At 37.7% G+C, this 72,089-nt stretch overlaps 5 protein-coding genes, 1 long non-coding RNA gene and 1 pseudogene across 8 annotated transcripts; 4 read left to right on the top strand and 3 right to left on the bottom strand.

Annotated features, from left to right (window-relative positions):
* The first annotated feature begins 9,106 nt into the window (after positions 1 to 9,106).
* LOC111197919 lies at positions 9,107 to 12,014 on the top strand. Of its 3 annotated transcripts, none has more exons than XM_022709791.2 (4): positions 9,107 to 9,283; positions 9,639 to 10,794; positions 10,917 to 11,033; positions 11,101 to 12,014. In XM_022709791.2, exons 2-4 carry the CDS (start codon positions 9,667 to 9,669, stop codon positions 11,836 to 11,838), a joined length of 1,983 nt encoding a protein of 660 aa, XP_022565512.2. In that variant the 5' UTR covers positions 9,107 to 9,283; positions 9,639 to 9,666; the 3' UTR covers positions 11,839 to 12,014. The 3 variants fall into 3 exon arrangements, with proteins under 3 accessions (XP_022565512.2, XP_013730062.3, XP_048623449.1); XM_013874608.3 differs by having other exon boundaries at positions 9,115 to 9,283; positions 9,663 to 10,794; XM_048767492.1 differs by lacking the exon at positions 9,107 to 9,283 and having other exon boundaries at positions 9,625 to 10,794.
* A 2,898-nt stretch (positions 12,015 to 14,912) lies between these two features.
* LOC106417161 lies at positions 14,913 to 18,190 on the bottom strand. Its single transcript, XR_001283344.3, has 3 exons — positions 15,571 to 18,190; positions 15,217 to 15,467; positions 14,913 to 15,144 (listed from the first exon to the last, which is right to left on the bottom strand). It is a non-coding gene; the product is annotated as an uncharacterized LOC106417161 (long non-coding RNA).
* Positions 18,191 to 22,459: 4,269 nt separating this feature from the next.
* LOC106407456 (glutathione S-transferase T2-like) lies at positions 22,460 to 22,897 on the top strand. The gene has a single exon (XM_013848322.2). The coding sequence runs from the start codon at positions 22,460 to 22,462 to the stop codon at positions 22,895 to 22,897; it is 438 nt and encodes a 145-aa protein (XP_013703776.2).
* A 2,339-nt stretch (positions 22,898 to 25,236) lies between these two features.
* Positions 25,237 to 26,527, bottom strand: LOC111209608 (cytosolic sulfotransferase 11-like). Its single transcript, XM_022709611.2, has one exon. The coding sequence runs from the start codon at positions 26,417 to 26,419 to the stop codon at positions 25,412 to 25,414; it is 1,008 nt and encodes a 335-aa protein (XP_022565332.2). The 5' UTR covers positions 26,420 to 26,527; the 3' UTR covers positions 25,237 to 25,411.
* A 2,922-nt stretch (positions 26,528 to 29,449) lies between these two features.
* On the top strand, positions 29,450 to 42,580 carry LOC125592514. The gene is made up of 2 exons (XM_048767729.1): positions 29,450 to 29,497; positions 42,140 to 42,580. Exons 1-2 carry the CDS (start codon positions 29,450 to 29,452, stop codon positions 42,578 to 42,580), a joined length of 489 nt encoding a protein of 162 aa, XP_048623686.1.
* Positions 42,581 to 48,008: 5,428 nt separating this feature from the next.
* Positions 48,009 to 50,615, top strand: LOC125592403. Its single transcript, XM_048767493.1, has 3 exons — positions 48,009 to 49,395; positions 49,518 to 49,634; positions 49,702 to 50,615. The coding sequence occupies exons 1-3, from the start codon at positions 48,214 to 48,216 to the stop codon at positions 50,437 to 50,439; spliced, it is 2,037 nt and encodes a 678-aa protein (XP_048623450.1). The 5' UTR covers positions 48,009 to 48,213; the 3' UTR covers positions 50,440 to 50,615.
* A 7,667-nt stretch (positions 50,616 to 58,282) lies between these two features.
* LOC106417138 lies at positions 58,283 to 59,615 on the bottom strand (annotated as a pseudogene).
* Between the last annotated feature and the right edge of the window lie 12,474 nt (positions 59,616 to 72,089).

Consider the following 72,089-nt stretch of genomic DNA (forward strand, 5'->3'; position numbering starts at 1 on the left):
ATGAGAGTATCCCATCGATCGATCGACAATCTGAATTGTTCCTCGGAATTTCCTCGGAAAATCTTGTATGTTTTTTTAAAAACGCATCGATCGATGCGTTATAGAACAAAAACGCATCGATCGATTACCAAGATGGCCCGGGCCGTAAGAATGTGATCGATCGATGCGTTATAGAAACAAAACGCATCGATCGATGCGTGTTCGGAAAACAGAATTATAAGGCAAAACCCGACCTTTTTTGGATCTAAACCTTAGAACTCTCATCCCCTCCGATTTCCCCTATAATTCGCCCCCCCCTTTCTCTCTCTATAATCATCCGATTTGAACAATTTTGGGCTCTATTCCACTTGATTTTTCGAGCTCTACCTGATTCCTACACTCGTCTTCACCCTAAGACAGGTATACTCCGCGAATCTCCACATTCTGAAATCGTGTTCTTGAGCAATTTTTTGGGTTTTGTGAATTTCTTATTTCCGTGTTGATTCCTTGATCAAATATGCATGAAACAGATGTTTAAACATGGAATAGAACACAATTGTCTGTGATCAACGAGTTTGGAACATGATTTGAGATGATTTAGGGATAGAGAATTTTTTTCAATTTCGTTTTTTTTTATCACAACTCGATTTTGCTTTTCATTTTCATGTTCAGCTTTGCCTTCTTAATTGATTATAACCATGTTGAGAGCAATGATTCTATTTTGTAGAGAATGAAGCGCACGAAAACATCAGCAAAGAAAAACACACAAGAAGCGGGTTCGTCACAGCTGGAGAAGCAAAGGCCAAAGAAGTGGGATAAGTCTGATACCACCCACTACAACAACATGAAGAAGGTAGCCGTTCCGGCTACACAACTAGCATGTCCTGAGACGATGACAATATTGGGAATCAAAGCAGACATTGAAGGACTGTTCCAGAACATGGGTCTAGGCCAACTATGCAACCTCAAGGAACCCACTTATCCGGAGTTGGTACGCCAGTTCATAGCATCCGCATACGTCACCCGTCCCGATGATAGCCATCAGGAAGGTTTTCTGGCATTCGTAGTGCAGAAAGTATACTATGAGGTATCTTTCACAGACCTCTGCGGACTATTTGGATTGAGTGCGGGGGAGAGGACATATGGTCTTTATTGGACTTCAGAGCTGTTGAACTTCTGGGAAACGATTGGCACAGGGGTTTATAGATCTTCTCAGGCAAAGGAGTCACTTATCCGGAGCCCAGTACTGAGATATGCGACACGCCTCATTGGCTCATTGCTATACGGGACAACCACAGCCGCATCAGTCACGCAATGGGAGTTGTGCCTCCTGTACCAAGGTGTGAGGCATTTGCTACCGGCATTTGGAAACTCTACATTCCCACCTGCTACTGCCTTCAACATGGGAGCGGTGCTGGCCGCAAACTTAGCAGGATACAAGGGGAAAGTAACCAAATCCAAGAGCAATGCATGTGGATTTGGTGCAGTGATTACTCGGATCCTTAGACATGTGGGTGTAGACTGTGAGAACCACCAGGTAGCACTGGACAGATCGAACAACATTGCTTGGAACTACCTGGATGTCATTTCTCTAGTAAGTAAGGAGTTCATAGCTGGTCCCCACTCGAGGATCGATCGGGATGGTCCTTACGTCTACGTATTCCAGGACCGAGCGAAGAAAACACTCTACTGCCACCTGCCTCAGATCGGCCTGACTGCTCTACTTTCAGAGGCTGCAGTTGAGTTTCTACCCCCTGCTACCGCACTAGTAGACAAGCCATCCTTCTTCACGCCAAAATATCAGACCAAAGGCAAGGGCGTGGTTGATGAAGAAGGACAAGATGAGGCTGCACAAGCCATTCCAGATGATTCACAACCCCATCAGCTACTCCCATCAGACTCCAGCCAGTACAAGCTGCAAGAGCTTCCACCGAACGCCACTTCGCGCCAGCAACAACATTGGAGAGATCAGAGCATAAAGACAAACAACGACATGCTACACAAGATCTGGGCTGCCATTTCACGTATCAGGCCGTGTCGTTGCCAAAAGGATGATGTAGTTCATCGGGACAACTCTCCATCCAGCTCTGGTTCGGGTTCGAGTGGTACACACATGGTAAGAAAGAGGTCCAAGAGACCCAACGATGCAGGAACATCTGGAGCAGGAGACGAGGAGTAGGAGCTATCACCGGCTATTTTATTTTCTTTTCTATTCTAACGTTTTATGGTCTTATTTTCTGTTAATTTTGAACTGAGTTTTTTTTTAGGTTTCTTAATTATGAGTTCGTATTTCTTTTACATGGTTTCTTTGTTTTATTTGGTTGTGTTTTGTGTAGCTTTTAATTCGTATTCAGCTTTGCCTTGCTAGATAAACCAAATAACTATTATCCAAGGAAAGAGGTTATATCAAGTGTTCCTCGGAATTTCCTCGGTATTTCTTAAAAAAAAAAAAAAATAAGTTCAATGGTAGTCTGTTTCCGAGTCATCATCACCAGATGAATCTGAATCTGGATCTTGGTGAAACTCTCCAATTACTGGTTCATCCTCTACGTGAACGACGGCTTCCTCTCCAAAGTCGGTTAAATCGACTACAAGGCCAACTCCAGCTAAATCTTCTGCTGCACTACAGTTGCCGGATGTGCTTGGTTGTAGTGGGTCTTCCAGCTCAGAACTTCCCTGAACTCGGCCTCTCGGGTTGAGTCTTGTAACAGTAACCCATGGATCATCTCTGTTCCTTACCCGGGGGTACTTGATATAACAAACCTGTAACATTTAGAAAAATTATAAATTAATACACATGATGATGAATCATTCTGAATAATTAACATTTAATTACCTGATCGGCCTGGGAAGCAAGAATGAAAGGATCATAATATTGCAGCTTTCGCCTCGAATTTACTGATATAACACCAAATGCATCTGTTCTCACACCTCGATCTGGGGTGTTGTCGTGCCAATCACAATAGAAAACAGTACAGCGCAATCCAACCATGCCCAAATACTTGATTTCCAAAATCTCATGTATGTGTCCGTAGTATACATCATCTCCTGATGCAGAACAAACGCCAGCATCATAAGTCGTACTCGAACGTCTCCTCTTCTGAGTTGTGAATGCATATCCTCGAGTACAAAATCTCGGATATGACTTCACAACAAAGTTTGGTCCAACGACCATCTCACGTATCCAATCGTCAAATGTTTCACCTCTGGCCAAACCAGCAGACACCTATTAATAGCACATATATATATATTATATCAATAAATGTGAATTAGTATAAATATGTGATAAAATATATTTTAATTTGTTTAAAGCACTCACATAAGTAAACATCCATCCAGTAAATTCTCTCTGCTTCATTTCTTCTAGTTCGTCCTCTGTGGCGTATCTATACTCGAACCGCTTTTCTGCCATGAAAATCCTGTATATGATGACAATAATGTAATTAATTAAGATTTAAATTTCAACTTGTTAAAATAAAAATTTGTAAGCTCATTTATTTACCTCTCATATTGAAGAACGTCTTCGCAGTTGGTGAGCAAATATGTTTGCAAATGACTGCGCTCCTGCTCAGTAAGTCGACGGTCCTTTGGTTTTCCGCTAAGTCGTCCAACGTCTGTGAAAATGTCTGGAACCGTAACATGATATGTTGCCCGTTCGCCTCTATCATCATGCCGAGCAGGTCTTCTGTTTTTGGTCTGAACTTCTGCTGGAAAGTAGTACTCGGCAAAGTTTGAAGTTTCTTCATTGATCATCTGTGCGACTATAGAACCTTCCACCCTACTTAAATTTTTCACCATCTTCTTCAAATGGAACATATACCGCTCATACAGATACATCCATCTATACTGCACAGGACCACCAAGTTCCAATTCTCTTGCCAGGTGAATAACAAGATGCTCCATAACATCAAAAAATGAGGGAGGAAATATCTTCTCAAGGTTGCACTGAATCACGGCTATGTTAGTCTTCAAATTTTCAATACCTTCAAGAGTCACTGATCTCGTGCATAAATCGCGGAAGAAACCACTTATCCCTGCAATTGCTTCATGAACATTTCGTGGTAATATTTCCTTGAAGGCGAACGGAAGGAGGCGCTGCATCATTACATGGCAATCGTGGCTTTTCAAGCCAGTAAACTTTCCTTCCTTTCTGTCGATACAGTTACGCAAATTTGATGCGTAACCGTCTGGAAATTCCACATCGTTTGAAATCCAATCAAAGAACGCATCTTTTCCCGCTGCATCAAGTCGGTATATGGGAAAAGGAGCCCTACCATTCTCATCAACATGAAGTTCTGAACGAGCACATATATCGACTAAATCCAGTCTTGACTTCAAATTATCCTTTGTTTTACCTTGAACATTAAGGATCGTGTTCATGAGATTGTCAAAAAAGTTCTTCTCAATATGCATGACATCTAAATTATGCCTTAGCAGATGATCCTCCCAGTATGGCAGATCCCAGAAAATACTTTTTTTGTGCCAGTTATGTAGTTCTCCAACAGCATCTACCGGAAAACGCTCATGTCCACCGACTTCTGGCGTCCTTTCTGCACCAAAATCTCTTAGTTGTATCTTCAAATCTTTCCCACAAATTTCCGGAGGTGGACTGTCAAACACCCTCTTGTTCTTCGTAAACAAATTCCTACTCCTACGATATGGATGATCAGGTGGTAGGAATCTCCTGTGACAGTCAAACCAACACGTTTTCCTTCCGTGCTTTAGTTGGAAAGCATCAGTGTTATCTTGACAATATGGACATGATAGCCTTCCATGCGTTGTCCATCCAGACAACATACCATATGCTGGAAAATCACTTATTGTCCACATTAGTACTGCCCGCATTTGAAAGTTTTCTTTACACGAAACATCGTATGTTTCAGCACCTTGAGCCCATAGTTGTTGCAACTCATATATTAGTGGCTGAAGAAACACATCAAGTGATCTCTTAGGATGCTCTGGTCCGGGAACGAGAATCGAGAGAAACAAAAACTCTCGTCGCAAGCACAAGTTTGGGGGGAGGTTGTATGGTGTAAGAATGACGGGCCATAGAGAATACTGTCTTCCACTCTTGCCAAACGGACTGAAACCATCAGTACATAATCCAAGGTAGACATTTCTTCTCTCATACGCAAAGTCGGGATACTTTGATTGGAAATGCTTCCACGCTTTTGCATCTGAAGGATGTCTGATCTCACCATCTGTTGAGTGCTCCGCATGCCATCTCATTGGTTGCGCTGTGCGTTCAGACAGATACAACCTCTGCAACCTTTCCGTCAAAGGTAAATACCACATCCTTTTATATGGCACTGGAACTCTTCCAATTGTATCTTTATAACGAGGCTTTCCACAAAATTTGCATGTAACCCGCTGTTCATCCACCCTCCAATAAATCATGCAGTTGTCGCTGCATACATCTATTACCTGATACGATAAACCAAGACCAGCTACGAGTTTCTGAACCTCGTAGTATGAACCAGGAGCTACATTATCCTCGGGTAGAATACCTTTTACAAAATCAGCAATCGCATCCACACAGTCTTCAGCCAAATTATAATCTGTTTTAATGCCCATCAATCTTGTAGCAGATGATAAAGCTGAATGACCATCTCTGCAACCTTCGTACAATGGTTGCTTTCCAGCATCCAACATATCATAAAATCTCCTAGCTTCTGCATTGGGTAAATCTTCCCCTCTAAAATGATCATTTACCATCTGCTCAGTACCTACACCATAATCTACATCCGTTCTAATTGGTTCTTCTAATCTAACCGCTGGCTGAGGTTCACTAGTACTACCATGTTCATAATCAGTTTCCCCATGATGATACCAAATTTTGTAACTTCGTGTAAACCCACTCAAATATAGATGAGTCCAAACATCCCACTCTTTAATAACCTTTCTATTTTTACAATTAGAGCAAGGACATCTTAACATACCTGTTTTTGCTTCCGGTTGTCGGTGAACTAACCCCATGAATTCAGTTATACCTCGTTGGTATTCTTCCGTAAGCAATCTCGTGTTCGGATCCAAATGAGGTCGATCGATCCAAGAACGAAAATAATTTGAAGAAGACATTTTTTATGAATCAAATTCGTGTGTAAATAGAGTAAGAGGGAGGATGAAGATATGAAGTGAATGAAGAGGAAGAGGAGTGCTTGTATTTATAGTTTAAATCCTGCCGACATACCGAGGAAATTCCGACGGAATTCCGACGGACAAAACTAGTTCGTCGGAATTTCCTCGGAATTTTGTAAAATCCCCCAACGGCTCTCCAACGGCTATAATATTTCCTCGGAATTCATCGGTTTTTTCCGAGGAACAGAGTTTTCCTCGGAATTTCCTCGGAATATTCCGACGGACTGTAGTTTCCTCGGAATTCCGTCGGTATATTCCGAGGATTTCATTTTCCGTCGGAATGTCCGTCAGAATATCGCTGTTTTCTTGTAGTGGATTGTGGCTACTGGCAGTTGAATGGTTTGCCTTGTATGCATGCTATGTGTGTCATCACGAACACAAGATTAGATCTTAATGATTATGTCTCTGATTTCTACTTGACTTCAAAATGGCGCCAGCTATATGCAGAAGGTATGAAGCCAGTTCAAGGGATGCAATCATGGCCAAGATTAGGTCGGCTCCCTATTCTTCCACCACCCCCGCGCTTCAACCGTGGGAGACCTAACGATCATTCTAGAAAGAAAGCTCCTCATGAGTCTTTTTCTAATCCACACAAGCTTACCCGCCATGGCCGAGTTCCTACTTGCTCAAACTGTAGGAAGGAAGGCCATAACAAGACTAGGTGTCCTAATCCAGCCGCAGCTCCTCCACCAAAACGTCCTAGAGGTCGCCCACGGAAAGAACATGTTTGAAATGGCTTACTTGCTTTTTTTAATGGCTTTGTTTACTGACATTTGGTGCTTATTTAATGAAGGGAGGGTCTTCAAACTTGCAGCCAGGAGCTACTCAAGGATCATCACAAATTCCACCTTCTCAATCATCACAAGGAGGAACACAAGAAGGGTTTGGATTCTCTACATAACCAAGTGCAGATGTGGTCTTCATGTTTATGCTATGTTGATGTTTTTTTCCTATTTGGTGTGTAAGGATGTTGTTTGGCTTGTCGTTTTGGATTTTCTTGGGTTTGTCATTTGGTGATGTAGGATTTTAAGTCTCAGATTTGTATGGATGGGTAACTCTTTTTGTAAACTCAAGCCCCAATCTAAAATCAAGTTTATGAAAAAATTTAAGTATTGAAAACTAGCAAGTGGTGATAAGTCTATGCTCAACAAATATTACTCAAAAGCTTGTTTAAAACACATAAATTATCTTACATTTTCATACATATTCTCTTACTACCAAACACATAAATTGTCTTACATTTTCATACATATTTTCTTACATTCTCTTACATTTTCTTCTTACCAAACACAAGTGAACTTTCACCTTGGTCAAACATTTCTCACAGAAGACAACAATGGCCACAACACACAAGCCACCAAAAAGCACAATTGTCTTTCTTTTGAAATTTTTCATCTTGTTTTTGCATCCTTGGATTTCTTCTTTCAAGTTCTCGATCTGAAGATTGAGATCATTTATTAAACGTCCCTTCAAGCTTCAGCTCATTTACTTCTTCATGTGTTCCATCCTCAACCCACTTGAACAAGTGTCCATCCTGAAATACACATATGAAGATAAAGATGAAGAAAGTTATCAATGGTTAACACATGAGAATAAGTAGTCTAGTAAATCTTCCCGCTCGGGAAGAAGTACACCGGAAATAAGGACGTCCTGGATTAGCTATGGACTTTGATGTAAAGATCTTAACCGGACTTCCACAAACACATTTTTTTTTGGATATCCTGTCTCTCCATACACGATCCCACAACTATATGAATCGCTCATACATACTGGACCTAACTCCTCCTAAAGACATAACCACCAACGGCAAAGTTCGAAATCTATCTGCTACATACACCTTTCAATCTCACCAGTCACTCGATTCTTCAAAACAATGTAAAGAGCATATGACTTACATATTTTGATCCAGAAGAAATTTGAGTTGTTTCAAGGCAAAGTTTCTTGTTTTTCTCGAAGTTCTTCATCACGTCGCCGGATTTGCTCTCTTATCTCGCCGGAAATCGCCTCTATCGTCGCCGGAATCACCTTCTCTCGAAATTAGGGTTCCAAATTTGGGGATTTCGAGTTATGTTGTAAGTGAGGGAAATTAAAACTAACGACAAACGTTTAACACTTAACAGCTGAATTTTTGAGTCATTAATTTCCCGGGTCAACAAATAGTTGGAGCATAAAATCGCGCGAGCAATAGGTCGGTATTTAAATTGTTGATTTCAAAAAGTTGAGGAATTAAATGTCTATTTTCCCGACAACTTGCATTATTTTTCTCTAATAAGCTTTAGTATCATGGTTAGACAATCAAATGTTACCAACAACACCCATCTAAGACGCATACAACAAATCAAATATGTTAGATGCCAAATTCTTTAATATAGAAATAATCATCAAAGCAATCAAATTAAATCTTTTTATATATAATTCATTCTTACCCAGAACATTCTAAATAGATAAAAAATTCATTACCAAACACATTTTTTGCAAATGAAAACCTCAAACACATATGAGGAAATCATACACGAATAGTAACCTAGATCACAAGCATATCTAGCTCGTAGCTATTTGTCCTTATATGATCTCTTATATTTTGAAATTATTCGAACACTAAAACTTGCTTCAGCTATTTGTCTTGATTACCTTATTCACAATTTTAGCTCGCTAACTAACATACAAACACATATGTTAACTCTGTTAACAAAATGTCTTCCCGCAAAGTCATCTCACTTTCCTCTCAAAACACTAAAAACCATCTGATAATCACCCATCCCTGCTAAAAATTTTGGTATATGTTCCCAACTAGACTTCTGCAAATCTAAACCTCGAAAAACAAACAACAAAGAAATACAAAAATATAAGTATTTATATCACATATAAATTATTTTCCGCGCATAACACGAACAAATCCAAGTAAATCTATAAACAATAAACACAAAGCATTCTCAAAGTAATGGAGAATAATCCACTACCACATTATATATATAGCCGATACAAAGAAATGCTATTAAGAGAGCCTTATATATTTTTCGATTTCTCTTTTTGTTATATCTTTTCATCTGCCGTCAAAAGAAGGGGAAGCCTAGAGAGAGAAAAAAAAAAAAACCTAGCGTACGATTCTCAATCAGGATAACAAAGTCTTGAGAGTTCCGCTCTCAAATCGCCTCTCTGATATTAGGTATTCTTCTCAAATCTTCGATCATAACAGATTACTTTAGATTACTGATCAGATCGATCTGATCTGAAGCTGTTAGATATGAATTTGGTTTTTTTCCTGATCGTTACTTCTCTTTTGGATATTGTTTTTTCTTCTGGAAAATCGATACTATCGATGCGATATGAAGAATTGAATTGAATTGATAGTTTATCTGTTTCCTTATCCTTATTCAGTATTATTATTATTGTCTGTGGTTAGACTGTACGACGATCTACGTATGTTGTTGAAGTTTCCGGCTACCGTTGAGGCTTCAAGCTTAGAAAATCCTTTTAACTTTTGATTCGTTGTTATCTCTTAACCTGAGCCTTATTTGCAGCGATTGAAATCTGCTTGTTTCTAGAATAATGGATGCTGAGAATGAGAAAACCGCCCTCGAGGCCTCGGTTGTTGTGATTGAGAAAGACCTTGAGGCCCCCGGGAAGGATGTGGTTGTTGAATCCGAAGCTGAAATGAATGAGACTGATGTTGGGGAAGCCTCTGACAAGGTTGTAGAAGCTTCCATGGATGTTAGTAAACCAGAGGAGGCAGTGCCCTCTGTTGTTGAGGAGAAGAAAACAGAGGATGATGAGACTTGTGTTGAAGGCGCAAGTCCTTCCGTAAAGGGGTTATTACCGGGAAAGAAGAAGGTTGTTAAGACAGTGAAGAAGCTTGTCAAAAAGAAAGTTTTGAAAGGAGGCGCTTCTGCTTCTGCTTCTGCTTCTGCTGTGGATCCTTCTCTTGGTGAAAGCGATAAGGGAACAAAGAAGGTTGCTGCAGATTCTGAAACTTCTCTTGGAGAAGATGGTGATATGGAATCTACTGAAGAACTCGCTGCGGAATCTCCTGCTGATGAAGAAACGGTGAAAAGCGTTGGGAAGAGATTGCTAAAGGGGAAGAAAGTCCAAGGAGCCCTTAAAACAACAACATTGAAGGAAGCTGGTAAAGGAACTCCTCAGAATGGCCAAGAGAATAACAACAACTCGTTAGCTGTAGACGAGCAAACCAATGGCGTTGAGAAACCTAGTTCGCTGGAGGTGAACACTAGCGAACAAAAGAATGAGGACCAAACTGGCATGGCTGGTGGGGGCAGGAGACGCAAAAGGAGGAGAGGTGGGAAACAGGTCTCAGGCCCAAACAAGAAACAAATGAAAGAAGAGGTCGTCGTCGCTGCTGCTACTGATGCGACACAGAAAGGTATAGAAGAGGAGGGGAAAAAGCAGGTGGATGATGACCTTGAGAAAGATGGACAGGGGAATGTAAAGCATGCTGGTTTGATCTTCATGTGCAACGCCAAAACTAGGCCCGATTGTTTTCGGTTCAGTGTGATGGGCGTACAAGAGAAGAGGAAGGACTATGTGATGAGTATCAAGCCCGGGGTTAAGCTTTTTCTTTATGACTATGATCTCAAACTCCTCTATGGAGTTTTCCAAGCTTCCTCTGCGGGTGGGATGAAACTTGAGCGCAATGCTTTTGGTGGATCCTTTCCCGCTCAGGTAACTTCGTGTTTCACACATATGCTTGCTAGCCACAACTAGTCTTTGCTGATGGTATTCTTTTTGTTGGAATTTTATTAGCTTATGGATCAGTTTGGTGATATTGTGTATTCACATCTCAGGTGCGGTTCAAGGTGGTTAGTGATTGTATACCGTTGCCTGAGAGCGAATTCAAGAAAGCAATCAAGGAGAACTACAACAACAGAAACAAGTTCAAAACAGAACTTACGCGTAAACAGGTAAAACCATCAATTTCCCCTTAAGTTCATATCAGCAGATATTTCATTCATCTCTCTGTTCTTGAAGGTATTCAAGCTGACAAAGCTTTTCCGACCAGCTGCTCTCCCTGCTCAATTGACTCACACTCTGCCAGCCCCTGTTCCTCGTCCTGCTGAGAGGAAAAGATCTGACAATGACCGCTATGCTCCTGGCAGCAGCAGAAGTCATGGAAGGAGTCGCAATGCTGCACCTCCTCCACGCAGAGAAGAGCCACCACGCAGAGAAGAACCACCCCGTGATCTATACCTCACTGAAAGCGAGTACCGAACATACGGCTTGAGAAGAGCAGAACCAGCTCAGCATTATCCAGTACTGCCACCTGATTCTTCTTACCGTCTGGACTCGTACCGTCCATCTGCGGTGGATCATGAGCGGCTTTTGAGACAAGCAGAGATTGAGAGGCATCATGACCGTAGAGAAGTTCTTTTGCCTGAGAGAAGCTACCACCCGTCGTATGATCACGTCCTAAGCTCTAGGCGCCTGGCACCAGAGCCACCATTGGAGTCTTACATGAGAGACCCGTATCACAGAGTTGAGTACCGTAGTCCCGAAAGACTACATAGGACGACATACCTGCCTTGTTCGGGAAGAGAAGACGATGACTTGTATTCACGATATGTTACACCGGACTCATTGGCTGAGTACTACCGATCATCGTCATCTCGCAGATACCCCCCAAGCATTGCTGAATCTGAGTTTCTTCCGCCTTCATCAATAACATCACGGTATGCTTACTCAGGGTCTTTACCCTATTCTCACCGCTGATTTTTACTCAAGCTCTCCTTTTGAATGTATTTGCTGTTTAATGTATGTTTGGATTTGGACATGCTTTCGTTGGTTCACCCAAACTTGGATTGTACTTTAGTTTTTATTTATTTGTCGTTGTACCAATCGCCCTCGGCAGATAACTTTTTTTATCCTCGAATAAATGTTTTCATATATGTTCTCTCTTTCATTTTGAATTGCTTTGGCAAGATATAATATTCTCTTTATGAGACTACCAAACTTTACCAAATTGGTATTTTTTTTTTTTGAATGTTATCGCTGTTAAAGTGTGTTGGATTGATTGTTATGGTCGTCTTCCCAACTTCTCTTCAAGGCACCTTTTGAGTTATGACATAAATGAGGGCTCAAAATCTTTACCAAATCAGACATGTATATTTTCATCAAACGTTGACGCACATCTTTGCTAGTCCGTCCATCCTTTTCTGTAAGTTCGTCCATCCTATTCCACTAGACGAGACTTTTCTTAAGTTCCACTTGTTTGGGCCAGCGAACTTATTATAAACGAGATGTTTTGCCCGCACGTGCCGGCTTAATCGTTTAAAAATATTATTGGTTTATATTTTATTAATTAAAAACCAGTATGATAACTTATTATTTATGTTTTTAGAAAAAATTAAATCAAACATGAAATTATTTATATATATATGACAAAAAATCATTAAAAAAAATATATTTATTATTGTGTTGAAATTTTTTTAAAAAACATTCACATTTTAGAAATATTTTAGAAAATATCTTTATACAAAATGTTTTTAGATGATTAATACTTAATTATAAATTGTTTATATGTCATTTTTCTAACTTTTATAATTGAAAAAAAAATTACGATAGCAACACAATATATAAGAATTATCTTATTTAGAAAATTTCTAACATTATTAATAAAAATTCGTTTTTAATTATAAATAAATTATTTTATATATTTAATTTCATTAAAATATATATGTTTATTATTGTGTTGAAATTTTAAAAGAAAGCATTCACATATTAGAAACATTTTAGAAAATATCTTTATACAAAATGTTTTTAGATGATTAATATTTAATTATATATTGTTTATATGTTATTTCCTAACTTTTACAAGTGAAAAATAAAATTTTAAGATAACAGCACAATATATAAGAATTATTTTATTTTAAAAATTGATAAGATTATTAATAAAAATTCATTTTTAATTATAAATAAAATTCATTAAGAGTAACATTGACTTTAACCACTTATCATCAAAAATTTATATCTTATTTTTAACTTTTATAATTGAAAAATATGTTTTATGATAACAACACAATATATAAGAATTATCTTATTTAAAAATATGTCATTAATAAAATTCGTTTTTAATTATATAATTAATTATATATAAAATTCATTAAAGGGTATCATCGACTTTGGCCATTCTAACTTTTAACGTGAGAGCTCGATTGCGAAAATTTAATTTGCAAATAATAGTATAGATAGTTTCCACATTCTTTAGTTCGCTGATCTTTCTTTAAATACGTATAGTGATCGATTCTTTGTATATTTAGATCACAATCTTTTGTATGAAATTTGGGATCTATCATCTAATTAACTTTAATTAGACTATTTCCAATGTATTTTATTATTTTTCTTTTAAAATAGTGAAATTTTATAACGAAGATAGAGTTTATTCTAATATATTCTTCTAAAATAGCACTCTAACAATAGAATAAAAATATAAGTGGATAAGAATAGATTTACCGGCGTTCCGAAAAAAAGAATGAATAGATCTACTGTTAAATTTTATTATAGAAATAAATATAGTGAGAAGTTAGAAATGTTCTTAGTTGGTCGCTCAACCCAAGTCGTGAAACAACACTTACGAAATTGTATTTTTTTTTTATTTATGACAATCATTTAGAGTAGAACTCTGTAAATTTAATACTCGCTCTATTAATAAATTTCTTCGGTCTTAAGTTGAGTCAGTTCAAAATATGACACACATCAATAAAATAATAAAATAATAAGATAATAATTTGTTAGAAAATTCTATGTAAATGTTAGAGCACAAGCCCAAGCCCATCAGCCCATAATATCTATTCCTATCATGATTGATACTATAAATTTGTGGAATGTTTAGATGTGTATTAACTTTGCTGCCGTAAAGATAGTTTTCCCTTCATTTTATGAATATCAATTTAGAATCATTTTGATCTTGAAGGCAATCTAAAGCTTTCTTCTTTATTTATGTTTCTGCATAATAAAGTTGTTTTGAGCTATGTTTTATCACTTTCATTTATGTCTCAATAAGTTCTTCTAAGATACAAATCTCTCTTATTCACAAATTTTATCATGGTATCAAAGCTTCAGTCGATTTTCATGGGTTACCCCCTATCATATATGTCCCATTAAGATTATAAATTAATAATTTATTTGTATATGTATTTTATACATGTATAAACAATCCATTATATTGTTTATTTTATATTCACATAGAACTATCTTTATATTTTCTTAACATCTATCTATATATATAAAAATATGTTTGCTTCACTCCTGGGGTATCCACGTAGGACGCCACGTCATTAAGTCGCCTCCTGACAGCGCGACAGGTGTCCCCTTCACCAAAACTCTGTGTTTCATTTATTTACGTTTTAAATTTGTTTGGACTTTTAATTCAACACGGTTTCTGTGTTAAGCCCATCATGAGAAAGAGTAAGTCAACGGGTCGTTTTAAGTGGGATAATTTTCTTAATAGATTTCGTCTTCGTCTTCTAGAATCGATATCTAGGGTACATGAGTTCTTCAACTTCTGATTTCTTACACCGGCCATGAAGTTTGGAGAGAGTTATGGGAGATGAATATTCACATACATTCTGTGGTGCGAGCTGCCGTTCGCCTCGATTCATCTGGCTTTCTTCTCACTGGCGAAAGGAAATCGGAACCGTTACAGGCTGCATTCCAATCGCGGCGGCCGCCTTGATGCTGGTAGTATTCCTCTGTCGTGGGGCGGCGGAAGAGCCACCACCACCACCGGTAGAAGATTCACTGCAACAAATCCAAATCTGAAACCAGAGCACCTCAAGAGAAGGGAGTTTCAAGAGAGCAGCGCTTGCTGTCCAAAGATCAGAGACAACAGTGTTGCACATCGAAAGACAAGTCAAGTTCGGCATGCAAGAAAAAAAGCGTTCACCAAAACCAGTCACACGGTTGGAATCGAGTATAAGGGTGTGCAGCTATGCGAACTCTCCAACGATGTTAAGCTTACGGAAATGCAAAGACCTCACATTCAAAACTTCGCAGCTCAAGCCTTGAGAGAAGACATCCCTGAAATAAAAACAATCAAAGCTTAAGAAATAATGCAAAAAGAAAAGGAGAAGACAAAAGTCTATTGCTTACCGCCATAAGGTTTTCCCAAAACAATCGTGTACATCAACAAGATGAAGTTTTTGATTGACAGAACGTATCAAGGACAATACGTACTGATCTTCCAGAGAACAAGAGGATCTCACAGAGAGATCTATTCCTTCTACCTCAGATGCGTTGATCTCATTGCATAACTCAAGTAGCGGGTGAAAGTCATCGTACATCACTCTGTCAACTAAAAGGTTCATGGTGCATCTTTAATTCCTTGACTTTTTATCCTCCGCCTGAAAAGTTCATTTGATTGGATTCAATTGTAAGGTTAACACAGAGTAACAGTGAAACAGAAGCAATACATATATCATATGTAAAAGGATAAGGTAAGCAAACCTCAAAGAAGGCAGATAAAATGGAAGTGTTGGGTACGGTTCCATGCTTCTTACACAATTCGATATACCTAAAACCAAAGATAAACACATTGTAGCTTATTAAGAATCCTACTTAACTTCAATCAAGAGATCTATGATCCAAGACTAAACCAAATTACCAGAATTCAAAAAATTAATCTGATCCAGAAAGCACCCTGAAGCAGATATGTTCACCCCCAAGTAAAAGAAGAAGACTTGAAAAAAACGTTACTTTTTTAATTCCTTAGAGCAAAAAAATATATAACAGAATCAAAACTGATCCTTAATCAGCGAACAAGACAGATATTCAGACAAAGAACACCAAATTAAAACACTGAATCAAAGCGCAGTCTAAATTCATTGCAAAAAGAGTATATAATTTCGTTCATCCAAATCAAAATAAGAGAAAAAGGAAGAGCTCATCGACTTCCATGTCAGGTTTCAGACAATATCACATCTCAACTTTTTTCTGTCTTAATTCAAAAGATTAGACACAAGCATAAAAAGGTGAGAAAAAAAAATCAAAACATACTTCTCCTCAAGGGTGGCGATTTCAGTGAGCATAACCATTCAATCAAATCTTACGCTTGAACTCCGAAAACCTTTTTTTCTTCGATGTTATCTATCACAAACACTTTTCTACACGGAACCAAGTATACCAACTGATTGAGATGCACGAGCGAAGAGAAAATAGAGACGATGATTAGAGAGAGAGGGACCCAAGGGTGCTGCTTCTGTTCTTCTCTTCTCTTCCATTCTTCCCTAAAAAAAAATCAATAGTGCTATTGAAATGTTGCGTTTAGGTTTCTGTAGCGAGCGGTGAAAAACACCCGACTTGAATCATCCGGGTCGAGTCCATCCGACTTAAATGGGCGGGGAGGCTGACATATTAAAAGACGCATGAAGTAGATAGAAGGAAATTTTATTTTTCATTAGCCTTACCCTTCAAGAAAGAAATCATTCTCGCTCTCTTTCAGCATCAAAACACATTAACAAGCGAAGAATTTCAAGTAATTTTTTAACTAATGCATATATTATATTATGTTTTTTCTGTCCCATAATAAATTTATAGTAAATTTAAAATTAAAATAATGTATTACTCGGTATAGCAAATGAAAACAATATAAGAGGTAATAGAATAAGTAAAACAGCAACTAATTATACACTAAAACTGAATAATAAAATTTTATTAAAAATACAAGTACATTCAATATATACAAAATGTTAAATAATCGATGTCTTGAGTACTAAACCCAACCACAACAATAAAAACTCGAATATACTTACTCTATATAGAAAATTTGAGCAAACATTTAACAAATGTATACCATTTCAAACATGAAAATCATATCATTTATACAACCTTATAACCTCTAACAATAATACTAAATAATAAATAATTTTAGTTAGACATATGCAAAGATGATATAAAATGTTTTCTCATTATAAGACATAACAAAAAATAAAATAAAATAATAATTATTTCCTGCTTGCGCCACGTCGGACATAAATAATTTTAGTATATCATTTCAATCATGAAAATGATATCATGCTAATAAAACCTTATAATCTCTAATAATAATAATAAAAATAAATAATTTTAGTTAGACATATGCAAAGATGATATAAAATGTGTTCTCATTATATAACATAACAAAAAAAATATAACTAACAATAATATAATGTCAAAAAACATATTTGACAACAAATAGTACAAAAAACAAAAACAAGTGACAAAAATAAGCAAACATCAAACGTTACGTAAATAGATATAATGTCATTCATCACTTAAAATTTCCTACTAGACAATAAACACTATTATACACATTTCTTGTAAATATAAACCTAAAACACAACCCACCAAATCATACAAAAAAAATAAAATTCGAGTTTACAAGTAAAGTAAACCCCGCCCGTAGGGCAGGCGATCCTAGTTTAATATATTTTGATGAGATTTAGTAAAATTACATCTAAAGTCACATTTAACATCTATGAAACATATTTTATACTCGCTCTATTAAAAAATTCTAATTAAAAAAAAATATTTATTAAAAATAAAATTATAAAAAAGAATTTTTTTATAAATCTATATTATAATAGATGATTTTTTGCTCACTCCTCAGCGCGTCACGTCAGCATTTTGTGGGTCCCACTTTTAAAAAGTGTCAAGTCCATGGCTCGAACCCAGGTTATTGGGATTTAAACACTAACATTTATACCACTAAGCTAAATGATACTTTGCAAATTGATGACCGAACCTAATATATATTTATGAAGGTCGGAAGCCCTTGCTTTTTCGGCTTTCTATGAAGGTCGGGCCTACAAGTGTATTATGGGTTTCATTTTTAAATGGGATTCATCACGTTATATGAAAAAAAACTCAAGCTTGCAACAATTATAGTTTTCTCATATTGTAAACTGTTTTCGTTTAACATGAATTTGAGTTTTTTCCATCATTGTCTCAAACAAGTCTGAGTTACAGAGTTGCGCTGTGTGTCTGTTCGTAATCTATTTTTCACCGGTGAACTCTTCATCTCCCCATCTTAAATCGCCTGATCATAAATGTTCCTGATTTGTAGCCCCTCTGTAAACCATATATATATGATTCTCATCTTTGATGAACCCAATCTGCATGCATCTCCACAAAACTCATTGATTTCTCTTAACTTTAACCATCTTCTAGAAAATGTTTCTCTCTGCCTCTCCGGTTCCTCAAACCGGCGTCCCAGCATCCGTCACTCAACCTTCGAGTCTCTCCGTCTTGGTCGTAGTAGTCAGAGCATAGCCTCTGGCTTTCTCCTCTTCTGGGATTCTCTGAACTTCAAGAAAGATAGGGAGTTTGTGCAAATCACGGTTCTCTTCCTTGATGAAAAGATAAGTTAATCTTCGATCTATCAAATTTATTTAACATAATTATTTTAATTGATTCTTTATTGAATAATATTATTTGCAGATTCTGTGATTCATGGGTTTACTCCCGTCGGACGTGCTAATCATTACATGCCATCTTTGAAAGCAGGTTCCATTGTGAAAGTCGATCGTTTTGAGGTTACTAGGTGCTTAAACATGTACAAGATAACTGATCATTCATTCCTCTTACGTTTCATCTCACTAACCATTATTGATGGAATCGTCACGGGTGCTCCTGAGATCAATCTCGACCGTTCGACAATCTCCAAGTGATTGCGAACACAAACCTAGAACTCCAAAGTATATTATCATATTGCATCTGGGTTTATATTATGTTTCGATATCATAACAGATATTTAAACTCGCAGATGTGGTTGGAAAAATTCGTTCTGTCCAGGGTTCTGGCCTCACCAAAGAAACAACTCTAGTCGTTATCTGTCTCCTCATTGATCCGTAAAAGAACAATCAACACATAATTTCCTTTAGATTATTGTCTATATTGTGCTAACATCAATAATCAGAAATATTTATTACCCAAGATTTGTGGTCGTCTATTTATCTCCCTTATTTATCAGTCTAATTTTACACAAATCTTTATTTTACAGCTTAAAAGAAACCACAATAACTCAAACAATCAAAACACCAAAAACTAGAATCCCCAAAAAGACGAATCATTGTTGATCACCTCTCTTTTTATCTAATCTTTGAAATAAACTTCAAAACAAATTTATCAAACCAATCAACTCAACTAAAACCCAACGACACATACATTGAGCATCTAAAAAAATACAAACTACACGGCCAGCTATTTAAAATTGTACAAACTTACTTTCGCAGATGCTTACGAAGAAGACGAAGACGACAACCAAGATCAGTGAAATTACCTAAACAAAAAAAGCAGAGTAAGTTACAAACTCTGAAAAATACAACTATCAATGATTTTTGTTTACATATTACCCATCAAATAAAAAAGAAACAAACACAGCCACACCAGGAGATACAAGAGACAATCTCAACAGACACAAAGGCGACAACAACATCTTCGCATGCTCACCCCTCTTGTCTTATGAAAATAGCTTACATGCTCAATGTCAACAAGCCAATGCTATTGTCTTCTTACGAGAAATACATATATTCGTTTAAAACCCATTAAGGCTCAAATACTAATTGTCACTTATTTTATAGTTATTTCTGCAAGTCTTCATGTATTAGTTTTAAAGGTCCGGTAAAAGCAATACGTTTTTTTAAAAAAATATAACCAACATAATAAGAATAAAAAAATATTACTTAATACACACAACTTACACAACTAAACTGGAGAAAAAAATATTCAAAAACAAAATGTACTCTCAACAACTTTAATATAATTTATGTAGTCTCAACAATACAAGTAATAAATTAAAAAGACAAACAAACAATAAGTTGACACATCAAGCAACACCAGGAACTATATTAATCACATTACTAACACAGTTTAGTCCTTAATGAGTGGAGAAAAGTGCATACACAGTTCATCATCACAACTCTAACCCTATAACAATAAAAAAACTTGAAAACAATGATCAATCCAAAACGCAAAATTCACACCTACAATAACTCTAACAAATACTGAGATGAAACGAGAACTCTTTCCACAATTCCGCGCTTGCACGGAAGCAATACCCCTAGTTAATAGAATATCATAGTCCCAACATTAATATCTCATAGAATTTTTACTGTACAACTTTTACCGAAACCCTCCTTCAAACTTTACCTAAAATTATTTTACATAAAAAGTTCTCGATGGTTTTTAGTGGCAAGTATTTTTTTGAATCAAATATTAGATTTAGAACTTAGCAGTAAATTGACTCCAACCATTTTTGTCTATATGGTAGTGGTGACTTAGAATCTTGAAGGTAGTTTTGAGACCTAAGACCATGTTTATCCCTAGTTTTTAATGGGATCCTTAGCCCAAATAAGTGAATTAATTAAATCAAAACAAAAGGAAAAAGAGATTATTGATCCTTATTTTGGGATTTTTGTGATCGGTAATAAGGGAGGTGTTAGAGGCACGTGTCAGCACAAGAGGCAAATGTATTTTTTTTCTATTTTCTTTTCTGTTTTCTTTTCTTCTCTCCTCTCACTTCGTTCTCTCATCTCTCTTCGTTTTCTCCGTCAACAAAGAAGGAGCGAACCGACGAAAGATCCAAACCCATGACCGTGCCTCCACCACTGATCCTCCGTCGTGGTTCTCGTCTTCTCGTCTTCTCCGTCGCCGATCGAAACAACCACCGATCGAAACCACAACCGATCGAAACCCACAACCGATCGAAACCCACAACCGATCGAAACCCACCAGCAAGGACGACGGCTATCACGATCCAGACGGCGTCTCTCCGTATGGTCTCGTCATCGCCGGCAGTAGAAGGATCGAAACCCACCACCGATCGAACGTCTTCTCTTGTTTCGTCCTCCGTCTTCTCTCGTCATCACCGCCAGAAGAAGGATCAAAATCCACCAAGGACGAAGACTGTGTCGGTCCTTACGGCGTCTCCTCTGTCTTCTCTCAGTCCCGACGAAGTCTCCTCCATCGCTTCACGTCTTCTCCGGCAGAAGAACCCACCACGGACGACGAGTGTCTCAGTACTCATCAAAGCCGCAATTCCGTCTTCTCTCTACTTCTCCGTCAGAAGACCGAACGAGACCACCACGGAAATCGACTCTCTCGGTCTTCATCACGGCGTCGATGCCGTCTTCTCTCTTCTTCTCCGCCAGAAGACCGATCTCTTCAACTTTGAGATCACTTCCGAAGTGGTAAATGTTTCGAACTTTGGCTCAGTATTTTTGGTATTAAGTTTGTTCAGATTGAATCCGGTAACGTTTGAGACTAGTTAGTTTAGATTGAGATTGAAACTGGTAAAGATTGAGACTAGTTAGTTTAGATTGAGATTTAAATTAGCTAGTTCTTAATCTAGCAAACTGGTAAATGATTGGAAGTTCGGCTCTGTATTGTTGTGTATTGTTCTCTATAGATCATCTTCTGATTTGGTTTGGTTTACATTGAAATCATTTATTTACATAATTTTATTTGCTTTGGTTTGCGTTGATGAATCATGTGAGGAGGCAAAGATCTGAATGAGCAGCCAAAGACAACTTATTTCTTAGAGGTGTTGGCCCGGTGAGGAAGGGTGTGAAGCACTACTTGAGACCCTCGATTAGGTTAGTGTCCAAAACTTCATAGTTGACTGCTTAATAAATTCTGGTTAGATTTAGGTTATGGTTGTGATGAATGCTTGCGATTAATAGTTGTGTTCAATGCTTGTGTTATATAGTATTGCTCTGATGTGAGCTAGATAATAAATTTGTTAGATACTTGTCTAATCACCTCAACTCAAATAAAATCAAAGAGTAAAGCTAATTAAAAGCCACCTAACACGAACTTCCTCTCCTATCTCGTATTAAAACATCACATTTCTCTCTTTCTTTTCATCAATAAACACATTTCTTCTTCTTCCTCTCTTCTCTCACATATCAGGATATGGACCAATTTTGTTGAGCTGTTGAACAGTCAACAAGATACTATCTTTCCTGAAACCTTTCCTTATGCACGTTTTTCACATGGTGGTGAGCACGGTTCATCTCAACTCCCTACTGAAACCTCTAGCTTCTGTGAAGAGTCACCAACAAAGCGGAGAGGAAGAAGGAAATGGACAGTGTCAGATGATCTAGTCCTCATTAGCGCCTGGCTAAACACGAGTAAGGACCCTTTGGTGGGCAATGAACAGAAAGCAGGAGCTTTCTGGCAACGCATTGCAGAGTACTAAGCAGCAAGTCCAAAGGTGGAAAGGGGTGAGAAGATAGAGCCCATTCAGTGTAAGCAAAGGTGACAGAAGATTAACGATCTTGTTTGCAAGTTCTCTGGATGCTATGCGGTTGCAACAAGACAGAAAACAAGTGGTCAGAGTAAGGCTGATATTGTGAAAATGGCACACACCATCTTTGCCAACGACCATAAAACAAAATTTAACCTTCACCATGCTTGGGAGGAGTTGAGGCACGACCAGAAATGGTGTGAAGCTGCAACACACAAGATTACTGGAAGCAGTAAGAAGAGAAAGTGTGATGGAGCACAATCAGATGGAGCAACTTCCCCTCTCTGTGATCAAGCAACGCAACGACCTCCTGGTGTTAAGGCGGCGAAAGCAGCAAGCGGTAAGAGAAGTATAGGAGATCACCAGGAAGGGAAACGAACAGCTGAGTTTCAGACAATGTGGTCTATTAAAGAGAGAGATTTGATCGTTAAAGAGAGACTTTCGAAGCAACGTTTGCTTGAAAGTCTCATCTCCAAAAAAGACCCACTTTCTGAAGTTGAAGAAGCTCTAAAGCAGAAGCTAATAAATCGAGTGTTTGAAGATGTTTAATTCCTCTATGTTTCAACTTATGTTATTTCTCTAGTTTTCTTGTTCTGTTTCATGTTTCTCTATGTATGTTTCAAGTTGTTGTGATATGTTGTGTTATAAAATCTCTGTTCTTCTATAAAATTGTTGTTGTGTTATAAAATTTCTCTTATGTTTCATGTTTCTGGTGTGATCTTTCATCTGTTGTGTCTTTATATTTGTGTGCAGAGAGACAAAGATGATGATAAGAGGTCACGAGACAAAGATGATCACGGGTGAGGTTGCAAGATTGTTGAGAAGAAGAAGCAAAAAATGTCAAAAGAGAGAACAAGTTTGTATGTATGTGTCACGGGTGTTGTACTTATGTTTGTATGTATGTGTCACAAGTGGTCACAAGGTTGTATGTCTTTTACTAATGTTTGTATTTATGTGACACGAGAACAAGTCACGAGATGTTGTAATCTATACAAGTCATTTGCTCTATATAAAGATTTCATTCACCATCCATTGTAATCACCAAGACTTCTTTTCACCTTCTCACCAAACGCTCTTCTTCAGAGCTTGGAATCACCAAGACTTCTTCTCACCTTTCTCATCTCATCATCAGAAAGCTATTCTCCTTTTCTCATCATCTCAAAGCTATTCTCACCAAATGCTTTTCTTCTTCTTTTTTTTTTTTATCACAACTCCTTTTACGAATTATTTAAAAATAATTCTCCTTGATCAACTATATTTATTCAATGGCTTCTTCTTCTCATAACACTTTTGATCAAGATGATGAAAGTTTTGATCAATATTTTGATCAATATTTTGATGACTATTTTGATCAAACACTCGAGAATTTAGCAAATAATTATGGTGATCAAGAAGTCGAAAGAAAAAGAAGAAAAAAATGGGTTCATATAGAAAGAAACCGGGAAGAAGGCGATCAACGTTTATGGAATGATTATTTCAGTGAAAATCCAACATATCCTGAAAATCTATTCCGACGACGATTTAGAATGAACAAGTCATTGTTCATGCGTATTTTTGATCGACTCTCTAATGAAGTTTAATACTTTCGAGAAAACAAAGATGCTCTCGGAAGGCGTAGTCTCTCTGCACTTCAAAAGTGTACAGCAGCCATTCGTGTCTTGGCGTATGGTTCTGCGGCTGGCGCTGTTGACGAATACCTCCGACTCGGTGCAACTACTGCTCGGTTATGTGTCGAACATTTTGTCGAAGGAATAATAAATCTATTCGGCGATGAGTACCTACGAAGACCAACACCGGCTGATCTTGAACGTCTACTTTATATTGTTGAGCAACGTGGATTTCCGGGGATGATAGGAAGCATCGATTGTATGCATTGGGAGTGGAAGAATTGTCCCACCGCTTGGAAAGGGTAATATTCACACGGTTCGGCTACACCCACAATCGTATTAGAGGCGGTTGCTTCGTACGATCTATGGATATGGCATACGTTTTTTGGACCTCCAGGTACCTTAAATGATATCAATGTTCTTGATCGCTCACCAGTTTTTGATGACATAATAAACGGTCAAGCTCCGCAAGTTACTTTCTCTGTCAATGGAAACGAGTATCGTGAGTATCGTTTGGCTTACTATCTCACCGATGGTATTTATCCGAAATGAGCAACTTTTGTCCAATCTATTTCACTACCACAAGGTCCGAAAGCGGCTTTATTTGCTCAACATCAAGAAGGTGTCCGAAAAGATGTCGAGCGTGCTTTTGGAGTCTTGCAAGCTCGATTTGGCATTATTAAACCAGCACGTATTTGGGTTAAAGCCAAAATCGGGAAGATTACGAGAGCATGTATCATACTCCATAATATGATAGTAGAAGACGAACGAGATGGATACCGTCATTTTGATGTTTCAGAGTTCCAACAAGGAGAAGACAACGGAAGTTCACATGTGGATCTCACGTATTCTACAGACACGCCTTCAAATATCGCTAATATGATGGGTGTTGGAACTACTATTTGTGATAAACAAAGACATCGATAACTGAAGGCTGATTTGGTTGAACATATATGGCGTAAATTTGGACGTAATGAAGACAACAACTGAGCTCGAATGTTTCTTTCTAAATTTTCTCGTTTATTTTAGTAATCTTTGTTGTAATGTTTTTATTTAAAATCCTATGTTGAAAATGTTTTTTTATTTATATTTATTTAATAAATAATTTTTTCTTAAATTTTTTTTTAAGAACCCTTAATTAAGAAACTACCAATAGAGGCACAAAATCGCACAGTTTCTTAATAGAGTTCTTAAGTCTCACTAATGTACATTTATATAGTTAAATAATCATTAAGAAATCTATTAAGGATCCAAGGGATAAATATGTTCTAACGTCGCCAATTCGCAATAATAGCCTTTAGACTTAACCTTTATGTCTGCTCAATTTAAAACAACATAACACAACCTTATTGAAATGCCAAACCCGAGCCACGCATGAAAGTTCCAAATCAAGAACATAACACATAACTTCATTTGCTGAAATTTAATGTGTAAAGAAACAGAGCATATCACAACTTTATTGAAATATCAAACCCGAACCTCGCAGTCTAGACTCAACAATCTCGTCTATAGTTTTCGCCATTTGAGGAGTGAGATGATTCTTCCAGTCACCAATTTCACCTTTCCTGAAAAACACATTAGTATCTACACCAACTCTTATTGTCCCATTCTTATTAATCTCCAAACTGCTCAAATTACGCAAACTACACAAGTTCACGATCTCCTCCACCGATCCACTCTCTTCTTCCTCCTTGGTGAATGGACAGTTCAAGAACTCAGCGAGTCTCTGGACTTGAAGACGAGGGTCCTCAATGATCTCTTCATACTTCATAAATAGGACATGCTCCTTATCTTCTAAGCTCCCTTTCCAGTAGCTCAATACGTGCTCCCAATAGGGTCCGTATAAGTGAACTCCTCTACAGTAAGCATCAAACATGAGCTCAAAACTGGCTTGATCCATCTCCGTGCGATGCAACTTGTTCCTATAATGCCAAGCGGAGACAAACGTGTCTTTGATACCTCTACACACGTACACGATTTTGCAAGGCGAGGAAGAAGAAGACCTTGTGGTGGCTTCAAGCAATGTCTTCAAGTGCATGTGTGTAGAAAAGATCATAGGAGAAGGAAACTTTGTGACATCAGGAGTTTGGCTACCAGCGTATAGCTCAATCTCAAGAAATGGGACAAGGTCATGAGGGTTTTGTGAGAGCAAAGGATGTGTTTCGGGATTTTCGCTGTATTTTTCTCTATGTAAAACGGCAAAGACTATAGATTTGAGCCAAGTGGTACCACCTTTGGGCAAAGAAGCAAGGATTATGTCCTTCTTTCGTGGCTGGAAATGCTCTTGGACGTCAAGAACGGCTTGGAGTGTGTTGGGATAGTACCAACAACCTTTGTAGTTGTAGAGACTGTAACCCATAAAATCTTTGTCTGAGGGAAGAGAAGATATCAAGTTCTTGGTTTCCTGGCTAACGTTGTCGTCTTTCATGTAGTTTGGAAGGTGAGGTTCTTGAGAAGCCTCCATTTTGAATGATGATTCTCTCTGTACACTGAGAAATGATAATGGAAAAAGACGAAGAGAAAATACTTTTTGATTGGTTGCTTTGAAAATTTCAAGTCTGGTATATAATAAAGGCTATTATTACCAAAGTGCGCACCGTTTATAGTTATGTTTGTGGACACTTTACCCGATATCCGAAGCCGCATCCGAACCCGATACGAAAAATCCGAACCAAAATCCGAACCGAAGTAGCAAAATATCCAAACGGGTATTGAATTAGGAGAGATTGGATATCCGAATCCGAACCGGTAATATCCGAACCCGAATGGATATCCGAAGATAACCGAACGTATGTATAATTAACCTTATATTTCTAGTTTACATCTCTCATTTTATATAAAATATTTATATTGATACTACACATACTTTAAGTTCATATGATATACGTACAATTACGGAGAAAATGATTTGCTACTCACTTAAAACGCATGTCAAACTTTTTATTTCAAAAATTAACAAAAAATTACATCCAAAATTTAAAAACAATAACCCAATTAATGTCTTTTTAGTTTTAAAAAGTTATGTCCAAATCTATTAACCATTCAATCTATTAAAAATAAAAAAAATTAGTTAAGTGAAAGTTATATTTTTAAATACAAGAAATTTGAGAAATAAAAAATTTAATATATTTTTTCAAAGTCTAAATATCCGAACCCGATCCGAAATAACCGAATCCGAACTAAAAATACTCGAACCCGATCCGAAGTTTAAAAATACCCGAACGGATTCTACACTTCTATACCAAAATACCCGAAAATCTGAAATACCCGATCTGAACCCGAACGGGTTTCCGAACGCCCATCCTATTGTTTACAGTAGACAAAGCACGTGTTTATTATGATTTTAGGGGACTGTAGGCTTTTCAATTATCACTTCGTTCTATGCCACATATTATTCTACCCACTTATGAATCTCTCTTGCATTCTATGCCACATATTATTTTACCCACATGAATTTTTCTAGAAGCCATTTGCAACTTTTAATATTTTATTGGTTAAAGTAATTTTGCTTTATAATAAAAATAGGGATAGAGACGTTTTTGTTTTGTTGCTTTTAACAGAATATGTGTAAAGCATCTTCATTCACGGTGTTTGTTAACGAAATGCGACATTTCAAATTCTCGTATCTATCTATACTAATAAAGTGGAGTTTTTTCTCTCTTTAGAGGAAATAATGACAAATATCGCTCTCTAATTTGTTAATACATTCAAATAGGAATTTTTTCTAAATGTGATTATGTATTTCTAAACTCATGTCAGTACAGAACAACTCCATGTCCGGATCCTTCTTCCCTCTAGGTCTCATCTTCTCACCGTCGCCGCCTCTCCGAATTGAAAGATGAAGTTGATGCCATGGCCGTTACACTCTTTCCACTTTCTCCTATTTACTCCCTGTTACTTGGTGATTGCTCCACTCCTCGTAGCATTCAATCCGCCTCTTCGCTTCAGAAAGTTACTTCCGCTATAAATACCTTTTCTTTCACACATGATTATCACAACTTTGAGAAGAACCAGAAGATTACTCTGTTCAATTTTCGGTGCTCTAACGTTGCGGAGGTTCGATTGTTGTGGTTCTGGGAGGCGCGAAATCTGAGGAAAGGAGGTGAACTGATGAGTGTTGACATGCTCTTTGTTGATGAGAATGTAAGCCTTTTTTTCCATGAATATGTTTTACAGTTTATTTCATCCCGATTCTGTAAAGTATAACGCCGTTAACGTTCCTTCCCAAAAACATTGTCTTAACGTTTTATTTTCTCTTCGCTTACAGTTAACCTAACGCAAGGAACTGTCAGTGCGAACTGTCAGTGCGAACCGTCAGGTTAGGTTCAGGGAACGTCTCAGCAAAGGCTCCCTCTACACCTTAACTGGATTTGACGTCGTATATAGCAACACCAACTTCTGTTTGTCTGATGCTCCTTTCTTGGTTCCGTTTGCCAAGCTAACTTTGCGTCTTCGCAGGTTCATTTCATTTTATATACGACATGTGTTATTAAGGAAGCTTTTGTCACATCTGTTGAATTGAGTTTTGGTTGTTCTCTCTCTGCAGTGGTAAAAACGTTTGTGTGAGTATGTTTGATTCCTTGGCTCTTGCATTCCATACCAAATTAGACAGTTATGGGAGAAAGCCGAGAGTCGTTATTGCTACAAGCGTGAATCCTAAGATAGTTGGGGGTAAGCGTGTTTTGTGTTTCTGAATTTTGGTTGCCTACATACATATATATTCGTCAAAAGCATGTTAGTTTCTATATATTTAGTACTTAAGTACCCCTTATTAATTTCCGTGTTTCTTCTCAGGCCATTTATTTTTGAACGGTACTTCTGGCACACATCTCTACTTTCACTCTGATACCGCAGCTGGGAAAGAAGTCTTTGACATGTACGACTGATAATTCTACTTTAAGTACCTCAAGTTTGTGATATTGACAAATATGAAGGACCTTAAATGTAATGCATTAGATAGAACATGTTCACACATAGGAGCATAGGACCTTCTTCCTCACGTTCTGCTTTCATCCCACTTCCAGATTGTGTGCCACAGCCGGTGGTGACTCCACCAGTGTGACATAGTAAGGTGGTGTCAAGGAGCTGGAGACTGTTTCATTAGCGTAGTTGACGACCTACTTTATGGAGTCACCACCACAAGTATGTTTTCTTAATTACCACCTTCTCAAGTTTTCTCATACTTGGAATATTAAACCCATGTACCTCATTCACAGGCAGGTTATTGAGTTTCTATAAACAACCAAAGTTATATTGGAACTACAAACAGATGGTGCTACATCTCATGTGCCAAGTGTTTCAGAAAACTATAGCGCCTAACGCAAGTGCTTTTAATGTTCTTAGGTTCTCTCCTTAAGCATATATCTTAAACCTCTTAATATCACATAAGTTCTTTAATTATTTGAAACTCACTACTTTCTTTGAATTGAAACGTTGATGTTTTATAAGGTGCAGCGGCTGAAGATTCGGCTGTATTGTAGCATTTGACGCAGCTATGACTAAGGTGACAAATTTCAGGGCTGTAGAGGTTCCTCATCCAATGGTTTGTAATCTGACCATAATATAAGCATATACTATACTGTTTCATTTTATTTAGGATTTACTAATGTGTGCTTTGATGAACGTCAGGGACAAGGTGAGGAGCAAGACCCAAGGAACCCATCCAAAAAAGTCTGGACTTAGTTTCCTACATTGAGCATTATACAGAAACATATTCATCGAATTCTCCCATGCATTAGTTAATTGAACTCACTTTATGTTTTCCAAATAAGGGTTAAGACAGTTACTCCACCATCTAATTCAAGATTTCTCTCCCTTTTGGTTTTGTTACTTAGTTAACATTTTGAGTTGTTAATTTTACATATATATCTATCTATATGCAAGCACTCTTACCCAAATCCACACTCGATATGAAAACGAAATTAAAAATCCATTTACATTATATTTTCGTCATGTTTAGTCAAAAAGACGATCACCTAATACAAAAACTTCTGTAACATACTGAGAATCATCACCTAGCACAAAAAACTATTGTAACATACTGAGAAGTGAGAATTGTTGGGGTCAAAAACGGTTACGACGGAGTTAACATTCAAAACGTCCGAAGAAGAAAATGAGAACTTTCTTCGACGAATACTTTCTCGAAATAGATTCTTTTCGATGCTATCTCCCGAAGACCGTAGCGAACCCATTTCATGTTTTCCGCCATTCTAAGTCATCGATCAAACTTTACGGTAATAACCGCGGAAAGTTCGTTCTTTATCGAAAGAAGCCGTAATAAACGCTTCGAGTCAGAAGACGGCCCAAAGGGACATAAGACATGACTCGATGCCCATCTTACGATTTCTTAACTAACAGCCCGTAAGCCGCATGACGGTTTACGCTTAGCTTGCAAGGAAAGATAAATGTCAAGTTTCCGCGGATAAATACGAAATTTTGAAGATAATTACGAAGATCGGAAAAAAATGGAATATCTCCATTTTTACGCTATGACGGCTTAAGGGCAGAAGAGGAAAAGCGGAAACCGACCTAGGAGCAAGTATATAAGGAGTCCTAGGCGAGAAGCATGAAAAAAAAGACTTCCTCAGAGAAAACTTAGCACTTAGAGCAATTAGGCATATTTCCGTTTTTGTTATTCGAGCTGCGACTCAACTAGGTTATTGCCGTCTTAGGGTTTTAAAACTAGGAATCTTGCCGACAGCTCTCGTAGCCCAGGCTCTTACCTTGTTGTAACGCTCAAACGTGAATTCGGAATAAGATCTAATTTGCTCTCTTTTCGATTTCTTATTCTTTATCGTTGTTATTTTTGTGTTCTGATTGCTTGGCGTGTGGTATTAGCAGATATCCGGGAACTCTGGGAAATTAGGGATTTCCTAGTTTCCTAATTTAAACGGAAATCGACAGTGCGAATTTTGGTTCCCACAGTTTGGCGCTAGAAGGAGGGGGCTCTACGGATCAATCTAACCCGCAAAAGCCACTTAACGATCAGGAACGATATGCAAGACTCGACGTGCGCGAACGTCATCTCGTTCAAGGGGGAGCAACGGTCGATCGAGCCAAACCTCGAAAGAACCTCCTTGTTATCGAGCTGACAATCCGAGATGTCGACGTCGCTAGGGTGCTAATCGACACCGGAAGTTCGGCCGATATCATCTTCAAGGATACTCTCGAAAAAATGGGAATAGATCAATCCAAAATCGTGAAATACCCTAGCCCACTACTGGGACTTTCGGGAGAAACAACTGTGGCCTACGGGTCGATTAATCTCGTGGTCTAAGCCGGAACCGTGACAAGAGTCACAGAGTTTCTAGTTGTTGACCGTTCCGAATCTTACAACGTTATCATGGGAACACCATGGTTGAACACCATGCGTGCCATCCCATCAACGTACCATCTTTGCCTCAAGTTCCCAACCCCTAACGGAGTCGAGGTAATATGGGGAAACCCAAGAGTATCACAGGTGTGTTACGCCGCAGAACAAAAACGAAAAATACCAGACCTCAAGACCACTCCTAGAAAAGCGGAGAAAAAGGTCTCCAACAAGGATTCGCAAAGTCAAGATTCGGCGGAACTCTTCTGGCAGTCTCGTAACATCACAGCCCTAGAGGAAAAACGCGAACCAACTTGCGAACCTGTGGTCACGGTCTGTCTCGACGAAGCATCTCCGGAACGATGCATCGAGATCGGAGCCAATCTCCGCGAGCCTTTGAGGACAGAGCTCATAACCTGTCTAAAAAAGAACCTCAATAATTTTGCATGGGCCGCGGAAGATATGCCAGGGATCGACATTAACATAACATGTCACGAATTAAATATCGATCCGACCTTCAAACCCGTCAAACAAAAAAGGCGGAAGCTAGGACCCGAACGGGCTTCCGCGGTAAACAACGAGGTCAAAAAATTGCTTAAAGTCGAGTCAATAACGGAAGTGAGGTATCCAGACTGGCTCGCTAACCCTATGGTAGTCAAAAAGAAAAACGGGAAATGGCGAGTTTGCGTGGATTTTACCGACCTAAACAAGGCCTGTCCAAAAGATAGTTTCCCTCTGCCACACATCGATCGACTAGTAGAAGCAACGGCGGGCAACGAACTTCTGTCTTTCATGGACGCCTTCTCAGGTTACAATCAAATTATGATGAACCCTGACGATTACGAGAAGACTGCGTACATTACCGATCGCGGAACCTATTGCTACAGGGTAATGCCCTTCGGCCTCAAAAATGCTGGCGCAACTTACCAACGACTCATGAACCGTATGTTCTCCAAACAACTCGGTAAAACGATGGAGGTTTATATCGACGACATGCTCTTCAAATCCCTCCAAGCAAAGGATCACGTATCACATCTGGAGGAATGTTTCGCGCAGTTAAATTCCCATAACATGAAGCTCAACCCGACAAAATGCATGTTTGCGGTGGCGTCAGGGGAATTCCTCGGTTACCTAGTCACATTCCGCGGCATCGAAGCTAATCCAAAACAGATCAACGCACTGATCGAGATGGCTTCACCAAAGAATAAGCGGGAATTCCAAAGGCTAACCGGTAGGATCGCGACACTTAACCAAATTTATTTCACGATCAACGGACAAGTGCCTGCCCTTCTACGATGTCTTACGGGGAAATAAAAAATTCGAATGGTCGGAAGAATGTGAAAACGCTTTCCAACAGCTGAAGCGGTATTTAGCTTCCCCTCCAGTCCTCGCAAAACCCGTGGAGGGGAAACCTTTGTTCTTGTACATCGCCGTGTCGGCAACAGCTGTGAGCGGCGTCCTGATCAGGGAAGAACACGGCGAACAGAAACCTATTTTCTATATAAGAAAAACCGTGCTGGATGCCGAATCTAGGTACCCGCTAATGGAAACATTAGCATGCGCGGTCGTAACATCGGCCCGAAAACTAAGACTATATTTCCAATCCCACACGATCGTCATCCTCACGACTTTTCCCCTGCGGACGATTCTGCATAGCCCGAGTCAATCGGGCCGATTAGCCAAATGGGCGGTCGAATTGAGCGAGTACGATATCGAGTACCGACCGAGAACAAGCGCAAAATCACAAGTGCTTGCAGACTTCTTGGTCGAACTACCGACAGGGACCATAACCAATGAGGAACCAAATTCCACATGGCTCCTCCACATCGACGGATCCTCATCCAAGCAGGGATCATGCATCGGAATTCGCCTCACATCTCCGACGAGCGAAATCTTAGAGCAATCATTCAGGCTGGAATTCCACGCCTCAAACAACGAGGCCGAATACGAAGCACTCATCGCAGGGCTGCGTTTGGCTCACGGTTTGAAGATACGAAACATCCATGCTTACTGCAACTCCCAGTTAGTGGCAAGTCAGTTCAGCGGAGAGTATGAAGCCAGGGACGAACGGATGGACGCGTACCTCAAACTGGTCCAAACCCTAGCTCAAGAGGTTGACTGTTTTGCCCTTACACGAATTCCCCATTCCAAAAACGTCCAGGCAGATGCTCTCGCGACCTTAGCATCAAGTTCTGACCCAGGACTTAAAAGAGTAATTCCGGTCGAGTTCATCGAACATCCAAGCATCGGACCACCATTCGTTGTCAACCTCATAGAAGGTCAAGATGACGAGGAAGAAGAAGTTACGATACAACCGCAATCGAAGCAATCTGATTACGGCTGCGATACGCCATGGCTGCAGACAATTCGAGACTACATTATCAACAAACACCTGCCCACCGAGAAATGGGCAGCCCGCAAAGTCCGAACACAGGCCGCGCGCTACGTAACAGTGGACGGCGAAATTTACAAATGGAGATTCTCCGGACCACTCATGACGTGCCTGGAAGGGGAAAAAGCGAGAAAGGTGATGGAGGAAGTACATTCTGGGTCCTGCGGCAACCATTCCGGTGGAAGATCGCTGGCAGTGAAAATCAAACGCCATGGATACTACTGGTCGACGATGATCGGAGATTGCGAGAAGTTCGCACGAAAATGCGAAAAAAATGCCAGAGGCATGCTCCAACCATCCGACAACCAGCCGAAGTTCTCTCCTCCATCACATTGCCTTATCCCTTTATGCGCTGAGCCATGGATATCATCGGACCCCTTCATAATTCAAAGCAAAAGCGTTTCCTTTTAGTCTTCACCGATTTCTTTTCAAAATGGGTAGAGGCAGATTCGTTCGCGAGTATAAAAGATGTCCAAGTCGAAAGTTTCGTATGGAGAAACATCATCTATAGGCATGGAGTTCCTTACGAGCTCATAACCGATAACGGATCTCAGTTTATCTCCACCCGGTTCGAGGCGTTCTGCGAAAAATGGAAGATAAAACTTAACAAGTCGACGCCCAGGTATCCGCAGTGTAACGGACAAGCCGAAACGATTAATAAAACCATTCTCGACGGGCTGAAGAAACGCTTAGAGGTCAAAAAAGGCAGGTGGGCCGACGAACTCGAGGGAGTCCTCTAGTCCCACCGTACCACCCCGAGGCGAGCAACGGGAGAAACCCCTTTCGCTCTGGTGTACGGAACGAAATGCATGATTCCCGCCGAAGTAGAGTTCCCCAGTGTTCGAAGAATATTACTTCCCGAACGAGAGGAGCTCAATAACGCCATGCTCCTGGATGATCTCGATCTCATTAACGAGCGCCGAGATCGAGCGCTCATCCGAATCCAAAATTATCAACACGCAGCCGTAAAGTACTATAATTCCAACGTACGGAATCACAGATTTTATCAAGGAGATCTGGTCCTTCGCAAAGTCTTCCAAAACACCGCTGAACGAAACGCGGGAAAACTTGGAGCAAACTGGGAAGGACCCTATAAAATCGAAATATTCGTCTGATCGGGCTCCTACGAAATAGCCAACATGCAAGGCATAAAAATTCCGAGGACCTGGAACGCAATGCATCTCAAAAATACTATCACTAAACAAACCAACTCGCAATGACCGAACTACGAGACGGCTTGATCTCCATAAGGAGTACGTAGGCAATTTGTCGAAAGGCAAATTCAGCTGTCCCCCCCTCATTAAAAAGGGGGGGGGAGTGGATACGTATACTCGTATACTCTCAAATTCGAAAACATCCGACCACACCTTCGATGTTTCCGACATATCTTAACCAAGCAAATTATTTTTTATTCGCAAAACATTTTCGATATTCGGAAATAAATCAGCCATTATGGAGAAGCAGCCTTTGGCATCGCGGGACATCGCGAGAGATGCCTCGAGAGTTACTTCTTCCGAACAACGAAAACGGACACTCCGTCAAAAAATGAACATTTTAACACATATTTTGTGCAAAAACTCTAAACGACGGCATCTGCCGCCAAGTCCGGTGCTGATCACATCGAACTCTCGAACGTCCTAAACAGACATAGCCATCTCACGAAGATGACTCTCGTACATCCGACACAAAGATAATAGCGCTATAAAAGAAACCCAAAATTTTGGTCCAGCACTTCCGGTTGGCTTAAAAATTGTCTCCGGAAAGATGCTCGATTCATATCTAACAAGTCATATAAGCCGAGAACCTATCGCGGACTTTAAATCGGTACGAATCAGGTTAAAATCGCGACAGATAAATCGATAGCCGGCTAGTCACCGCATAAAATCTTAAAAACGAAAGTAAACCTAGGTCTTGCCCTAAACCCAACGCACTGGTCTCTAACATCTCAAGGCATGATATCCAACAGATACGAGATCCCAAAACCATGCCTCTATGTTTATATTCGATATCTTCAGATATCCCGCAAAGTCTATATCTCGCGGAAAAACTCTCGAAACGGATCTCGAACAAAACATTTCACATCGAAGAAGGATATGAGACGACAACTCATCACCCTCCTTCCACGCCATACGTAAACATATGAAAAATGCAACTCTATCACTTTGTCATAAAAAGAAAGCCGCAGAGCGGCAGGGATTCAAAGCCACATACGGCAGTCCCGAAAAATGAAATAAGGCTATTTAAGGCCGAAACATCAAACATTAAAAAAATCTCTCTCAAGAGATCTAACCAAAGTCATCCTCAGAACTAACGCTCCCTCTTCACCCGTCGCTTTGTCCAAGCCTGGAGCCGCGTCACCTCTGCTTTCTCCGAGCACCGGATCTTTCCCCTCTGAGCCTTCTGAACACGTCAGAAGAAAGCACGCGGATTTCAGGTCAGCTAGGATGAGATCAAAATCTCCATCCACGACTGCCAAATCTCCCTTGCAGCCGGACAGTCGGGCCTCTAAGGTCGGAGGAGTCTCACTCTGGAACGACTGAACCACGGCCACCCCGCCCTCAATCGTCGCCAAGGCTAAATCCCTGTTCCGGATGCACTCGAGGGAGCCTAGAAAGGCAGAGATCTTCGCCAAGCGAGCCTGAAACTCAGAACGAAGAGCGTTTGTGGCCTCTCGGATCCCGCGGCTCGTTAATCCTGCATCGCCCTCGATCTGACGCTGAAGCCGACGCACCTCCGAAGATTTGGCCTTCTTGGCTTTCTTTTCCTTAAGCAGTGAACTCGCCGTCTTCCCGAGGTCCCTCTCGAGCTCCCCTATCGCGACCTCGAGTTTCAACACCTTCACGGAGTGAGAATCCTTGACAGCCGTCAGCATGGCCTCGGTTTCAGACCACCTACCCTGCAGCTCCAACAACTCCCCGGCAAGACGACTGGTCTCAGAACCGCACTCGCTGATCATCCCATCGATCAACAACATGAACTGCGAAACGAGAAGAAAGTTAGGGATATTTTGTCTTTTAGAAAAATATATAACGATCAAGAGATTATGTGAGCGACAAACCTTTCCGCAAAGCCCCGACGCTATGCTCGAGCCTCCTTGCTGCGAAGATTCCCCGTCACCGCCCTTGGTAAAATTCCTCTTTCGGCCCTTAGGCTGAGCAACCGGAACAACACTAGGAGCGTGCAGCGCTAGAACAATCTCTTTCATGGCCGGAGGAGGAGGCATAGAGTCAGCAGTCCTCTCCTTATCCTCGACAAGAATTGGAGTCGTGGACGATCCGACAGGTAGCGCCGAAACATCTGAAACGCCCGAGCCTGCGAGAGTTCCCGCGTCTCGCAGAGTTACGACCTCGGTCCCGTGACCTGGAGCAATGGCCAGTGCAGAATAGGATGGGAACTCGGCGCCAGCTCGAACCTATTCCTTCTCGGCTTTGCGACGAACTAGTCTCTCTCGAAAGGAGAGATGGTCAGCAACGCAAGCCGGCGCTTCGACCGGATAAGTCGGAATCAGAGCCGGAGAGGTGGCCTCGCCCATCTCAACATTGGAACTTCTCTTGTCGCCGTGGGAAGAAGACATGTTGAAGGCAAAAGATTTGGAGCTAGAGAGGTTTCAGAGGTTTGAAGAAGGGAAGGTGTGAAGAAAATGAATGACAAGAGCTCACTACTTATAGAAGTATGGGCTCGGAATTTTATATTTTTAATATATACTTTCTCAAGAATTTTCTTCCGCAGAGTTTAAAGTAAACTTCGTCCAATACGCCTAACTTTGCCAAAATCGTCAAACCGCGCGCAAGAGTCTCGACTCTAACGAGCTGGGGGGCTAACTGTTGGGATAAAAAACGGTTACGACGGAGTTAACATTCAAAACGTCCGAAGAAGAAAATGAGTACTTTCTTCGACGAATACTTTCTCGAAATAGATTCTTTCTTACGAAAAGCTTTGCGGAGGAAACACGAGACAGCGGACAAGAACTCGAAAAAGGTCACTACGCAACGACCGAACGCGTATTCCGCTCGGTCGCTACGTAGCGACCGACCTCTTCCGAAACATCGATACGACAATTAGTCCATGCATTCTCGTCTACCCTTCGATGCTATCTCCCGAAAACCGTAGCGAACCCATTTCATGTTTCCCGCCATTCTAAGTCATCGATCAAACTTTACGGTAAAAACCGCGAAAATTTCGTTCTTTATCGAAAGAAGCCGTAATAAACGCTTCGAGTCAGAAGACGGCCGAAAGGGACCTAAGACATGACTCGAGGCCTAGCTTACGATTTCTTAACTAACAGCCCGTAAGCCGCATGATGGTTTACACTTGGCTCGCAAGGAAAGATAAATGTCAAGTTTCCGCGGATAAATATGAAATTTTGAAGATAATTACGAAAATCGGAAAAAAATGAAATATCTCCATTTTTATGCTATGGCGGCTTAAGGGCAGAATAGGAAAAGCACAAACCGACCTAGGAGCCAGTATATAAGGAGTCCTAGGCGAGAAGCATGAAAAAAGGACTTCCTCAGAGAAAACTTAGCACTTAGAGCAATTAGGCATATTTCCGTTTTTGTTATTCGAGCTGCGACTCAACTAGGTTATTGCCGTCTTAGGGTTTTAAAACTAGGAATCTTGCCGACAGCTCTCTTAGCCCATGCTCTTACCTTGTTGTAACGCTCAAACGCGAATTCGGAATAAGATCTACTTTGCTCTCTTTTCGATTTCTTATTCTTTATCGTTGTTATCTTTGTGTTCTGATTGCTTGGCGTGTGGTATTAGCAGATTTCCGGGACCCCTGGAAAATTAGGGATTTCCTAGTTTCCTAATTTAAACGGAAATCGACAGTGCGAATTTCGGTTCCCACAAGAATCTTACCACTCATACTTCAGTAACGTACATATAAAGGAAATCAAGTCTCTTCGTAGCCTAACTCTATTTTTCTTTAATGTAAGACTCTAGATTCTTTTAGAACGACAAAGACTAGACGATAAAGACTAGAGATTACTCTCTTCTCACTTAGATAAGACTTAGACATTACTCTCTTCTCACTTACTGCTACTCATTTTTCCTAGAGGACCCGCATCATTTTTACTCAAAAATCAAGCCAAGAACCTCCATTAACATACTTTGATTCTGTAGGTTTCCCCATGATATCTGAAAATAATAACGGGTAAAAGTTTCCGACTTCATGTCTACACTTGGGATGCAAGTAAAATGGAGTTAAATTACAAAAAAAAAGAAAAAAAAAACAGAAAAAGTAAACTGGATTTTAGAACCAGTGCCATAGCAGTTGGGTGGCCAACGTCTCTGATCGTACTCTAAGTCCAACTACTCCCAATATTCGTTGTTGTTAATATTTAGTTATTTACTAATGCAGTTACCCATCGATTGGTAGCAGCTGTGCCTGTGTTTACCTTAAATTAGTAATGTTCATTAAAAACAACAATTCAACCCTCTCTTAACCCAACCATCCAAACCTTAGTTCCGTCACTTATAATCTTTATCAATGATCAAAGCATTCGGTGATTAACTTTCGTGTTTGTTATGTTCCCTATTAAAAACTCTCTTAGCGTTTTTATCCCATACTCTGAAGCACCAAACTTTGCTTCTTTTAAGTCGGCTTACATATGATCTTCACAAAATAACATGCGTACGTCGCCTAAATTTTATAAGGAACCTGCAACCCTTTGTTATTTTGCAAACTAACCTGCAACCCTTCGTTCATGCGCGTTCCTAATTATTATTTATAACATAGAAGAAGATGGTTGGAATTATGTATATGCTGACATCTTTGTGTGTTCTCTGCATATTAGAATCCGAATAGTAACAAAACGTGTGTATATATAATATGGATATTTTTTATTATTAATTTCGGTATGGCATAGTTTTCGACGTTATCATTCAAAGCTTAATCTCACAAACTCAATAACACAAAGTTAGAAACCCCGCGTGAAGCAAATAATTCTCGATTAGTCAAAAACAAATAATATTTAGTTATGGAAAGTTTTGAATAAAAACATTGTTAGAAACACACACACTCATAATCACGGGTAAAATACATTCAGATATACCACAATCAGGCATAAAACTTTAACAGACAATTGAGAAAATATAATAAATTACTACATATATAATCTCATGCAAATGCAAAAAGAAAACGTATATCCATTAAAATATAAATGAAAATGAATATTGAAAACAAAATAGGACAATGAAAATGTATTTCCATTATTTGATAACAAATAAAAATTCAGATACATAAAAATTATAAACAAAGGTCAAAAATGTTAACAAAATAAATATAATCTTCAAAAAATAATTAATTTATAAGATGATCTTAGAAAACAAATATTTATTATATTCAATTTAGAGTAATTTTTTCAAATGATTTATAAAATATAAATATATTTTAACATAAAATAATTTTGTTGTAAACTTACCCGCCCGTAGGGCGGGCCAGCCCCTAGTATAATAAAAAGCTTAGAAAATTGATTTGACTATATACATCACCAAAGTGCGTTTATCTTTTTTGGTACACATCTATTTAAAACTCTAGAACTAAAAGAGTTTGAACCGGAATAGTGAAAGAATAGATGAACTATTGGAAAATAATTCTCGTGTAAGTGAGGCCAAAGCACGAAAAAAATAATGTGGTGATTACAGAATAAAAATACAATAATATCGCGCTTTCAAAAAATTAACACATAGTTCATTGGACGGGATGGAGCCCACAAACCGAATGAAAGAGCGTGGATGAATAGTCTATTAGTCGTGGGCGGTCAGACATTACATAAATCAAATGAGATTTATGTTCCGTTGGAGTATACACAAGGAAGACCATGATTCGATCGAAGAGGATTAGAAAATAGTGGTTTAGACAAGAGTAGGGTTAGTGATTTCTCTGATTTTTGGGAAAATTGTTACAGAAACCCCAAATAATATCACGTGGTGATAACAATTGAAAAAACTCTAAAAAGGTCGATGATGTTATGAATCATAAAGTGGATGGTCCATAACCTACACCATACAAGTTCAAGACTAGAGTCCATTGGAGGTTTACATCCAGCCACATGGAAGACTCATTCAACCTTAGTCTTTATGAGTTTGACCATGTCATTATGTAGAGTATCTTTATAATCAATTCTCCCTTTGACTCCACCTTGTATGAACCATTATATATAGTGGTGTAAGCAATAAGAAATATACAACACATTCTCACAAACCTTCTCTCAAATCTTAACACGTTATCAGCACGAAGCTCTCTCCACCGGCGACCTCCTCTCCTCCGGCCAGCCCCACACCGGCCACTTCTCCACCTCTCTCCACTATCCGCGGATCATCTTCCTCTCTCTCTTAAGGTGGTCCATTCAGAATCCTTGTGGTGAAAAGGTAAAATAATCTAACCCTAAAATCTAAGAACACCACATATCTGAATTTTGATTATAAAGATCTATATGAATCTGAATTTTATATGAATCCTATAACTTATAAAACAATAGAAATCTATAGATATTATAAAAGAGAAAAATCTGTAGATCTAAAATCATCTCAAATATTAATCTTGAATCCATGATCTATATGAATCATGATTCTAAGAACCTTTTGAATCATAAACAAAATTATTGAAAGATTGCAAATCCCCTTAGCTAAAAGCCATTCATAAAATCGGCTGCTCCTCTCTCCTTTTGTCATCCATGTTTCCGGATTTTATGAAAGATTAAAAAAAAAACCCATGATTCAATCCTTTGATTGACCTAATTACCAGATGTGAAATCATGAATGTATAATCTGGCCAAATCAAAAACCCCATCAAAATCCTCAATCCAAACTGATGTGATGTTTGCCAAATAAAATCGGCCATTACACACATCAAACTTTTTTTCTTGCTTGGTTTCAAAACCAGCAAAATCCATTATCCAAAATTAAAAAAAAAATAATAATAAATAATAAAACAATCATGATCACCCTAAAGCCAAAATCGTTTTTGATCCTTTGTGATCAGTCAAAATCAGAATAAATAAAATATTAACCCATAAATGAAAATCTTTGACCATTGATGTCTGATTTTGAAAACTGAAATTTTTTTTTGAAAAACTTTTATGATTGTTTAAATGAAAATCTTTGACCATTAATGTCTGATTTTGAAAACTGAATTTTTTTTTTGAAAAACTTTTATGATTGTTTAAATGAAAATCTTTGACTAAAGTAAATATTTATTTCAAATATTATAAACTATAATCAAGTTTTTAAAATTAGTATATCATATAATAAATTTTAAATACTTGTTTTGAAAAAATTTGATTATAAAGTTATCATTTGATCACATAGTTATTATTAAAACCAACCTTGAAATCGATTTTTATGATTGAATTTTATTAGTGATGATTGAAAAATATAAAAACATTTCAAACATTCAAAATCCCCATTGATCATCTTATTATGAATCCTTATCCCTTTATGGATTATTTGATTCAAATATCGAAATCAACAATCTTGAGTATGCTGCCCTCAATCTCACCGGAGACAATTACCTTCAATGGGCACTTGACATCAAGATCATCTTGAAATCCAAAAACCTTGGTGCTTGTACCACTGATGGCAATGAGTCATCTGAGAAGGATAGATACAGTGCGATCTTAATCATACGCCATCACCTTGCTGAAAGTCTCAAAGACCAATACCTCACTGTTGAGAATCCTCTCGAACTTTGGACAGAACTGAAATCCAGATATGATCACCAGAGGACGGTGCTCTTACCAAAGGCCCTATATCATTGGAGGAACCTAAGGATCCAAGACTTTAAGTCTGTGGATGAGTATAACTCGGCTCTATTCAAGATAGTCTCAAAGTTGAAACTGTGTGGAGAGACTATCACTGATGCTGACATGTTAGAGAAGACATTCTCTACATTCCACACAAGCAATGTTTTGCTTCAGTAACAATACCGAGAAAAGGGTTTCTCCACCTATGCAAATTTGATCTCTTGTTTGTTGCTGGCTGAGCAAAACAATGAGTTACTCATGAGGAATAGTGAGGCATTACCTGAGGCACATGCGGCCATAGAGCCAAAAGATGAGTCTCCAAAGAAAGAGTCAAACCATGGCCGTATGAGAGGCCGTGGAAGATGGCAAGGTCGTAACCGTGGGTTTCAACCACGTGACCGTTGGTTTCAACCACGTGACCGTGGGTTTCAACCACGTGAACACCTTGGTCGTAGCCGAGGCCGAGGATATGGCCGAGGTAATGGCCGAGGGTATCAACCTAGCCGTGGGTATAAGTCCGACTTCAAAACCCATGGGTCGACCAAATCTTCTTGCCATCGGTGTAGGATGACCAATCATTGGGCCAACCGATGCAAAACTCCCAGTCATCTTGTTAAACTCTACCAGGAGAGCATAAAGGGAAAGAATCCTGTGGCCCATTGGGTCCATCATGATGATGAGAATGATCTCGACTATGAGGATGTTCAAGCCCATGACAATGATGATCAGACTGAATTTGAGACTTCAGATATCCTTAAAGAGGTCAATTAAGATTTCGACATCATGTTGCTTTTGTCTTTGCATTTCCCTTTGGCTTTATGTTTTTGTTCTACTACTTTGAAATAAAGTTTTGTCTATGAAATAAATTTGATTTTATATATCCAGTTAAACTTCCTAAGAACATTTAAACAAAGCCAAATAAAACATTCTTATACTTAAGAAATGTCTAAGATGATGATCCTTGTCTATTTTTCAGAAATGAAAGAAGACAAGAACATGCTAGTGGTGGATAGTGGATCAACCCACACTATATTAAAAGACAAAAGATATTTTGTTAACCTCACCCTAAGAAGTGCCAATATCAATACTGTAGCAGGCACAGGCCGTCTTATTGAAGGCCATGGCCAGGCCCACTTAATGATGCCTAATGGCACGCATCTAGAAATTTCTGATGCATTATATTCTCCTAAATCAAAGAGAAATTTGTTAAGTTTCAAAGACATTCGTATGAATGGTCTACATGTTGAAACTAAGGGCGAGGGAAAGAAAGAATTCATTTTGATTTATGAAAATGCCCAAGGCCATAAGAAAGTCCTAGAGACTATCCCTGCTATATCTATGGTCCTTTATTGTGCCCATATAAACTTGATCGAGGTTAATGTCACAATGACTAAAGAGTTCAGAGAAGCCTTTAACCAATGGCACGACAGGCTCGGCCATCCTGGTTCGGCTATGATGCGTAAAATACTCTTGAACTCAACTGGCCATTCCTTGAAAGATAGGAAAATTCTCCCTAAGAGCTTCCCATGTGTTCCATGCTCACAAGGGAAATTAATAATAAGGCCATCACCTGTAAAGGTGGTTAAGGAAACATTAAACTTTCTGTAAAGGATTCAAGGCGATATATGTGGACCAATACACCCACCTTGTGGGACATTTCGATATTTTATGGTCCTCATTGATGCATCGACCAGATGGTCGCATGTTTGTTTATTATCCACTAGAAACCTGGCATTTGCTAGATTACTGGCCCAGATCATAAGACTGAGAGCCTACTTTCCAGATTTTCCACTTAAAACTATTCGTCTTGACAATGCTAATGAATTCAATTCCCAAGCTTTTAATGATTACTGTATGTCCATGGGGGTAAGTGTGGAACACTCTGTGGCACATGTACATACACAGAATGGATTGGCCGAATCCTTCATTAAAAGAATCCAACTCATAGCTCGACCATTACTCATGAGGTCGAAGCTTCCAGTATCAGCTTGGGGACATGCGGTATTACATGCTGCTGAATTGATACGCATAAGGCCATCTAGTGAACATAAATATTCTCTATCCCAATTACTCTCGGGTCATGAGCCAGACGTGTCCCATATCAAAACATTTGGATGTTCTGTGTATGTTCCTATTGCACCACCACAGAGAACAAAAATGGTACCTCAAAGGAGGATGGAAATATATGTTGGATTTGACTCTCCTACCATTATTAAATATCTTGAGCCAACAACAGGAGATTTGTTTAAGGCCAGATATGCAGATTGTCATTTTGATGAATCTGAGTACCCAACATTAGGGGGAGAGAATAACAAGCTGGGCAAAGCAATAAAATGGAATCAAACATCCCTATCATGGCAAGATCCTCAGACTCAATCATGTGATTTAGAGGTCCAGAAAATAATTCATTTGCAAAAGCTAGCTAATCAATTGCCTGATTCCTTTGCTGACCCGAAAAGAGTGACTAAGTCCTATATACCAGCTTGTAATGCACCAATAAGTATTGATGTCCATGATGGACACAATCAAGTAGCTACAGAGTCTAAAGCACGTCTCAAACATGGTAGACCAATTGGTTCCAAAGATAAAGGACCTCGGAAATTAAAGAAAGGTGCAAAAGAAACCGAGGTCATAGATTATCCAGACAAGGCCGAAATGGCCATGCCTAAGGTACCAACCAATGAGACTCGGGACGCCGAGCCTCATGGTACTGAAGGTACTAATGATGAGATCTCAATTAATTATCTTATGTCTGGGACAAGATGGAACCGAAAAGATGTCGACATCGATAATATATTTTCTTATAAAGTAGCCCTTGATATGATGGACTTAAATAAGGATCATGAACCCACGTCTATTCTAGAGTGCACTCAAAGATCTGATAGGCTCAAATGGAAAGAAGCCATAAACGTGGAGTTAGAATCATTAAAGAAAAGGAATGTCTTTGGATCGATTATCCTGACGCCTTCTAACATTAATCCAGTGGGATATAAGTGGGTATTTGTGAGGAAGAGAAATGAACATGGTGAAATTGTAAGATACAAAGCACGGCTTGTAGCACAAGGATTCTCACAAATACCAGGCATCGATTATGAGGAGACATACTCCCCTGTGGTGGATGCAACTACATTTCGCTTTTTAATAAGTCTGGCCATCAAAGAAAATTTGGATATGCGGTTGATGGATGTTGTAACCGCATACCTTTATGGTCCACTGGATAATGAAATATATATGAGATTACCAAAGGGTATTGAGCTTAAAGCTAACAAAGGTTCTCGAGAAGAACACTGCATAAGGCTGAACAAATCCTTATATGTACTTAAGCAAAGTGGTCAAATGTGGTATAATCGTTTAAGCGAATACCTTGCCAAAGTAGGCTATAAGAACGACCCTATCAGTCCATGTATCTTTATAAAGAAGTTTGCAAACAATGGATTTGTTATCATAGCAGTGTATGTTGATGATTTAAACATCATTGGAACCTCTGGGAAAATCGCCCAAACAGTTGAATTTCTCAAGAAAGAGTTTGAAATGAAAGACCTAGGTAAAACCAAAGTCTGTTTGGGGTTGCAACTTGAGTACATGAAAGGAGGAATCCTTATGCATCAAATGGCATATACTGAAAAAGTACTCAAGAGATTTTATATGGACCTGGCTCACCCATTGACCAGCCCAATGGTCGTGAGGTCCCTTGATTTGGACACGGACCCATTCGGTCCTAAGAAGGACGATGAGGATGTCCTAGGTCCAGAAGTGCCATACCTCAGTGCCATATGAGCATTAATGTATTTGGCTAGCCACACTAGACCAGATATATGTTTTGCCGTAAACCAAGATTTAGTTCTTGTCCGACCCAAAGGCACTGGAACGGAATTAAACATATCTTACGTTACCTACAAGAGGAACTAAGGATTTGGGTCTATTTTATACCAATGAAACCAAAGATGGTTTGGTAGGTTTTGCAGATGCAGGCTACTTATCTGATCCACACCATGGTCGGTCCCAAACTGGTTATGTGTTTACTCATGGTGGTACTGCTATATCATGGCGTTCCATGAAACAAACTATAGCAGCCACTTCATCTAATCACTCAGAAATTCTTGCCATGCATGAGGCAAGTCGTGAGTGTATATGGTTGAGGTCTATGACCCAACACATCCGATCAGATAGTGGAATGGTCAAGGACAATGGTCCGACCATCATATATGAAGATAATGCTGCTTGCATTGCTCAACTCAAAGACGGGTATATCAAAGGTAACCGAACCAAACATATTCTACCCAAGTTCTTCTTTACTCATGAGTTGCAGAAAGCTGGAGAGGTCAACGTCCTTCAGATCCGGTCTAGTGAGAACTCAGCCGACCTCTTCACCAAGTCATTGCCCACCAGCACATTCAGGAAGCTCACGCAGCAGATTGGCATGCGAAGACTCAAGGACCTTCAATGATGTCCAAATCAGGGGGAGTAATGTGTGTTGTACTCTTTTTCCTTTCTCTGGTTTCCCTTTTACCACAGTGGGTTTTGGGTTTTCCGGGAGAGGTTTTAATGAGGCAACATTAGCATGTTACAAGCCCTATATGGTTATGGCATCCAAGGGGGAGTGTTATGAATCATGAAGTGGATGGTCCATAACCTAGACCATACAAGTTCAAGACTATAGTCCATTGGAGGTTTACATCCAGCCACATGGAAGACTCATTCAACCTTAGTCTTTATGAGTTTGACCATGTCATTATGTAGAGTATCTTTGTAATCAATTCTCCCTTTGACTCTAGCTTGTATGAACCACTATATATAGTGATGTAAGCAATAAGAAATATAAAACACATTCTCACAAACCTTCTCTCAAATCTTAACAGATGATTTATTTTCCCATAATAACTATTTCATCTGTTCTGAAATGTAAGATGTTTAGAATAATTTTTATGTTCCAATATATAAGATGTTCTCATCTTTCTATGTAATTTTAAGTTTATCAAAAACTGTGTAGCCAATCAAATTTAATAGTTCTATTTTGTAATTGGTTGAGTAGTTTTTAGTTTATAATTTTAATGATACTTTGTAGGTAAAAAGTAGTTTTCTTTATAAGTGTGTATTACCCAAAATATCTTACATTTCAGAACAAAGGAAGTATCATATAACATCAGATCCTCATTAAACTATGTCCTCTTGCTAGATCTCCACGAAATGAAATTTACAAATTTATTTACCCTTAAATTAATAGTTCAAAACTTGATTACCTATAAACCAATGGTTTTAATCGGTTTACTAGTTTTAATCCGTTTACTCTTAACCAAACAATTTAAGATCAATTAAACCAAGAAAAAAAAAATCAAATTTTCATATATAATGTTTCTTTTTTTCTTAAATTATCATTTTTTTATATGCTTTTCTTCTTCTTCTTCACTAACGTCACCCTAGACGACGTCTCTACAGCGAAGTCTTAAGTTGCAAAGTTAGTTTTGTCCCATGACTAATAACAAAACCGAAACAGAACACACAAGTTGTCTTTTGCCATCACCATAGAATAGATAGATGATAAAGATCAAATCTTTTCTACAATGAAGTTCACATTTAGTGTATCGGAAGCCTCACTCCCACGAATAACAGCAGCTCGGGTAGCTGCGACGGCTTCCGCGAAATCCGACTGTTTTCTTCAGCCGTTGAACTCATCAATTACATTAAACGGCTTCTCATTCCCGAGATCAGACATGGATGACGTAGGCTACTCCACGGATGCTTGAGCCTGAGCTAGCTAGCCGCTTGTAGTGACACCGTGATGCGCCGCTCGAGTTTGGTAGTAGGCGGAGATGGCGTCATTGAAAGGGGGTTCGAGTGGTCGGTTTGATCTTCATGTGCAACGCCAAAACATGGATGCTGAGAATGAGAAAACCGCCCTCGAGGCCTCGGTTGTTGTGATTGAGAAAGACCTTGAGGCCCCCGGGAAGGATGTGGTTGTTGAATCCGAAGCTGAAATGAATGAGACTGATGTTGGGGAAGCCTCTGACAAGGTTGTAGAAGCTTCCATGGATGTTAGTAAACCAGAGGAGGCAGTGCCCTCTGTTGTTGAGGAGAAGAAAACAGAGGATGATGAGACTTGTGTTGAAGGCGCAAGTCCTTCCGTAAAGGGGTTATTACCGGGAAAGAAGAAGGTTGTTAAGACAGTGAAGAAGCTTGTCAAAAAGAAAGTTTTGAAAGGAGGCGCTTCTGCTTCTGCTTCTGCTGTGGATCCTTCTCTTGGTGAAAGCGATAAGGGAACAAAGAAGGTTGCTGCAGATTCTGAAACTTCTCTTGGAGAAGATGGTGATATGGAATCTACTGAAGAACTCGCTGCGGAATCTCCTGCTGATGAAGAAACGGTGAAAAGCGTTGGGAAGAGATTGCTAAAGGGGAAGAAAGTCCAAGGAGCCCTTAAAACAACAACATTGAAGGAAGCTGGTAAAGGAACTCCTCAGAATGGCCAAGAGAATAACAACAACTCGTTAGCTGTAGACGAGCAAACCAATGGCGTTGAGAAACCTAGTTCGCTGGAGGTGAACACTAGCGAACAAAAGAATGAGGACCAAACTGGCATGGCTGGTGGGGGCAGGAGACGCAAAAGGAGGAGAGGTGGGAAACAGGTCTCAGGCCCAAACAAGAAACAAATGAAAGAAGAGGTCGTCGTCGCTGCTGCTACTGATGCGACACAGAAAGGTATAGAAGAGGAGGGGAAAAAGCAGGTGGATGATGACCTTGAGAAAGATGGACAGGGGAATGTAAAGCATGCTGGTTTGATCTTCATGTGCAACGCCAAAACTAGGCCCGATTGTTTTCGGTTCAGTGTGATGGGCGTACAAGAGAAGAGGAAGGACTATGTGATGAGTATCAAGCCCGGGGTTAAGCTTTTTCTTTATGACTATGATCTCAAACTCCTCTATGGAGTTTTCCAAGCTTCCTCTGCGGGTGGGATGAAACTTGAGCGCAATGCTTTTGGTGGATCCTTTCCCGCTCAGGTAACTTCGTGTTTCACACATATGCTTGCTAGCCACAACTAGTCTTTGCTGATGGTATTCTTTTTGTTGGAATTTTATTAGCTTATGGATCAGTTTGGTGATATTGTGTATTCACATCTCAGGTGCGGTTCAAGGTGGTTAGTGATTGTATACCGTTGCCTGAGAGCGAATTCAAGAAAGCAATCAAGGAGAACTACAACAACAGAAACAAGTTCAAAACAGAACTTACGCGTAAACAGGTAAAACCATCAATTTCCCCTTAAGTTCATATCAGCAGATATTTCATTCATCTCTCTGTTCTTGAAGGTATTCAAGCTGACAAAGCTTTTCCGACCAGCTGCTCTCCCTGCTCAATTGACTCACACTCTGCCAGCCCCTGTTCCTCGTCCTGCTGAGAGGAAAAGATCTGACAATGACCGCTATGCTCCTGGCAGCAGCAGAAGTCATGGAAGGAGTCGCAATGCTGCACCTCCTCCACGCAGAGAAGAGCCACCACGCAGAGAAGAACCACCCCGTGATCTATACCTCACTGAAAGCGAGTACCGAACATACGGCTTGAGAAGAGCAGAACCAGCTCAGCATTATCCAGTACTGCCACCTGATTCTTCTTACCGTCTGGACTCGTACCGTCCATCTGCGGTGGATCATGAGCGGCTTTTGAGACAAGCAGAGATTGAGAGGCATCATGACCGTAGAGAAGTTCTTTTGCCTGAGAGAAGCTACCACCCGTCGTATGATCACGTCCTAAGCTCTAGGCGCCTGGCACCAGAGCCACCATTGGAGTCTTACATGAGAGACCCGTATCACAGAGTTGAGTACCGTAGTCCCGAAAGACTACATAGGACGACATACCTGCCTTGTTCGGGAAGAGAAGACGATGACTTGTATTCACGATATGTTACACCGGACTCATTGGCTGAGTACTACCGATCATCGTCATCTCGCAGATACCCCCCAAGCATTGCTGAATCTGAGTTTCTTCCGCCTTCATCAATAACATCACGGTATGCTTACTCAGGGTCTTTACCCTATTCTCACCGCTGATTTTTACTCAAGCTCTCCTTTTGAATGTATTTGCTGTTTAATGTATGTTTGGATTTGGACATGCTTTCGTTGGTTCACCCAAACTTGGATTGTACTTTAGTTTTTATTTATTTGTCGTTGTACCAATCGCCCTCGGCAGATAACTTTTTTTATCCTCGAATAAATGTTTTCATATATGTTCTCTCTTTCATTTTGAATTGCTTTGGCAAGATATAATATTCTCTTTATGAGACTACCAAACTTTACCAAATTGGTATTTTTTTTTTTTTGAATGTTATCGCTGTTAAAGTGTGTTGGATTGATTGTTATGGTCGTCTTCCCAACTTCTCTTCAAGGCACCTTTTGAATTATGACATAAATGAGGGCTCAAAATCTTTACCAAATCAGACATGTATATTTTCATCAAACGTTAACGCACATCTATGCTAGTCCGTCCATCCTTTTCTGTAAGTTCGTCCATCCTATTCCACTAGACGAGACTTTTCTCAAGTTCCAGTTGTTTGGCCAGCGAACTTATTATAAATAGATCCCACATTCTTTAGTGACCCAATATAGATTTGTTATTAATATTACTTAATTGCCCTTAATGAAACATGCAATGTTAGTGAAGGAAACATGCCCCTAAGGTAATTATGACAATAGGATCCTGCTTTAATAGTATAGATGATCCATTCTTTCTATATTTAGATAACAATCTTCTGTATGAAACTTTGGATCTATCATCTAATTAACTTTAATTAGACTATTTCCAATGTATTTTATTATTTTTCTTTTAAAATAGTGAAATTTTATAACGAAGATAAGAGTTTATTCTAATATATTCTTCTAAAATAGCACTCTAACTATAGAATAAAAATATAAGTGGATAAGAATAGATTTATCGGCGCTCCAAAAAAAAGAATGAATAGATCTACTGTTAAATTTTATTATAGAAATAAATATAGTGAAAAGTTAGAGATATTCTTAGTTGGTCACTCAACCCAAGTCGTGAAACAACACTTACAAAATTGTAATTTTTTTATTTATGACAATCATTTAGAGTAGAACTCTGTAAATTTAATACTCGCTCTATTAATAAATTTTTTCGGTCCTAACTTGAGTCAGTTCAAAATATGACACATCAATAAAATAATAAAATAATAAGATAATAATTTGTTAGAAAATTCTATGTAAATGTTAGAGCGCATGCCCAATCCCATCAGCCCATTATATCTATTCCTATCATGATTGATACTATAAATTTGTGGAATGTTTACATGTGTATTAACTTTGCTGCCGTAAAGACAGCTTCCCCTTCATTTTATGAATATCAATTTAGAATCATTTTGATCTTGAAGGTAATTTAAAGCTTCCTTCTTTATTTCTGTTTCTGCATAATAAAGCTGTTTTGAGCTATGTTTTATCACTTTCATTTATGTCTCAATAAGTTCTTCTAAGATACAAATCTCTCTTATTCACAAATTTTATCATGGTATCAAAGCTTCGGTCGATTTTCATGGATTACCCCCTATCATATATGTTCCATTAAGATTATAAACTAATAATTTATTTGTATATGTATTTTATATAACAATTCATTATATTGTTTATTTTATATTCACATAAAACTATCTTTATATTTTCTTAACATTTAATATATTTTGATGAAATTTAGTAATATTACATCTAAAGCCACATTTAACATCTATGAAACATATTTTATACTCGCTCTATTAAAAAATTCTTATTTAAAAAAAATATTTATTAAAAATAAAAATATAAAAAAGAAAACTGTTTATAAATTAATAGAATTGATATAAAATTAATGGAAAATTCTATCTTTATTCATAACATAGAGGTTCCTTATATAGGATATTACACCGTCAAAGATAAATGGAAAGATTACAAATCATAATCTCTTGGTTATGAGCCATCCACAATCTGGTTCATAACACTCCCCCTTGGATGCCATAACCATTTAGAGCTTGTAATGTGCTTTAATGTTGCCTCATTAAAACCTTACCAGGAAAACCCAATTGGAACAAAACCATGGTAAAGGAAAAAGAGTACAACACACATTACTCCCCCTGATTTGGACATTACTGAAGGTCCCTTGGACCTCTCCAATTTTCTGCAATCCGTGGGTGATGAAGATCTTGGGCAGAATATGTTTCGTCCTCGAACATGATAGTTGGTTCTTCTTTACCATTGGCCATGCCACAATATGATCGAACATATTGAATCATCGACCTCAAATACACACACACGAAATTTTGGATGATGTTGTTGTGATATGCGTGTACCACCATGTGTAAAACATAACCTATCTAAAAACAAATCGACAAAACCAAATAACCTCTCTTTGGGCTGGTTAGTATAAAATAAACCAAAATCAAAGGCTTCTTCATCGTCCTTCTTATGGACCAATCAGATCAGTGTCTAAAACAAGACTTCTGCATCGTCCATCTTAGGACTAAATGGACTTCTTTATCGTCCACCTTTGGACTGAATGGACCAGTGTCCAAAACAAGTGATCTTACGCCCATGTACTAGATAATGGGTGAGACTGGTCCATATTAAATATCTTGAGTACCCTTTTCTGTATATACTATTTGATGCACAAAGATTTCATTGTTAATGTACTCAAGCTGTAATCCCAAACAAAACTTTGTTTTCCAAGATCTTTCATCTCAAACTCTTTCTTGAGATATTCAACTGTTTGGGAAATTGTATCCAGAGGTTCCTAAGATATTCAGATCATATACTTTGATGATTATCAATATTGTTCTCGAGAACTTGGTGTACTTTCAGCTCAATACCCTCTAGTACTTTTATTATCCAGTGGACCATATAAATATGCAGTCACTATATCAACTTGCTGCACGTCTAATTTTCTCTCTTATATAGCCAGACTTATGAGAAATCTAAAAGTAGTTGCATCCACCACATGGGAGTATGTCTCCTCATAATCTATTACTGGTCTTTGTGAGAATCCTTGTGCAACATCAGCTTTATATCTCACGATTTCTATTCCTCACAAGACCCATTTATATCCACTGGTTTTAACATCATATGGCGTCTTAATCATATGGCCAAATACGCCTTTCTTCCTTAAACTATTTAAACCCACGTTTCCATTCAATCCAATATGTTCTACGAGTGCGCACTCTTATATTAACGTGGGTTCATGATCCTCGCTTATATTCATAAATTCAAGTGCTACATTGTATGCAAATAAATCATCTTATGTCGACATTCCTTATTGGTTCCATTATGTTCCAGACATGATATAATCGATTGAGATTCATTATTATCAGGACCTTTAATACTTTGCAGCTTGGCGTCCCAAGCTACATTGTTTGGTACCTGTACCTTAGAGTCGGCCGGCCTTATCTCCATGTCTGGGATGGTTTCCTTAGTAACCTCGGATTTGGATTTTGATTATCATTCTCTGCACCTTTCTTTTGTTTCCGAGGATTCTTATCTTTTGGAACCTATTTGGTCTACCACGTTTCATACGTTGTCTAGACTCTGTAGCAACTTGACTGTGTCTCTTCTTGGACATCAAATTCGTTAGTGCTTTACAAGCTGGTTTATATATGACTTAGTCATTCTTTTTAGGGTCAGCAAATGTGTCTGACATTTGATTAGCTAGCATTGTAAATGTATAATCTTTGGACGTCTATTTCACATTCTTTAGTCCGAGGATCTTTCCAAGACATTGATGGTTGATTCCATTCTATTTCTTTTACCAGCTTTATTATTATTTTTTTCTCCTCCTGGTCTTAAAATAATCTGTGTACCTGGCCTCAAATATAATCACCCATAGTTGGCTTTAAGTACTTTATTATTGTGGGAGAATCATATCCAATATATATCCCCATTCTCCTTTTGAGGTCCCATCTTAGTTCTCTGTGGTGGAGCAATTAGTGCATAGACATCACATTCAAATGTCTTATGATGGGGTATGTCTGGCTCTTGACCCGTTAATAATTGTGATAAGGGATATCTATGCTCACTAAATGACCTGATGCGTATTAACTTAGGTGCATGTAAATTTCGTGTGGCCCAAGCTGTGAATGGGAGTTCTGACCTCATAAGTTATGGTATATCAATCAGCTATTTGCGTTTTAAAATATTTCGGCCAAACCGTTTTTGGTATGGACATGTATCACAGAATTGTCCACACTTACCCCCATGGACATATCATAATCATTTAAACGCTTGGGACATGTATTCACCAGTATTATCTAGACATATAGTCTTTATTTATGAAAAAGGGGCTCGTAGCCGTTTTACTGGTGATGGCCTAATGAGTTTCCCTTGTGTACATGCTACACACGTGAGATTCTTTGGGATAACTCTTCTTATCTTTTAATGTGTGCCTTTTGAATATCAATTTTTGCATCATGTTTGGACCAGGATGGCCAATCCGGTCGTGCCATAAAGTGTATATTTTCGCAGGTTTTTAGCCTCTATCATACTGATCTATGCATAGTCTAGGTCAGTAGAGAATGCATGTATAGTCTTTAGGACTTATTATGGCCTTGGGCGATTTTATACATATATCTGAAGGAACTCTTTGTTTCCTTCGCCCATTGTTTCAATATGGAAACCATTCATTCTTATATCTTTAAAACTCAATAGGCTGCTCTTGCTCTTAGAGTTGGGTGAATATAAGGCATCACTGATTTCTAGATGCATACCCTTAGGCAATAATATATTAGCCTAGCCATAGTCTTCTTTCAGACTGGTGATACCTGCTTTAGTACTTATATTGGCGTTTTTCAGTGTACTCATATAGAAAAATCATTCATTCATTTAATCTAAGCAGACAATGTAATAGAAATAAATTCAAGGAGATACAAACCAGAGAAAGCATACAAGCAAAGCAATCACACAAGTTTGATGTCGAAATCAGATTATCAACTTGATTCTTTAGGCAATCATAAGTCTCATATTCCATAAGATCATCTTGATCATGTTCGAAATTATTTTGACCATCTTTATAGACCAAGTGGGTTTCAGGATTCTTCCCTTTCAGACTCTCTTTGATAGAGGTCACAAAAATGTTTGGGAGTCCTTCATATCTTAGCCCAATGATTCCCTATTCCACATCTATGGCATATTGATTTGGTCGAGCTTTGTGGTTTAAAAGATATACCACGGCCACTGCCTTGACCATGGCTCAAATTGGGTTGATATCCATAGCCTCTGCCATAGTGATTCCCACGGCCAAATGTGTTATAGTGGCCATGGCCAAGTCCTTTCCACCCTCCACGGCTATGACCGTGTGGTCTATCATTCTGGACGTGGTTACCTTTTTTTTTCTTCTGCGGCCTTATTGGTATCAGGTAATGGGGTTAATCCAGGAGGTCTCAATTCACTGTTTCTCATCAGTAATCCATTATTTTGCCCAGCTAGCAATAGACTCATCCACAGACTTATAATCCTGGATTCTGGGATTCCTCCAATCAAATAGGGCATTTGGTAATAATACCGTTCTTTGGTGATCATATCTCGATTTTTTAACTCTGTCCAATGGTCTAGAAGATTCTCTATAGTCAGATATTGATCTTTGAGACTCTTAATAAGATGATGGCTAATAATTAATATTGCCCTGTATCAGTTTTTCTCATTGGCATTATTGTCTTCTATGATACATTCACCAAGTCTTTTTGACTTTAGGATAATCTTTGTATCCAATGTCCACCGTAAATAATTATCTCCAGAGAGATTTAGGGCAGCAAAATCCAGGTTGATTTTCGACATCTCAAATCATATATCACTCAATATTTAGGTATAATTTTCATGCGGCCTTACTCTTAAAAACAATCAATTCGGATTTCAATCTTGTGAGGACAATTAGACTATCAATCTTAAAGGCATTTAATCAATCAGTCAATTTCTAGCAAGTCTCAGCAATACTATTTCTATGTGCTCATAATATTATGGTTTATCAAGACTAGCAAAAACGAGTTCAATTAATCATGCAATTAGGGTTTAACAATCAATGGATTTTATCAAGACTAGTAAAAAGATTTATTAATCACTCAATCAGTTTCAAGGCTGATTTTAGCAATATTAGAATATAGATTTCAAGCATGAATTTCAATGAATCAGTTTCAATGTTGATTTTAGCAATAATATAATATAGATTTCAAGCATGAATTTCAATAAATCAGTTTCAAGGTTGATTGGTATTTAGCATAAACCATGTGTAAAATTTATCTAGTATCTGAATTTATCAAACCTCAAAAACATATAATCATATCAATCAATTTAATCGAACTTAGCATACAATCTTAAACCTCAAGACATTAGATTTTATCATGAATCTATCAACCTAGCATTCAGATTCTCAATTCTCAAAGACATCCAAATCAGATCAATATAACCTATCATACAGATTATTTAGGGTTTCTATTTAAAACATATCAGATTACAAAACTATCAATCCTAGCAGATGATATTAAACCTCAAGAATCATGCAATCAGATCATTCGGATTTTAAACAAGTAAACCTCAATCAATCTATCAACCTATCGGATTATATAAGCAAAGCAAGCTAGCAACTTATCGGATTCAATCAATGTTTTAACAGGCTGGTCGGTTTAAACCATTTTAAATCAGATGAACAATTTACCAAGCAGGATGAGAAAATAAATCTATCAATTTGACGGTCAAACAATTCTAGCAACATAACATCAGATTCAATCAGATTTAAAACCTCAATGATCAAAACCGAAAACAGTTTTGATTTCAAAATATTAGATTAGGGTTTTAATATGTGATTTGATAATTATAGTATAATTAATTCTGATACTTATATTATTTAGGGTTTATAGATATAAGGTTAGGGTGTATCGGATTTTAACTTGTAAAACCCGATTTGGGGTTTTAATCAGGTAGGAACATGATTTAGGGTTTGGGGTATCGAACTTTTAGAGCTTCGATTTACTCAATTAAGGTTTTTGATCTATTACCCTATGGTTTTGATTCATAAAGATTAGGGTTTTAGGGTTTCATTCTTTATCAATCAATCCATGTTCGATTATGGGTTCTTAGGTTTTGAATTACCTTTTATCCTTAAATGATTGTTGAATCGGACCACCAAAGGAGTTGAGCCGCGAGCTGGACACAAACGGGACGCGAGCTGGAATGGATCGAGTCGCTTTTATCGGGTCGCGGACGTCCTTTGTTACTTGATCGGGAACGCCTTGATCGTCGGACGCGAGCTGTCTGATGCTGTCGCGAACGAGGAAGAGGTCGCGTGCTGGAGCTGCTCTCGGGTCGCGAACGTCTGAGCTAGGATCAGGAACGCCTTGGGCTGAAGCTGATCGGGGACGCGAGCTGGAACAGATGCGGGAACAAGAGACGCAATCGGGGTTTAGGGTTCGTCGGATCGCCGGCTAGGGTTAGAGTTTTAGGGTTTTTTGATTTGGGTATTAGCTTAGGAATTTAGAGTTTTGTGCTGATAACTTGTTATAAAAGTAATGGAAAAGTCTATCTTTATTCATAACATAGAGGTTCTTTATATAGGAGATTACACCATCATAAATAAATGAAAAGATTACAAATCATAATTTCTTGGTTATGAGTCATCCACAATCTGGTTCATAACAAGAATATCATAGTACCAACATTAATAACTTATAGAATTTTTACTGTACAACTTTTACCGAAACTCTCCTTCAAACTTTACCTAAAATTATTTTACATAAAAAGTTCTCGATGTTTTTTTTAGTGGCAAGTATTTTTTTTGAATCAAATATTAGATTTAGAACTTGCAGTAAATTGACTCCAACCCTTTTTGTCTATATGGTAGTGGTGACTTAGAATCTTGAAGGTAGTTCTGAGACCAAACCTCGCCAATTCGTAATAATAGCCTTTAGACTTAACCTTTATGTGTGCTCAATTTAAAACAACAACATAACACAACCTTATTGAAATGCCAAACCCGAACCACGCATGAAAGTTCCAAGTCAAGAACATAACATAGAACTTCATTTGCTGAAATTTAATGTGTAGAGAAACAGAGCATATCACAACTTTATTGGAATATCAAACCCGAACCTCGCAGTCTAGACTCAACAATCTCGTCTATAGTTTTCGCCATTTGAAGAGTGAGATGATTCTTCCAGTCACCAATTTCACCTTTCCTGAAAAACACATTAGTATCTACACCAACTCTTATTGTCCCATTCTTATTAATCTCCTAACTGCTCAAATTACGCAAACTACACAAGTTCACGATCTCCTCCACCGATCCACTCTCTTCTTCCTCCTTGGTGAATGGACAGTTCAAGAACTCAGCTTGTCTCTGGACTTGAAGACGAAGGTCCTCAATGATCTCTTCATACTTCATAAATAGGACATGCTCCTTATCTTCTAAGCTCCCTTTCCAGTAGCTCAATACGTGCTCCCAATAGGGTCCGTATAAGTGAACTCCTCTACAGTAAGCATCAAACATGAGCTCAAAACTTGCTTGATCCATCTCCATTCGATGCAACTTGTTCCTATAATGCCAAGCGGAGACAAACGTGTCTGTGATACCTCTACACACGTACACGATTTTGCAAGGCGAGGAAGAAGAAGAAGACTTTGTGGTGGCTTCAAGCAATGTCTTCAAGTGCATGTGTGTAGAAAAGATCATAGGAGAAGGAAACTTTGTGAGATCAGGAGTTTGGCTACCAGCGTATAGCTCAATCTCAAGAAATGGGACAAGGTCATGAGGGTTTTGTGAGAACAAAGGATGTGTTTCGGGATTTTCGTGGTATTTTTCTCTATGTAAAACGGAAAAGACTATAGATTTGAGCCAAGTTGTACCACCTTTGGGCAAAGAAGCAAGGTTTATGTCCTTCTTTCGTGGCTGGAAATGCTCTTGGACGTCAAGAACGGCTTGGAGTGTGTTGGGATAGTACCAACAACCTTTGTAGTTGTAGAGACTGTAACCCATAAAATCTTTGTCTGAGGGAAGAGAAGATATCAAGTTCTTCGTTTCTTGGCTAACGTTGTCGTCTTTCATGTAGTTTGGAAGGTGAGGTTCTTGAGAAGCCTCCATTGTGGGTCACAAACGTGAAACCATATCTGGTGATGAAAAAGATAACCGAAACAATTGTAATCGGTAACAAATCACCACCCGAACATATAGCCGAAGCGATAATCTTCCTGAAGAAGCATTTAGATGAAAATCTAACGCATGACTATGCAAGCGTCGAAGACCCAGCTGAACTGTGGCAAACCTTAAAAGAAAGGTTCGATAACAGAGACAAATCAACCTCCCTCACGCTCTAGAAGAGTGGAAAAACTGAGATTCCAAGATTTTCAAAAGGTTGAAGATTACAATTCCGCTGTCCTGAGGATAGTCGCACTCCTGAAGTATTGTGGTAATCATGTCTCTGAGGCAGAAATGATGAATAAAACATACAACAATTTCCACAAACAACTTCACTTCTTGCCCGAAATTTACAGAAAATGCGGGTACACGAGATTTTCTGAATTGATGGTTGCGCTCATGTTGGATGAAAAGAACAATGAGCTCTTAATCAAAAACCACAATTCCTGACCTACGGGAGCAAGAGCATTTTCTGAAGTGAATGCTACGGCGAAAGAAAATTCGGAAAGGAGGAACCAGACCAATCGAGGTTATGGTCGCCGTTTCAAAAATAATCGTGGAAAAACTTACAATCCCAGATGGAAGGGATCTAACAAATGGGTTAGATCCGAACAAGTTTCCAAGGGTAAAGAAACTCACGAGGATACCACCCAGAAGCGTGGGATAGTGTATTACAGATGTGGATGTAAAGGACATTGGTCGCGTACCTGTCGTACTCCTCCACATCTATGTAAGTTATATCAAGAGTCCACGAAAAGCAAAGCTAAAGAAGTGAACCTCACTGAAAACTTTGAAGGGACATCATACCTCGATGCCTCCGACTTCGCTAATGAGCTGGACTAGATTACTCCTGAAGAGAACCGAAATGCCTATGATAAGACTATTGAATAGTTTTTAGTATTACCATGTATAATTATTATATTTCATGTTTTAAACAAATAATGATAATTTTAAACGTCATCTTATTGTATAATTATTATGTGTTTCCTTATATGAATGAATTTTATGTTTTTTTTTATTAATATTTATGACAGTTTCAGAAATGGATCAAAATACTAATGGAGCAAAATCCAAGAAACGGATTCGTGAAATATGCATACCAGATAGTGGAACAACGTACACTATTCTGAGACAAAAGAGATATTTCTCTGATATAAAACCGACAAGAATTGTAGTCAATACAATATCAAGTCATGCAGACGTGATTGAAGGAACTGGTAAAGCAAACTTTACTTTACCGATTGGAACAAAATTTTCCATAAATAATGCTCTATATTCTCCAAGTTCTAAAAGGAATTTGTTGATTTTTAAAGACATATATCTTCACGGATATGATACTCAGTCTGCAACTGAGGATGGAAAGAAATACATGTATGTAACTTCTGAGAAATGTGGCAGAAAACACATATTGGAAAAGTTTCCAGAACTTCCTTCGGGGTTACATCATACTTATATCGATGAGATCGAATCAAATCTTGTAGTAAAACGGAACCCAGAAGAGTTCACGTTATGGCATGATCGCCTTGGCCACCCAGGCACTACAATGATGCGTAAAATCATAGAAAGTTCACATGGTCATCCACTGAAAATCCAGGAGATTTCTCACTGAAAATCCAAGAGATTTCTCATGGGAATAAAATGACATGTGTTGCATGTTCTCTAGGAAAATTGATCGTAAGGCCATCGCCAACCAAAATCGATAAAGAATCACCAAAGTTCCTTGAAAGAATTCAAGGCGATATATGTGGACCTATACACCCACCTTGTGGACTATTCCACTATTTTATGGTATTAATTGACGCATCCAGTAGATGGTCACACGTTTGTCTATTATCATCTCGAAATGTGGCATTTGCGAGATTTCTAACTCAGATAATCAAACTGCGAGCACAGTTTCCTGATTATACTATTAAAAGAGTTAGACTAGACAACGCTGGTGAATTCACATCCCAAGCATTCAATGACTATTGTATGGTAATGGGAATTGAAGTTGAACATTCGGTTGCTCATGTTCATACGCAAAATGGTTTGGCTGAATCTTTAATTAAGCGTCTGCAATTGATTGCAAGACCATTGATCATGAGATCAAAAATTCCAACCTCTGTATGGGGACATGCCATTTTGCATGCAGAAGCACTCATTCAGATCAGACCGAGTGCATACCATAAGTATTCCCCACTATAGTTAGCGTTTGGTCGAGAACCAAACATTTCCCACTTTAGAATATTTGGTTGTGCGGTATATGTGCCTGTAGCACCACCACAACGTACAAAGATGGGACCACAAAGAAGATTGGGAATATATGTTGGTTTTGATTCTCCATCAATTGTACGATATCTAGAACCACAAACTGGTGACGTCTTTACGGCACGTTTTGCCGATTGTCATTTTGATGAGAAAGTATTCCCAGTTCTAGGGGGAGAGAACAAAAATGTAGAAAATGATATCAAATGGAGTGTACCTTCATTATTATATCTTGATCCTCCTACTAAAGAGTCTGAACTAGAAGTTCGACGAATCATGCATTTACAGAGTATAGCTAATCAGCTACCTGATGCATTTGTGGATACCAAGACTGTAACTAAATCTCATATACCAGCCGTGAATGCTCCTGCTTGTATCAAAATATCAAATAAGCAAGGAAAAGCAGATGATACACGAGAGTCTAAAACACGCCTTCAGTGTGGCAGACCTGCTGGTTCTAAGAATAAAAATCCTAGAAAACAGAAGGATGTCAAGATAAATGACACATCTAAAATAGCAGAAAGTATTTTGGAAGAAATAAATAATGAGGATACTGAGAAAGTTGAGCATCACGAGTCGGAAAGTAATCATGAAATTTCTATCAATTACATCCATAATAAAGGATGTGGAATAGAAATGAACAAAATGACCTTGATGATGTTTTCTCATATATTGTGTCAAGTGAAATAAATGAAGAAATCGATGATCCAAAACCAAAATGTGTCTATGAATGTCAAAAGAGACATGATTGGGAACAATGGAAAAATGCAATACAAGCTGAACTTGATTCGCTTAATAAACGAGAAGTATTTGGATCTATTGTGCTCACACCTGCAGATGTGAGACCAGTTGGATACAAATGGGTTTTTGTTCGAAAGCGAAATGAAAAAAATGAGATTACAAGATACAAAGCTCGTCTAGTGGCTCAAGGTTTTTCTCAAAGACCTGGAATCGATTATGAAGAAACGTATTCTCCGGTTATGGATGCAATCACGTTTAGATTCCTGATGAGTCTAGCAGCTGATAAAAATCTAGAGATGCATCTCATGGATGTTGTTACAGCTTAACATTATCGGAACTCAAAAATAAATACAAAAGGCATCAGACTATCTCAAAGGAGAATTTAAGATGAAAGATCTTGGACAGACACAGTATTGTCTTGGCCTACAAATAGAACATTCACAAAATGGTATATTTGTGCATCAATCTACATACACTAAAAGAGTGTTGAAACAATTCAACATGGATAAATCAACTCCTCTTAGCACTCCGATGGTCGTTAGGTCACTCAATATTGAAAGTGATCCATTTCGACCACCTGAGGAGAAAGAAGAGATACTTGGTCCGGAAATACCATATCTAAGTGCAATTGGAGCGCTGATGTACCTTGCAAATTGTAAACGGCCTGATATATCATTTTCTGTGAATCTTTTGGCAAGATTCAGCTCATCTCCAACTCGAAGACATTGGAATGAGATTAAACATGTTTTTCGTTACCTCCAAGGGACCATTGATTTAGGCTTATTTTATCCTAAAGGTTCAAAAGGTCAAATGGTTGGTTTTGCAGATGCAGGATATCTTTCAGATCCACACAAAGCTCGATCACAAACAGGATACGTTTTCACGATCGGAGGCACTGCGATATCTTGGCTTTCTCAGAAACAAACGCTCGTGGCTACTTCTTCAAATCATGCTGAGATCATTGCACTCCATGAAGCAAGTAGAGAATGTGTATGGCTGAGATCAATAAGCCGACAGATCTGTTCAAGCAGTGGGATTGACGAAAATACAGAGCCAACTATTCTATATGAAGATAATGCAGCATGTGTTGCTCAAACAAAAGACGGATATATCAAAAGCGATAGAACGAAACATATTCATCCGAAGTTCTTCTCATATACTCAAGAACTCGTGAAGAAGAAAGAGATTGAAGTAAAATATGTCCAATCATGCGACAATGCAGCTGGCCTCTTCACAAAATCACTTCCGACTTCGGTATTCAGAAAACATGTCCATAACACTGGAATGCGCCATCAGAAGGATCTATGAATGCTCACTCGAGGGGGAGCTTACGTAGTTGTACTCTTTTTACTCTATGGTTTTTCCCATTGGGTTTTCCTATAAAGGTTTTTAACGAGGCAACAAACACGTTAAGCATGAGATAATAGCGACACTGGTCTCCAAGGGGGAGTGTTGTAAACGTGAAAAAGAAGATGTCAACAAAAGCTGCACCGATCATTGAAATGATAGTGTGAAAGAAATTTGAGTGGAGCCCACTGTCACTATTTACACAGTAACTTCCACTTTTTAATTTCTATATAAACGATCGTTTCGATCGTTTGTAACACACCATCTCTTCTCCTTCTAATAACACATTCTCTATTGTTATCAGTGTTATCTCCTTTCTACGGGTATAAAATTTTCTCTTATTTAAATTCCTACGATACCATAAAATTCTGGTTTTTTTCATAACAGCTTTACAATAAAAAAAAGAGACGTTTTTGTTTTGTTGCTTTTAACAGATACGTGTAAAGCATCTTCATTCATGGTGTTTGTGAATGAAATTGTAACATACCGATCTCTCGTATACAATACAAAACTTAACAAAATTGATTTGTCTATTTATATTACTAAAGTCCATTTAACTTTTTCGGTATACATTCGTTTAGAACTCTGGAATTAAGCGTGTTTGAACTGAAATATTAAAAGAATGTGTGATCTATCAGAAAGTAATTCCCGATATCGTGTGATTGAGGCCAAAACACAATCATATAGTGATTGCATGATCAATAAACAATAATATTGTACTTTCAAAATATTAATGCACCTTTTATTGGATGTGATGGACCCACGGCCGAGTGAGTGAGCGTGGATGGGTGGTAGTGGACGTTCGAAATGTTACAGAAATTGAGTGAGATTCGTGTTCTGCGTCGGAGTGTACGCAAGGAAGTCCATGATTCGATCGAAGAGGATTTGACAAAAAAATGGTTTAGACAAGAGTAGGGTTAATGATTTCTCTGATTTTTGGGAAAATCGTTACAAAACCCCCAAATATCACGTGGTGATAATAATTGAAGAAAACTCTAAAAAATAAAAGAAATGGTTTAGACAAAAGCAGAGTTAGTGATTTCTCAGATTTTTGGAAAAATCGCTACAAAAACTCCAAATATCACGTGGTGATAACAATTGAAAAAACTCTAAAACGAACATAAATTTCTCAATCACGTTTTAGGTGGCAGGGTGGACAATTTACATTGTTAAATGATGTCACACACATTTTACTTGCATACTCAAAAAGTGACTTGAAATGTAAGTTTTGCAATTAGTTATAGTATATAATTAGCCTGAGAATTGAAGACCTATTTATCCTAAACGTAAGTGTCTTAGGACAAGAGAGTAACTTCGCGCTGCTTCGCTTATCCAGCTACCTAAATAACTATTGAAAATTTTACATCCGAAGACACATTTTGACTTTAGAATTATATCTAAAGACACATCTTGCATGTGACACGCATTCTTTATATGTTTTATCTATTCTGCCCTTTTATTTAGTTGGGATATATTTTTATTTTGTTTTAACTAAACAAAGCCATTTCCACTGAGCAATCATTTGTGTCTTTTCTCTCATGTCTCCAATTTTAAAATAATTATCACCCATAAACTCCAAAAATCTATCTCTCTTTCCAATCTCATATTTATTTTTTTCCAGATTTATCTCTTTTGATTTTATTTTTTAGCTGGTTGAACGTATTAAAAATCTGAGACCACCACTGTACTCCTCTCGACAAAACGAAGCCGTAGCTTCTGACCACGCCTCAAACAGAGCTTGGACACGTATATAAGTGTTGTGAGAAACTTCACTGAAATCATTTTTCTCCATTTTTGGATAAAATTTTGACTCGATCTCCTAGCTCGTTTATTTTATCAAAAATATGAGACCATAACCATGTTCCTTTCCACAAAACGAATCCATAGCTACCAACCACACCTCAAACAGAGCTTGGGCGTAGCTGTAATCACCATGAGAAGCTTCGTCGAAACCATGAGAAACATCGCCGGAATTGCTGGATTTGTTTCTAATTATTTTGGAGATTAGCACAAATCAAAAACTATGGATTTGTCTTTCGAGAAGAGGAAAATGAAGAGGAATGAAGAGGTGTTGGAGTAATGAGAGGAAGAGAATATTGGTTATAGATGGATGGATGATGCAAGTTGTGGATGGACGACTCGTGGATGGACAATACGTAGACGAGTGTGGATGAATAATTTGTGGATAGATATGCAGAGAAAATGTAAACATCTCCATATGTAAACGACAAACAGAAATGTAATCATAAGTACATTAGCGACGTATGTTCGACCTATCCGTCCACCACATAATTCATTTTGAAAATCCAATTTTTTTAAAATATCAAAACATAAATAATATGGATCTCGAAATATAGAAGAAAAAAAGTTATAATTTATTTTGTACATTATATATTTATACTTATAAATTTTAATATGAAATAATACAAAATAAAACATGTTGTGAGAAATAACTTTCTTTTTGTGAAGAATAGCTTTCTTTTTGTGAGAAACCAATAGAAAAAATTATTATATTATAGGAAACAGAGAAAAACAACTTTTTTAATCTAACTCTCAATTCCTTCCAACAGAATACTATTGATTCTATTTCTCACAAGGGTAATTTTGACAAACCAATTCTTTGGCCCTACAAAAAAATGTCTCACAAGTGGGAAGTGTCTCCTAGTTTAAACCAAAGACAAAATGTGTCTTCCTATGTAATCAGCTCTTATATGATAAGTGTCTTATAATGTAATTCGAATTAGATCTTGATCCGCGCGACCGCACGGATATTTAATTTCAACTTTTGATTTATGTTTATAGTTAATTTTATATTTGAGTAATTGTATTACATTAAGTAAATTTATAATTTTGCGTTTTAGCGTAAAATATATCACCGATACTGGGTATCATATAAACAAATCTAATATATATATAATTAGAACTATGTGTAAGATATAACAAACAATTTTTTTTGAAAGATAAGTATATAATATAGACAACTATGGTTAGTATGTTATTAAAAAAATATACATTAGTTATAAAATTGAAACTATATATAATGGGCTATTAAAACCGTAGAGTATAGAATATGTGCTCACCTAGTGGGAATAATCTGTGAATTTATTTGTACAATATTTTGGATTCTAAAAAATTATGGTTAGAAAATATTTATGCAGTTGTTTGGATTATAATGATTCACAATATTTGATATAAATATTGGGTAAACCAATCATTTGGTGTAAGTGATCAAGAATTTTTGGATTGGATTTTGACATTAAATTTCAATAATTATTGCAGATTGATGAGCATGTCAAGAGAAAAAATATTTTCAAAATAAGTTAGGTGATTAAGTATATATATCTTAGAGCGATAATAAATATTTTGCATTGATTACGTAGGATAAACTTAGAAAGATATTATAGATTGAATTTTGAATTAATATATACACTTAGAAAGATTTTTCTGGACCCAAAACATTCACATCCATATTTAACCAACACCCAATAACACCCAAACCCAACTTCACCTACACCCAACTGGACAGCTCAAATCCGTCCAATTATAAGTAAATCTATTTAAATTCAATATAAATCCAATTTTAATGTCGTTGAAAAATTATGAATACAAATGTGATGTAAAATAAATTCAATAGACTTCAATTTTTGATAACTGTGTTTTATGTAAAAAAAAATTATAACTATCTGTTTTATATAAAGAAAAATTATAACTCTCTATTTTATGTAAAAAAAATTATAACTCTGTTTTATATAAGAAAAATACACTAGGATAGCAATAAAAAAATTTATGTCACAAATATAAATTCTAAGGATCAAAATGACCAAAATATTTCATTAAAGAGGTAAATATACACTTATACTCCTAGGGTTAACTAATCCAAACCTTAGGGTTTAGAGTTAAGGAGTGGTGATTTTGGATTAAGATTTAAAATTTTATAAAATAAAACTAAATATTAAAAATTTGACAATAAAAATTTTAAAAATAGTTTCAAAAAGTATTTTCGAATTACAAAAAAAAAATTGAAAAAAAAAAAAATCGAAAAACTCATTATCTGTCCAGCACAGTCTGGACTGGACCACACCCATGGGCACCCAACCAATTGACAGCCCTGAGCAGGAGACGAGGATGCGACAAAACTCACTGAAAGAGGATTCAAGCGGGTATGTCTGTCTCTCTGCTTTCGTATCTATATAACATATCAATTTTAATTTCTGGATGGAAAAATTTGTTGATGCAAAAATATGTGTTATGAACACGAAGCAGCTCTTTCTGGATTTCAATCAACGGTGAGATAAAGATTTTGGGTGAAATTAGAGATTTCACTGTTTTGGTAAGTGACTGATTATTAGTAAAAGATTAGGGAGTAGTATTCACTTAGTATTGAATTGAAATATGTATGGTTGAAAACTACAAATGATCAAAGCTTGAGACTTTTTTGAAGTATACACCAAAGGAAGATCATACGGTAATTTGCGGCCTGTAATGCTGAACCTGAAAGACTAGCCACCTTCAAACAAGTTTGTTCCTTTTGTTGGAACTCGTTTTTGACAAAGTTGTGCGTACCATTTTTTTGATGGGTTTTTCGACAGAAACGTCTGTCGGAAATAACGGAATTTGGGCACGACGTAATCGTCACCGTGAACATTATGAAATAGTGTATTTGTTGGTCAAAATCGAAGTTGTTTTTAATAAAAAAATGGAGGTGTAAAGTGAGTGATTTACAAAGCTCGTAAAATTTTGAATTTGGCTAAATATGAAATTAACAAATGTCTCACTTTATATATTTGGGGTTAAATTAAAATTTGTTAGTTGGACATTATGTCTAATAACTTATTTTATGATTATCTTATATTTATTTAAATATAAAAGATTTAAACCCATTAAAAAGATTATTGTTGTTTAACCTAGTCAAACTTACAATATTTTTTTCTTGAATGCACGTTATCAAAATAGTTACAAAGAATCAATTTCTCTTTATGACATTTGACGTGATTCAATGCTCCTTTAATGGCTTACGTTGGACCTGTTTTGTTAAAAGGGAGCTTAAGTCATTTTTTTTTTTAGATACATCCAAGAAAAACAAAACCACTTTTTCCGTTTTTTTTTTTGTGTCTGAGAGTATAACATAGAAATAAGTTCGACAGGCTTTGATTTTCAAGTGCTGTGAGACTGAAGATATATGCAGTTGTATCCTGGAATTCTTAAACGTATCAAACCGGCACACTAAGGGCGTTTAAAGGATTAAGGAAAGAGATATAATCTCGACTCTGCTTCAACCTAGTTCTTTTCCAACTACGGTATTATATTGTTGTATTTTTTTTATTCATGTTATTTTGTAAATTTTTTACTTTACATATCAAATTTTCCTATCTAGTAAATTTGGTGCTTACAGTCTTAATCCTTCAAACAAATTAAAGTCTTAATCCTTCAAACAAATTAAGCAGTCATGCAATTAACCAAAGTCACAAAAGTACTAGCGCTTCTTTTTATGAGACAGGAGATGCATCAATCTATTGACACATAGCGAATCAGATATCAATACAAAAGAATTATGCTAACCAAAGAAGAGCCAATAGAACCAATAACGAATATTGACTAAAGCGAGTAAAGCTAATAACCCATATACCCTTTTTCAAGATACAATTAACCATTATACACAAAACTCAGTGTATGACACTAGTTTTTTTTTTCCTTCTAAGAAAAAAATCATCTTTTGATAACTATCTCTAAGTTCATTTGGCCTTTTGTCAGCGACTTTATATGTGTATAGAGTCATTTCTATTCACATCGAGGATTGTTAGAACTCGTTTTTGATAAAGTGGTGCATACCATTTTTCGATGGGTTTTTTGACGGAAACGTCTATCGAAAAGACCGGAATATGGGCACGATGTAATCATCACCGTGAACACTATGCGTTAGTGTATTTGTTGGTCAAATCAGAGTTGTGTTGAATGAGAAATAGAGGTCCAAAGTGAGTGATGTGTAAAGCTTATAAAGCTTTAAATTTGGCTAAGTATAAAATATTTAGCAAATGGATCACTTTGGATATTTGGATTAGAATTTAATTTTAAATTTGTTAATGGGACATTATGTCAATTAACTTATTTAGTTAATTTTATTCTTGATAAACCCAAGAAGTATATTAAAATTTGGTGACTTGGTCAAAGTCACAATATTACTTTGCAAACTAACGTACAAGATCATGGAAATCAATTCCATAATTATAATTGATATGTACGTTAGTTGACTCCTCTAATTTGCATAACGTGTACTTTCTCTTCAAGTTATAAAAAGAGATCACTTGTGCAGTTTTCTACACACGGCAAAATAACAATTCTCCATATTTCTTTTTTCCTTTGATTTGTTCTCTTGAGTCTGAGAGTATACACAAAACTAGTTTCGCCAGGCTTCTGATAGAATGACGCAAATCAAAAGATTTTTTGCAGTTGTATCTTGGGACTCATTACGTTATCGAACCGTCGCACTACGGGACGTATTTTGAGTTAAGGAAAGAGATAATATCTCGCCTCTGCAGTTGAATCATCATTTTCTTAATTTTTGGTATAATTTTATCAAATTTATTCTTTACAATATTCAGTTTTTCCGTAGTTTTATATAATACTGTCTCATCACTTTTTACCTCATCACTGCACTGAGCTCGTCTCAGCATTAACTTTCCAAGAATATAGTGATCCTAAGTCCGGAGTTTTTGACACTGATACCAATTCTCTGGTTTTCTTGACATTAATAACATAAATCCAAAAGCACGGCATGCCTTTATAACTAATTTTTAACGTTGCTCAGATCATAAAAGATATCAAAGCTGAAAAAGAGCTTTTACGAGAATAAAAATTAATTAGATGCAGTGGTTAAATTGGCGGAAGAGGCAAAGTTGGAGCTGACAAGGCTTCAAGTTTTTGAGAAAAAGAAGAGAATCTTTCACTGGAGAAAGAAGGCACGTCGACTGAAACAGAAATGGAGTCTCTTGCAAGGTAACAAAATGATCTAGAGGAACAACTTCAGAGCTTTGCGAATAACAAGGCAGAAATATCGTGTGAGAAAGAGAGATTTGATAGACTTCAAATGCAAGTGGAAGATGAGAATCAAGAGATAATCCGGTTGCAAAATGAGCTTGAAGTTGAAGTAAACGCTTTATCCATAATATCATATTACAAGATTTTTCTTTCTTTGTAAAGCAAAAAAAAAGGAGCATATGGATTGCATGACTTTTGACAACTAGGCCACGTACTTTGGTTGAACCAAAAAAGGGCCATTTACATTGATTAGTTAAACACGAAAAAACGTTTATATTGATGTAAAAAATCAATCTTAGATAGATCTGTTCTTGAGGTAATTTACGAGTTTGATTCTTCTTTCTTTCAGGGACTGGGCGGAGAAGAAGCTGAGAAGAGCAACATTCCGTCGAATGAATCATAAATACAGCTGAATATCTGGTTGCTAAACTTGAGATATACCGATTATTTAAACATATTTAAAATATAAAGCCATTCAATAACAAAAATAAAAAAAAATCAGAAAGTGTAATTAAAAATATATCTACATAAATCAGAATCATAATAAAAAAATTCCAATTTTTTATTCAGACTAACATGCTCGAACTAAACTGGAAATTTTACTAGGTTCCTAACATTGCTATTTTAACCAAACCGAAAACCAAAACAACAAAATTAAAAAAAAAAATCCAAATTCATAAATAACCAAACTATTACTATATTTCTTGAACCGAAAATCAAAACCCACAACAGAATCGGAACCAAATTGAAAACTATAATACAATATGGATACAAATCAAAGTTTATAAAACATCATCAAATCATAAAATTTTAATTTGGAAACATAAATTATAAATATAAATAATTTCGTGCAACTGCACGGATCAGAATCTAGTTGAATGTAAAACTGAATGTTAAACAGGACATGACAGCTACATTAATGAATCTGTTATCATAATTTGGAGCTGCTAAAATTTGTTTATTAATATTTTGACGTATTAATCAATGGTATTTTTTTAGTTATTTGGTTAAATTACCAATAACTCTCTCGTTAATATGACTTATTAGATTTACTTCCAAATTTACATATTTTTATAGGTTCCGACAAATATAACCATATATTGTAGAACTCTAATGTGACTGAAATTAATGAGTAACATTCAAGATATCTTATATATTTAATATTTAACTATACGATAAAACACAT

Source organism: Brassica napus, chromosome C9, assembly GCF_020379485.1.
Source record: "Brassica napus cultivar Da-Ae chromosome C9, Da-Ae, whole genome shotgun sequence".
Classification (NCBI taxonomy): domain Eukaryota; kingdom Viridiplantae; phylum Streptophyta; class Magnoliopsida; order Brassicales; family Brassicaceae; genus Brassica; species Brassica napus.

What these genes read in the sequence shown, in the direction of transcription:
- LOC111197919 (XM_022709791.2), top strand. Translation starts at nt 9,667, where the DNA reads ATGGATGCTGAGAATGAGAAAACCGCCCTCGAGGCCTCGGTTGTTGTG. An exon ending in GTGGATCCTTTCCCGCTCAG is followed by an intron (nt 10,795 to 10,916) that starts GTAACTTCGTGT and finishes TTCACATCTCAG; the next exon opens with GTGCGGTTCAAGGTGGTTAG. An exon ending in CAGAACTTACGCGTAAACAG is followed by an intron (nt 11,034 to 11,100) that starts GTAAAACCATCA and finishes CTGTTCTTGAAG; the next exon opens with GTATTCAAGCTGACAAAGCT.
- LOC106407456 (XM_013848322.2), top strand. Translation starts at nt 22,460, where the DNA reads ATGGCACACACCATCTTTGCCAACGACCATAAAACAAAATTTAACCTT.
- LOC111209608 (XM_022709611.2), bottom strand. Translation starts at nt 26,419, where the DNA reads ATGGAGGCTTCTCAAGAACCTCACCTTCCAAACTACATGAAAGACGAC.
- LOC125592514 (XM_048767729.1), top strand. Translation starts at nt 29,450, where the DNA reads ATGACTAAGGTGACAAATTTCAGGGCTGTAGAGGTTCCTCATCCAATG. An exon ending in TAGAGGTTCCTCATCCAATG is followed by an intron (nt 29,498 to 42,139) that starts GTTTGTAATCTG and finishes AACAATCTTGAG; the next exon opens with TATGCTGCCCTCAATCTCAC.
- LOC125592403 (XM_048767493.1), top strand. Translation starts at nt 48,214, where the DNA reads ATGGCGTCATTGAAAGGGGGTTCGAGTGGTCGGTTTGATCTTCATGTG. An exon ending in GTGGATCCTTTCCCGCTCAG is followed by an intron (nt 49,396 to 49,517) that starts GTAACTTCGTGT and finishes TTCACATCTCAG; the next exon opens with GTGCGGTTCAAGGTGGTTAG. An exon ending in CAGAACTTACGCGTAAACAG is followed by an intron (nt 49,635 to 49,701) that starts GTAAAACCATCA and finishes CTGTTCTTGAAG; the next exon opens with GTATTCAAGCTGACAAAGCT.